General features: G+C 36.7%; 2 protein-coding genes across 4 annotated transcripts; both read right to left on the bottom strand.

The window, feature by feature from the left end:
- Window positions 1-36,753: 36,753 nt before the first annotated feature.
- BUB3 (BUB3 mitotic checkpoint protein) lies at window positions 36,754-52,161 on the bottom strand. 3 transcript variants are annotated; one of them, XM_026704928.2, is made up of 8 exons: window positions 51,926-52,161; window positions 49,003-49,197; window positions 47,265-47,334; window positions 45,605-45,756; window positions 43,672-43,830; window positions 42,650-42,827; window positions 41,846-42,062; window positions 36,754-37,020 (listed from the first exon to the last, which is right to left on the bottom strand). In XM_026704928.2, exons 2-8 carry the CDS (start codon window positions 49,195-49,197, stop codon window positions 37,011-37,013), a joined length of 981 nt encoding a protein of 326 aa, XP_026560713.1. In that variant the 5' UTR covers window positions 51,926-52,161; the 3' UTR covers window positions 36,754-37,010. The 3 variants fall into 3 exon arrangements, with proteins under 3 accessions (XP_026560713.1, XP_087788694.1, XP_087788695.1); XM_087932568.1 differs by having other exon boundaries at window positions 51,551-51,946; XM_087932569.1 differs by lacking the exon at window positions 36,754-37,020 and having other exon boundaries at window positions 41,842-42,062; window positions 51,551-51,946.
- A 4,338-nt stretch (window positions 52,162-56,499) lies between these two features.
- On the bottom strand, window positions 56,500-59,110 carry HMX2 (H6 family homeobox 2). The gene is made up of 2 exons (XM_026704985.2): window positions 58,629-59,110; window positions 56,500-57,518 (listed from the first exon to the last, which is right to left on the bottom strand). Exons 1-2 carry the CDS (start codon window positions 58,909-58,911, stop codon window positions 56,971-56,973), a joined length of 831 nt encoding a protein of 276 aa, XP_026560770.1. The 5' UTR covers window positions 58,912-59,110; the 3' UTR covers window positions 56,500-56,970.
- Window positions 59,111-72,089: the final 12,979 nt, after the last annotated feature.

Below are 72,089 nucleotides of genomic sequence, written 5' to 3' on the forward strand. Positions count from 1 at the left end.
CACATTTAAATTGTAAGGCACAGCTAACGGGCAGCATGGTTACTTTAGTCCCTTTTTCTAAGTACTCCTTCTAAATCTGATCAAGATTATACTGAATTTTGCCTCTTTGTGACTTGCCTCTTTTTATCACAAGCAAGAAGTTCTATGTTGCTTGTCCTCAGTACAGTGAAACCTATGTAACAAAGCTCTTCTAAGTAACATTGAAAGCTGAAAGAAAACTGAGATAGAGAGATCAAACTGGATTAATTGCCAGAAGATACAGTCACAATAAGTGAGTTGAGAAATATCTATATTGGTTACAATGAATTTTTGTATTTTTTTTTATACACATAGTCCTTGCTTAACAACTGCTTTGTTTAACAATTCTTCAAAGTTATATCACTGAAAAGGTAATTTTATGATCATTCTTCATACTAATGACCATTGCAATGTCCCTGAAAGGTAAAGGTTCTCCTCACACATACGTGCTAGTTGTTTCCAGCTCTAGGGGACGGTGCTCATCTCCATTCTAAAGCCGAAGAGCCAGTGCTGTCTGAAGACGTCTCTGTGGTCATGTGACTGGCACGACTAAACGCCGAAGGCACACAGAATGCTTTACCTTCCCACCAAAGTGGTCCCTATTTTTCTACTTGCATTTTTACATGCTTTTGAACTGCTAGGTTGGCAGAGGCTGGGACAAGTAATGGGAGCTCACTCCATTACATGGTGTTATGGATTCGAACTGCCGACTGCTGACCTTTCTGATCAACAAGCTCAGCATCTTAGCCATTGAGCCACCGCATCCCTTGCAATGTCCCTACAGTCACATAACTGACGTTTAGGCAGGTGTTTACAACCGTTACAGAGTCTCGCAGCAACATGATTGCCATTTGCGATCTTCACAGCTGGCTTCCAACAAGCAGAGTCAATAGAGAAGCCTGCAATAAAATCACAAGTTGCACTCATGGGGCATCCCACTTAACAATCATGGCAGAAGTGAGGTCCATTGTGATCATGTGGTGTCTTACTTGACCACATACTTTTGCATTGGAGTTGCCAGTCCCAATTCTAGTTATTAAATAAGGACTATTTGTACTGTCAAAAAAAAAAGAGTTAATCTAATACTAGGAAAAGGTGTTAGCAATGCATAAAGTTGCTGCTCTTTTGAAAAGTTCGTGCAATTCGACATAATATTTTCCATTACCTTAGACTAGGACTAGGACTATGGGGGAAATATGATAGCAGTGTTCCAATATTTGAGGGGCTCCTACAAAGTCGAGGAGGTCAAACTATTTTCCAAAGCAGGGGTCACCAACCCTTTGGACCTCAGGGACCACCAAACTCATAATTTTAAATCCTGCAGACCATTAATTTTGACTGACAGTGGCTTGCTGACGTTGGTGGGAAAGTCGGTTCCGTATTCCATAGCTGCAGTAGTCGCAAGACTGGCCTTTTGGTCATCCCAGAGCAGCTGCTGCTCCACCCAAGTGGATTGGCCTGTCATGGACTGGAGGAGCTGCTCCGGGATGACCAAAGGGCCAGTCCTGTGACAATTGCAGCTCTGGAATATGGGACCAACTTTCCCACCAATGTCACAAGCCACCCCAGAGCAAATTTCCCTCCCCTGCCACTGGGGTCTTACCTTCCAGTTCCAGCTTGCATTGCTCTACTCAAGGTAAGGTTTCTGCTTGGCCAAAAGGTGGGGGCCAGGATGTTCCCATGCAGCCTGGATTAATTGCTTTTGGGGGGACATTTCTCTGCCGACCACCAAAATTTTCTCACAGACCACCCCTGGTCCCCGGCCCACTGGTTGAAGACCACTGTTCCAAAGCACCAAAAGGCAAGATCAGAAACAATGGATGGAAACTAAACAAAGGGAGAAACAACCTAGAACTAAGGAGAAATTTCCTAAAAGTGAAATCAATCAACCAGTGGAACAGCTTGCTTTCAGAAGTTGTGGGTGCTCCATCACTGAAGGCTTTGACAAAAAAAACTGGACAACCATTTTTCTGATATGGTATAGGGTCTTCTTTTTCATTAGGGGGATGGAGTAGAAGACCTCTAAACTCTCTTCCAACTCTCTTGTTCTATGTTCTATTCTGTGTTCTAATCAATGAGAAATATCCCCCAAAGAAACCTGGATTATTGTGCCATACATTGGGTAGAATAAATTCTTTCTACTTTTGCTTTACCAGACTTGATAAAAAGCCTCCTTCATTGTCAATAGTTATGATCAGCCTTTCAGTATTGAGATTTGAATGCAGGAAAGCAATGTGGAAATATACATTTTTTGTCTTTGAAATCTTGCCCATAATACCAGATTGGCAAAATGACTCAGCAAAGAATTACCTTATAGGAGTAAAATATAATAAACTAAATGATCCAACCCCATCCTTGATGCTGTTTACTCTTCTCCCAATATAACCTCAGGTGTGCCTCCTCATATTTTAAGAGAACTCAATGCAAAACCAAGAAGAATTTATACGCACTTTACTTTAATCTACTGAAATCCCAAGATTATATAAATATGCAGAATTGATACAAACGTTATCACTATTTAAAGAGCCCAAGCTCCACTTTTCTTGATTTATAGTTTATCTTCTATAAATGCAAATTACAAACTGTTATTTTTAAAAGAAAGAACAAATGCTTTCCCTAGTCAAAATGCTTTATAGGTTGACTAATATGCAAATATGAATTGAATTATACTAACTAAATATAATTTTCCATTTTATATACTTCATTTAAGGAAAAAAAGCTTTGTAAATATATTAACAGCAAAGAAAGGGAAACATACACCACTCAATATAACTGTAACCAGGAATTGTTCATTTAATCTTCCTTCTCATGAAATGAATGTGTTTAGAAGGAAAAAGCAACACTTTCAACGTAATATTCCTCTGAATGAATGCACAGAGTTGCAAATAAACCTTCCATTTGTGTTTTTTAAGATTTGCTGAATCTATAGCAAGGATACTTGGTTATACAATTGTAATTACCATTTTTTTATTTATTACTGGCTCTTTATTTCTTTTATTTGGTGTTTTTACAATCGTCAGACTTCATGCTTTGTCTTCATGCTTTCACCAGGCAAATGTTATTTTTTGAAGAACTAGAATTTTTGAAAGTGGCTTGATATCACATATTAAAAATACTTAGCAGAGATTAGCAGATATATAAAAATGTTTTGTATGTTGTTTTCCTCTTTATATTCAGCTAGAAACTTATTCCATTTTTACAGGAAACCAATGTTATTTTTTTTTTTAAAAATGAAAGTTGTTTAAGACACCAAGTTAAAAAGATGCATTGTGTCACATTTTCTAAAAGCTGAGAACCAACTGTAGCTTAGAAAAACCCATTCCACAGTGCCTTCTTTACCACAAATACTGTATCAAGCAAGCAAGATACTCAAAGAACAGTGAATATGAAAGGAAAAAGACCGTATGCGTTTGAACATGTGCTGTCTATGTAAAATATTCCAAGATTAGTCCTGAGCAAAACTTTTAGTTAGATGTCAGTTAAGCCCAAATTATGGTATACAACATGGAGTTGGATGGACAACTCAAGTCATAGCTGATATAAAGCAGATTCAAGGGTTCTTAAGACATAGCAATAGACTTCTCTCTCCACTTTGCTTCAACACCATAATTTTCAGTAGATAAAAGTGTTATTGTAGCTACTAGCTCAACAAGAACCAGGTGACAAAACTTGATATATATTATCTGTGTCCAGAAAGCAGGAAATATGAAGTCTTTATCCATTAAGAGTTACATTTAGCATTTAAATGGTGTATTAGGCTCGATACAAGTAGGACTGGCCAAAGCCAAATTTGACTTAAGTTGAATTTAATTAAAGTTAATTAAATAAGTTGACATGATAACTACCCATCTATGTAATAGTTAGTTCCTTCTGGCATTTTAAATTTACACTTTGATGGCTACTTCTGGAAGGTCTCTAAACCTTGGGAAGGGTACATGTGGCCCTGGGAACTGACTGTCATAAAATTGATTAATCCTCTCTACTACTGTAATGTTTGTATGCTGAGCTCCTTCCTGAAGCAGCAACTTCTCTACTTACATTTAGCACTAGGACACAAATAAGATGGGGCTTTTAGTTTCTCCATCCAATAAAAAGCACAAAGTGTCCAAAATCTAGCTCTGAGGAGGCAGCTAAAATGCTGACTCCCGTGAAAATAGGAAGTATTTCTACATAAAATTACCTGGATACAGCTGCCAAGTCTTCAGTCTAGTAAGTCTGTTAAGGTGAGCTTGCGAATGCTTTGAGATTCAAAAATCAGCAAGTTTTGTCCAGGACCAAAAGAAGTTAAACAGAAATAAAAGCATATGTAAATACAGATAGTCCTTGACTTAAGACCACAACTGTGGCTAAGCCTTGGCCATTGTTAAGTGAGTCATGTTGCATTTTATGACCTTTCTACCAAGGTTGTAAAGCAAATGGTAAGCGAACCATGTAGTTGTTAAGCAAATCTGGCTATTCCCTTGACTGTGCTTGTCAGAAACTGCCTAGGAAAGTTACACATGACAATCCCAGAATCCCGGAATGCTGCAACCATTGTAAACACATACTGGTTGCCAAGTTTGATCATGTGATTATGGGGCTGCTGCAATGTCATAACTTTGAGCTGTGGTTACTTTGAACATTCATTAAACGAACGGTGGCAAGTCATGGACTATCTATATTAGATAGCATATTATTTTCTGATTATCATGTTTACTCACAAAAAGGGAGCATTCTGCCAACTACTTTCAAAAGACATCACTTCTTAGTTTCTTGCTCCCATTACAGGTACTCCTCAACTTATGGCCACAGTGGACCCCAAAATTTCTCTTGTTAAGTGAGACATTTGCTAAGTGAATTTTGCTGCATTTTATGACCATTCTTGCCACAATTGTTAAGTGAAATCACTGCATTTGATATGTTAGTAACCTGGTTGTTGAGTGAATCTGGCTTCCCCATTGACTTTGCTTGTCAGAAGGTCACAAAAGTTGATCACATGACCCTGGGACACAGCAATGGTCATAAATATGAACCAGTTGCGAAGCATCTGAATTTTGATCACATGTTATGGGGATGTTGCAACAGTCATAAGTGTGAAAAATAGTCATAAGTCACTGTTTTTAGTGCTGTTGTAATTTTGAATGGTCACTTAATGAACTGTTGTAAATCAAGGACCACCTATATAATATTTTTCATCATCCTGAAACCTATTATGAAGACTTTTTGTTTAAGGAATGATAGATTCAATTGTAGTTGGGACTTAAATTGCAATGGTTCATCCATTGGAAAATGAATATAAATCAACTGCATCTGTGCATAATGATACATATTAAACAACTGTAATGTACAGGTAGCCTACAAAATACAAGCATTATATCTGACACATTTACATATCTTAATTTTTTTCAACAAAATCTTTATTGAATGGCTATTTAACAAAAATAATTGCATTTGCAATTAGAAACACTGAAGTTACATTATCGATTTTCTGCTAAAACTCCTTTTAAGTAAACAAGCACAAACTACATTAATTAAATGTAACTGCTTGGAGCTATGGTGTGAAATTCAATTCAGCCATTATCATGAATTACAGTGATTATTGCTATAATTATTTTCTCTTGGATACAACTACATTTCTGTTGTTCGCTAGCTCTGTGGGACATATAACTATGTATGCATTTTATAACTAATAATATTCAGCTGCAGTCTGACCAATTACAATCATTTACAGAGATTGTGTTCAAATGGCCTGGGAACAAGTAACTATTTTTTAAAAAGTAAAACTTTTCATATCTTTGAAATTACTAATTGTTAATGAATGGAGTTCAGAGAATAAAAATTTAAACCTTTAAAACATTAAGACTGTTCATCAGTGTAGTTTCATTGCAATAATGCAGAACTGTACATTAACAGGCCATTGTCTCACTGTTAACACAGTATCCACTATTGTGTTTCCATAAAACATTGTCAGACTAGTCATCAACACACCTCTAAACTGTGTATTTTTTCCACAGGGCTATTTACTTTGGACACAGTGATTGCTGCCCATCTCTCAGAGTTGTCCCTTCTCCCTTCCATAGGCAGCTCACAGATTGTCACTAAAAATCAGCCAAGGGCTTTATCTCTCTCAGTATTTTTGTGGGGGAAATACGTTTTGAACTGTGGAGACAGAAGAGATGAAGAATCGGGGGAATGCAGAAAAATGGAAAGTGGCAAGTTTCAGAGAGTAGGTTCATCTGGTTTTGTAGAGCATTGTAGGGTATGGAAAGTGAAAGAAATTCTTAGCCACAAGCCTTCTAATTATTTTGTTTATAAATTCATCTCATTACTAACCTTGAATGTTATAGGAAAAATGGTAGGATATAAAAAGGTAAATACCACCTTTCAAAAGGATGGATGTCTCTTCCACTATTTCTTAGAAATGATTTAGATTTGTTTTATATTTTACATTAAAAAATGAAAAGCAGCTATGCAGTGAATCTGAGGGGAGGGGGAATCAAAAGAATACAGACAAGAACCAAACATTTGTTATACATAAGAAACAGTTGAAAGCTTTTCTTTTATTTCCTACAAATTCAATTTTTTAAAAAGGCAAGTCAAAGCATTTTTAGTGAAATCTGGAAAAAAGATCAGAATGACTGGGACAGTTAATATTTTCCATACAAAATTCAATGCTGTCCTTAACTCCTCCCATTTCCAATTTCCACATATTTCACCCAAACTTTTTAACTTTTGGGGACCCTGGAAAAGAAAGCTAGTTACCTGTGATATATGATACTTCATCCTTCTTCCTCCAACATTTTATCTAGATTTTCTTATTCCATTTCAAAAACAAGAGAAGGGAGGGAAAGGGGGGGGAAAGAAGGATATTTCTTTTACTCTTTGATAGTTATCCATCAAAACTGAATTATTTTCCCGACTTAGGGCCACAGTAAAATAAGTAAAATAAGAAAAGACCTAGGATGTCTAGATAGGCATATTAAATTCACAAGGAAGCAAGAGACCAATGTGTGAGTGTATGTATATGAAAGTTTATGTGTATTTATATTTGTGTGTGTGTGTGTGTGTGTGTGTGTGTGTGTGTGTGTGTGTATAAATATACCCACACATAGATATAGTTTGTAAGTAAAGATTCTGTAGGTCATACTAAAAAAAAAAAAAGAGCTAGGTAACATAACCTTTGGCAATTTTCAGTGGAAAAACAAGCAAGATTTGCTGCATTAGTTCTGCTTAGTGAACCATAAATACTAATTGCCACAAGAATGCACTATCCTCCTCCCCTCCCACCCCACAGATGAGGGCAGGAAGACATAAAAGATCCATAGGACTGTTGCAAACAATGAGGTATAGTACTGCTAAGATGAGGGTAAAACAATCTTACTGAAAGTTAAGAGGGTAAGCCCTTTACTGTGAAATCCCATACATGTCTACTGGGAAGTAAAAGCTAATGAATTTCATAAGAATTTTTCTCAAGAAACCACATTATATGAGAGACTTAATATAAAGAGCTTCATGAAAAATCAAATGTATAGAACCAAGAGCAAGTTAGCCTTAAATATGGCTGCCCTCACCAAAGTTTTCTTAAGTAATGCTACGAAGCTAACAGTTTTTATTAAAACCTATTAAGATATAAACTTTATGTCTCTGACAACTTTTAGGAATTAGAATTACAGTGCTTGTATAGGAAAATACTCATTTTTGTTCATCTGAATTGTCCCTTCAAAAGGGTTAGACTTCACATACGTCCAATCAAATAAAGAAATAATGTAAGTTCATTCAAAGTATCTAAATCATGATTTGTTTATATTAGCTGCAAGGAAACTTTTAAAATCCACCTCTGGAAAAGATGTTAATTGCTCCATTTCAGTTTTGAAAATACCAAAGTGAAAACAGGTGAAGCCATGAGTGTGATATTTACAAAATAAAAGAAGCCTCCAACTCATCCTTGTAGCAGAAGAATCACTTCTGGGTTAATACCTGAACTACAAACAATGCAGAGTCTTCCACTATGCCAAGTCCTGGTCCTCAGGCCAGATGTACCACACACTAGCCACGCCCATGGCCAGTTTAGCAAAGGGGGGGAAAGTCCCAAAACATCACATGACGACACTGTGACAATATGAGTTTGACACCACCTGCACTGCACTTTTAGTTGTAGCACAGGGCAGATGAAACAAGAACTGGCCCAAATAATGATAGCTGACATGAATATGGAAGTCAACATATCAGGAAAAAATGCTATTTGGAATAGTGTGTGTTCGTGTATGCACACACGTATCTACACACCCACATCCCAAAGTGCTAACTACTTTCCTTGACATGTTCAAGAAGAACAAACAGCGATTATGTTGGAAACTGCTCTTGATATAACTTCCATGGAATTAAAGAGAGGCACCACTAGGGAGTTAAAACTTATTCTAGGCATAAGATATTGGACATCAAAAACACTTGAGCCTACACTTATAACAACTGGAAAAAAAGAGCAATATGTGAGGTTGTAACTGGACCTGGACAGTTGATTTCACAAGTCATTCCTTTTGTAAGCAAAATACTCCTCTGGATTGGATAGCAAAGCACTTTATCAAAGAATTTGCACAGGCTTACTTGTGGCCTTTAAAAAAATCTGCTCAGCCAGTTAAACAGAGTGAAATTAAAAGAAGAACACTGTAGTTTATGCGAGCATGGAGCCAATGCAATAAAAGAAATTTTCCTAATGACTAGAAATTTAGCATTCATCAAATTGTAGTATCCATAAACAGGAGGAACCATTCAGGCCACTGGATACTATCTTTGCTCAGTACAGGAGTCCAAATTAAAACAAGTACAATAGATGGCTGTCTGGCTTCTATTGGAACTGTTTCAGTGAAAAGAAACCCATTATCTCCCTGAATAATTCATTCCACTTTCAAACTGTGTGGGAAGTTCTATAGGATTAATTAAAACAGGAATGTGTGACTTTATATTTGAATCAGTAGATCTAATGACAAATTTTGGAAGAATTATCATTCTTTCAATGTTAAATGGATATGCAATACGTCTTGGGATAATGAATTGTGATCAAGAGAGTGAGTTCATATGCACATAGTGTGCCTGCTCAAACTACAGGAAAGATGCAATTTCAATGCTTCCTGTTCTCACTTCATAAGGTTTATAATTTTTTAAAGGGGACAAGGATTGGACAGCTTTTCAGAAAGAGGACTCTCCTCTACATAGATGGATGCATTGTTTTCCTTTTAATGTCAGACTCTAACCCAGGGGTGTCAAACTCAATTTCACTGAGGCTCACATCAGGTTTGTGTTTGATCTTGGGGGGCTGAGGGGGCATGGTCAGGGGGCGTGGCCATCTCAATATCCATTTTCTGGATATTTTTGGCGACAGCCTCCTGCAGCCCTCTGCCAGTGAAAACAGAGCTGGGGAGGTGCTTAGGTCTCCCAAGTTCTGTTTTTGCTGGCAGAGGCACCATGGGCCAGTCGTTCACTGTTTCCAAGACAGCCCTGCAGGCCAGATCTAAGCACCCCTGACACCCCTGCTCTAAGCAATGGCACCAATGCACAATGCAAATTGCTTGACCTTTTACATTTATATAGCGAAGTGAAGCCATCTTTTAAAAAAAATTAAACAATGATTTAAAATCTACAGAAGCAACTCTTGCTGGTGGGCAAGAATCAAAACTATAAAGTAATTAAAATAAACAAAACTCTTTAAAATAACAATGAGATGATAGAAATGAGTGAAGGTGAGAGTCCAGAATTTAACTCCTATTTTGTAACTTTCTTGTCTTATCAGGGGGGAAAAAACCCATGGTTTGGCATGAAATCATCTCTGGGTGAATGGGAGAACTGCCATTTAGAATGTATCAAGAAAGTCTAAGGCTGAATTTATCTATTTCATTAACTAATGCTAGTCTCCATCTGAGTGGATTACATCCCAAAGTACTGACATAATAAATAGAGATGGTGATAGAGATGATGATAGAACCGCTCTTTCATTCTGGCAAAAGTAGTAAGTTCTCATGGATGTGATCATGGGTGTCAAACTCACAGGCTGCAGGCCATGCATCATACACCGGCCTTGGCCATGGCCAGTTTAGCAAAGGGGGAAAAAGTGATGATTTGTCACCTGACAACACTGTGACGACACGAGTTTGACAGCCTTGCCTTAGAGCATGGACTTATTCTCTATTGGTTTAAAAGTAGTCCCAGAAATAATAATGTAGAACTACAATGAAGTAAGTTCAGGTTAAATGTCAGGTGGAACTTCTGGGATATATGAACTGATGCCTATTGAAACAGGCTGCCCACCAATAAAGTGGTTGAGCTTTCCTTTGCTAGAGAACTTCAAGCTGAGGGTAGATAGTCATCTGACTGAGATGCTTGACAAAATTCCACACCAACCAAGCAGTTAGATTAAATTACTTCTAAGGCCCCTTCTAACTCTACAGTATAATCCCTTCTGCGAGAGCCTTCTGTCTGTTTTGGGAATTTTTACTAGAAGCCCCTAGAGATCCTCTCTAACTGGGCTACCTCTACAAATAAAATTTCCACCTTCAAATTTAGAACAGAAATTTTTGTTTTAGGAGTACAGCCAAATCCCACAAAGATTTCTGAAACTCATATATGCTCCTTTAAGCAGTGTAGGCTCGCATAAAATTATATGATAATACGGGCATCTGTGCCTTTGCCTGATGCACAGATGGTGAACCGAATGAAAAGTCAGAAAGTTTGCAGAAGAGCCCTGGATTCAAGATAATTTTTGTTGCTGCATCCAGAATTTCTTCCTACTTCTGATATTTACACACCCTCTTGGCTACCATAAAGAGGCTATGATCGTTAATTAATTCACATTTTGTAGTATTACCCAGGTTGGGATGGAGGCACCTCACTGTGTTTGGGCAGCATCCAACACATAATGAAATTCGGCTCACGATCAGAAAACCCATATTTATACACAAAGCATTCATACTATACTGCACACACTCATACTATCTGCATGTTTAGTGGTGCTACAGTCGGGTTTTCTCCACTCTCATAGCACATTAGTGTTTGTTTCACAAATCAGGGTTAGGACTAAATGATGTTTTCTAAATCCTAAGTATTTTATTGTGGGTTGCTATGGGAGGAATGCAAACTGTCTACTGCATACAAATGATTCAAACTAACTCTTCCATGTTATGTCCCTTATTCCTTTCTCATTGTTGGTTACATATATTGATCAGCATTGAATAATACAATAAAGAAAAATACAATAAAGAGAATGTATATTTAATTTTACATGCTTTGAAGGCAGCAAGAATTGTATTTGCACAACATTGGAAAAATGAGGAAACTCAGATGAAAAGATGAAAAGTGTGTGGAAATGGATAGGTTAACATTAAAGATAAAGGATAAAGAAGACCCAGAATATTTTTTAACTTGGGATTTGTTTTATCAATGGTTAGATAATAAAAGTAGAAATTAAAAGTGAGAAGAATATTATTATATACAAGAATATTATTATTATTATGTATATGTACATGTAAAATGACCCAGGCAATACACTGTTTATTGAATACTTATGTATTACAATTTTCACAGCCCTCTTTTCCACTCATGCAGGACCTATATACTGCACAAGTCAAAAAGAGGGCTGTAAAAATATCTACAGACCGCTCACATCCTGGACATAAATTGTTTCAACTTCTACCCTTAAAACGACACTATAGGGCACTGCACACCAGAACAACTAGACACAAGGACAGTTTTTTAGCCATCATTCTGCTAAACAACTAATTCCCCTAACACTGTCAAACTATTTAGTAAGACTGTATTACTATTATTATTTTCATCCTTCCTATTATCTATCTCTTCCAACCTATGGCTATTGCTTGTTGCTTGTATCTTTACAATTGTTTTATTGTTCCCTAGTATGATTTGATTGCTTATTAGTAACCTATGACTATCATTAAGTGTTGTATCTTATGATTCTTGATGAATGTATTTTGCATGTTATGTACACTGAGAGCATATGCACCAAAGACAAATTCCTTGTGTGTCCAATCACACTTGACCAATAAAGAATTCTATTCTATGTTAAAGAAAAATGTATAAATATTTTTTTTTGAAAAAAATAAAAAGCATTTAATAAGTAACCACATTCCAAAATAAGAGTTTTTATATAGCATTTCACTTTTTTAAAAAAGATTGACCTTGGAAAGAATGTCTGACTGATGAATAAATGGATCTGGTGCAATTTAAAAGTATTAGGATAGATCCAGAGTTGGAAAGAGCATTTTCTTATTGAGCCAAGAGCTTTATACAGAAAAAAAGCAAGCACCATCCTTCAGGTACAGCACAATCTTTGACATGAAACTTGTTCAGCATCTCTGGTTCTGTACCTAAAAAGTTGCACTAGTTTAAAGCAGGGGATCAACTGAAGAATTTCTTCTACTTGTGTCCATAGCAGGGTCCAAAGTAGGTATCAGGTCCTGTCAGAACGCTGCCATTCTGAAGGAGGGGCTTTGTGGATTGAATGTTTTGCATACTTTTGCTTTTACTGTAACTGCTAGGATTTTGGTGGGGTAGAATGGGCCATCTGCACAGAGGCCCTCTCGGCTCGTTCCAGCCTGTTACTCAAGGTCACAGCAGTCCAAGAACTACCTCTTCTCACCATCCAGCCTCAGAGTTTCCAAAACAACTTTGTGGCATTTTATTGGCTGCCAGTGGACATGGGGCATTTGGGGTGGGGTTGAAGGAGAAAGTTAGTCTAACACTTCACGTGTGAATTTCAGACTCCACCTGACTTCTCTGCAATTGCTGTCATTCAATAAAAGCTCTTTTCGAAATGCAAACTGTTTCCCTGAGTTATGCTTTCTTGAGAATGTAGCTGAGGCAAGTCCTTACAGCAGGGGACCATCTGAAGAATTTCTTCTACTTGTGCATTTCTATTTCTAATTCCAGTTCCTCAGTTTAGGAAATCATGCTGACAGAGTTATAAGAGTTATACCATTTAACTTCTGTTTGATAATTGCATAACATTTAATAATAATGGTTCATAATCTATATCTCTAGTGCACTATCAAATGAGCATTTAGAAATTAACTTTCTCTAAGTTACTTCAATATAATTAGCTTCTAGCTTGTACACCACTACCATCATCATCATTTTCCCTAATATTCTGCAACAATATTTGAAAATGCCCTTCTACTGGGAAGATTAATTTCATCTGAAATCAGATTTAGAGCAAACTAAATAGTAACTCTTGAATATAGAGAAAGTTAATTTTCAAAACAACAGTAGAAATATATATTTAAGCGGCCCAGAATTGAACACAGATTATCTGTGTAAAATTGGAACATGTGCAAGCTGTTCCACATCTTCTTCTCAATGTTCATACAGGAGACTGTGATCATTTGTCAGCATGAACTGGTAAGGCATTTCTATCTTCTGGCAATCCAGCTTTTGTATAAAAAAAAACCATCTATCTATTGATATTTACATATTTTTAAATATAACCACACTGGAAAACATCTGAAAATCTCTTTTTTTTATAATGAGAATACAAGTTGGTTAAAAAAAAGAAGGTAATAAGAATCACAGGTAATAATCACAGGTAATAAACAGCCCGTCATAGTTCCCATGTATGCAGCAGGGTTGGATATGAGCTACAAAGGAACCCATGAAACCAATTTCTGCTGCAGAGAAAATAGCCTCAATAAGACTGACTTCTGCTATATCACCAGAAATTAATATAGGTACACCTGATCAGTTGCAGGAATCTCTACCACCTTCCCAGTTTGACTGGAGTAACAGTGGCCTTACTAAGCCTTTAGATGCTAGTGGAGGTTCCACTCTTCTGAACCTTGATTTATTTAGACCCATGGATCTATTTAGGCTCTATTTAGGTTCTAGCACTACCACCACCATCCCAGGTATTGATCCAGAGTTGTATGTGTTGACAACTTCCAAGGTAGAAACTTCCAAAACCACCAGTAAATTGACTGATGCATTTGCAAAGCTAATGTCTATGGTAGAGGAATGCAAGTACATCGGCAAGAAAACCCACAAAGGAAGAACAACTCAGCAACAAAGCTGCCAGTGACTTATCTTTCAGGCATGCCAAGGTGTTGATGTTCCCATCTACGTTGATACTTTCAACAGTTTGCCAAGTGGATTGGACAATTTCTATTAATTTTTCTCCTAGCTCTTTTTTGTGACCTACAAATTATCGTGCTTTAATTAAAAATCCAAGTTCAGGTGATTTGTTGGTAAGCAGCACTAGAAAGATATACATAATAATATATATTTATTTACATACTGGAGCCCTGGATTTATATTAGAAAAAAAAAGGATTGCACCTTTTTTGAAAACATCCTTTTTTCTGTGTGCTAGGGTGTAAACATTTGTCTTTGTGGAATACACTGGTTGTGTTCTTCTTATAAAACTTTATAAACATTTTTTTAAATGAAAACACCCAGTTTTTTCTCTTCGTAAAATTTTCCAGGTTTGTTTATTGTTGGTTTTTGGTTTGTTTGTTTTGGTCAGAATGAATCTCTTAACGTTTGATTATTATTTTTTCCCCAAAAAATGGGTCAGGTCTTTTGTTTTGGGGGGCGGTTTTTTGTGTTTGTTTTAACAAGGCCCTTTTCATCTAATGAAGCCTTTTCTTAGGGACTTGATGGCTGATTTTGAATTTTCTGCCTCTAGTAATATGACTTAACATTATCTTTTAAGAGTTTACTTAGGATTCATTTTAGAAAAGTAATAGATCACTGCCTAGACATTTGATTGTTGTGATCTATGTAGCAATCACTATGGTTTGGGATGGAAGGACCAAAACCATCTGAATGTCTTACAGTGAAATACACTTGTTTCATATTTTTTTTGTTGTAACACTATTCTTATGCTTGATTTTGCACAATGTAAATTTGACATAATCATAGATTGCTATGGTTTAGGCTGTATGTACAGAAAAAAGCTATGGGTTGTAAATGTTTGGGGAAATTCCTATGGAAAAAAAGAGAATGCTATGTAGAACAACCTCTAGCAAGGTTCATGTGCATGCCTGAGATCTTTTTGAAATTTCAGTGTACAAATTTCTCTTAGCCTAATCAAAATAAACAAATAAAGCTATATAGTCTGTTAAAAAAAATAGAAGGTATTTTCACAGGAAATATTCCCAGTACAAATTTGATTTGTTTTAATCTCTATCCCCTCAAATTTTCAGCCAAATCAGTTGATCAAATGTAAAATCTTTTGGTTCTTAAAACCTTATTTTAATTTAGGAAATCTTGGGTGACAGTATTTGAATCTTCTCTAAAGGCTGTTTTTCTGCTTGTCTTACTTATAATTGTTACAACTGTTGATAATGTTTGTTGATTCAGTTTGACAAAGTACAGAGAAAGAATCCATTTAAATCTTATGAATTTATGAAGAGAGGGAGGGATGGAGGAAGGAAAGAAGGAAAGGAAAGAAGGAAAGAACAAAAGATTAGTAAGATAACTAAACTCTTTTCACGAAGACATAATTGGACTTCTTCAGTCTGATTACAGTAGTTCAAATGCAATTACCTTTTTTGAAAGGATCAAAGTTATTTTAACCTTTCCAATGTAAAAATTATACAGTTAATGAAAAGGTTGAGTGTACTGCTGCACAATAATGTAGATTATTTTGTTTCTTCACTTTTTTATATCTGTTTGTTTCATTTTAATAATGGTTTCATCTATTCCATGGTCTGCAACCTTTTCAGACCTTAAAGATATTGAGACACAGACATTTCCTAAATGGAAAGCAAATTGTAACAATTTAAAATTCTCCATGCATCTCTTTTTTCCTCAAAGTATTTTGATAAGTAGACTAGAAATTATAATTACAGAACAAGGTAAATTTAAAGCAAATGGACAAATCAAGTTGTTATCTCTGATCTACCCAGTATAGCATAAAAAGTGTACATTGTTCTAGAAAGGATTTCCATATGAGCTCAGAAATACAAGAATTAGCAATTGCAAAAATGAACTTTAGTATTTAGAAACTAATAATACTTAGTTTCAAGCCAAGGAAAAGCCAAGGATCATTCTGCCTAAGAAAAAGTATATTTTTCGTAAGGCAGAATGATCCTATATAGGAATTAGGTTGGTGGAGGGAGAAATATGCCATTGCAGCCATATTAAACAGATGTTCCGCCCAAAATTGGAAAGAAAAATCACAAAACAGATTATCTAAGCATTCCTGGAAGTACCACGGAATCCACAAATTAGAACTATACTGTTAGCAAGGTTTCATATCATTCATACATGAAAGCAAGAAGAATAGCAATAGCACATAGACTTATATACCGCTTCACAGTGGTTTACAGTGGTTTACAGAGTCAACATATTGCCCCCAACTATCTGGGTCTTCATTTTACCAACCTTGAGCCAGTGAGAATTGAACTGCCGAACTGCAGGCAGGCAGCAGGCAGCAGAAGTAACCTGCAGTACTGCATTCTAACCACAGTACTACCACAGCTTATGATCATGAACCCCACATACATGTGTTCATTTCACCATCTCTTCCCCTATGAAATTAGATGGCATGCTTTCATTTACTCACTCCTACCCTCCCAAGTTCCATAAAGATTTGGAACCACTATTTTAGAGAACCACATACACAGAGACAGAAGACAAGGAACACAATGACAAAGAATAGAAATGGCCTATCTTCAGAGGGTGGAAGGAAAGTCCAGAAGAGTCAGAAAAAAAATATTTTGTTGAGGAAGTTGAAGTAGATAGAAAGTTGGAAAGTGGGGATTCTGTGGAATAGAATAGAATAGAATAGAATAGAATAGAATAGAATAGAATAGAATAGAATAGAATTCTTTATTGGCCAAGTTAATTGGACACACAAAGAATTTGTCTTGGTGCAAATGCTTTCAGTGTACATAAAAGAAGAGTCAAGAATAATCAGGTACAACACTTAATAATAGTCATGGGGTACATTAAGCAATCAAATCATGTTAGGAAACAGCCAATGTAGATCGTAAGGATACAAGCGACAAAGTTACAGTCATACAGTCCCAAGTGGGAGGGGATGGGTGATAAGGAGTGATGAGAAAATTAATAGTAATAGTAATGCAGACTTTGTAAGTTGGACAATGTTGAGGGAATTATACTGGAGATCATCATGTCAAGGGAAATTAAAACTGAGTCTAATCAAATGCATCCCATATATTTCACAAAATTGATTGTGATAAACTCATCAACGACATCAACTCATCAATGACGAACTCAGTAAAAAAAAGCTGATGGAAAAAGGAGCTCTGTGTGTGTGTGTGTGTGTGTGTGTGTGTGTTTGCATGTATGTATATGTATCTGTGTGTGTGTACTGTATGTGTATGTATATATGTATATGTATGTACCCTCCATTTGAAAGTAGAACTAAAGAATTAAAACAGATTTCATCTCAATGAAATAGTAGCAAAATAATGATTACCCAAAATCGCAAAAAGAGAGGATTTTTAATAAATGTTCCTTTCTTCAATATCTAATATTTGGGTGGGCTGGAAGTTGGTTTTTATTTATTTATAAAGATTTTCCTATTAATGAGATTATATTTTTGTGCTACAGTTAAATATAGCTTTGAAGTCTTAATGAGCCACAGTAGTTATTGCAGCTATTTTCTTGAACTCAGAAACATAAACTCTTTTAACTTAACACAGTTTTATTAATATAATTCTCATGGATATCAATGGAATCCTTAGCTCTCTTTATTCAAAGTCAGGCATACACATGGAAATTTGCCAGAATTTAAGCAGAAATGAAGAAACTTCGTGGATGAGAAGCAAAATGTTTTCAAGGGGGCCAGGGAATCAAGGAAGCCCAGTTGCCTTTTGAAAAAGCACTTCTGAGACAACATGACCTGAATAAATGAGAATCTCTATAAATTTTTAGTGAGAACAACAAGAAGAATAGAATAATCAAAGTCTAAGGCAAGCTTTCCTGGCCTGTGCCTTTCACATGTACTAGTAGTAGTTCCCATAATTCTATGTCCATAATGATGGAGCTGTTCTAAATAAACCCAATCTTACTCTATATTAGAAAAAGAGGGAAAAATGGCTTTAATCTTTCCTTCTCCCAAATCCAGATCACTCATGGATTTAGTTAAGCAAAAAGGAGTAGAACTGAAGAAATTATACCTTGCACATATATGCAATATATATATATCATATATATTTCTTCCCAACTAAAGAAAAGGACAATGACTACTATGTTACTACTGGCTCCCATTTCTATGTCCTACCATTAAATGGACTCTGGCATAATGATATCATAACGAGCAAATAGGCATGCACATGACTCCAAGGTCCAAATTGCGCACACCTGCTATTTTTCTATTGTGTTTTTAATAGCAGGTGAAGATTTACTGCACTTCCAGTCTTTTGAAAGTATGTTTTGACTTGATAGAAAATACCTGATATGCATCATTTTGAGCTTCTTGGAAAAACACAGCTCTATTTCTTTCTTTTTTTAAAAAAAAAGTTAGGTTCTTGAAAAAGATTTCAAATGGAGGAGGTGTTTTTACTTCCATTTCCTACAAGATCAAAACACATAAAAGTAAGGAAAAGGGTATCTGAAGCAACCTTAATCTTCCTGTGGCGTTTTTACAACAAGATGGGAAGTTATCTTTGTTTTGATTTAACACTGCGTACAAACCATCAGGATGCTGTAAGATATTAAAAACTATCCAGAACTGGTGATAATGTAGAGTAAAAAAATCTATGAAGACAACTTTCTACATAGATCAAATATCAATTATATAATAATGTTTTAAAATATATTGATAATTGAAAATAAATAAAACGCATCACATTTAACAAAAATGCTAAAGTTTTACATGAAGAATATCCATCAAAGATGGGAGTAATGTAAGTATAATATAACTCTTTCTAAGAAGGACTAAGTTAATGACTGTTGAACAATATATTAGAAAGAATGAAGGAGAGAAGGAGGGGAGGAGGGAAGGAAGGAGACTATTAATAAAAAGGAGGATCAATGCAAGCAAATAGAAAATTGAGGAGATGGATATGGAATCAAGCACTCTTGTGGATGTCTTGCTATATTTGCTGGATCCCAAAGCAATAATACTTCCCTTAAAAATAATAATACACATCTTGACACATTTCCTTTCAATTAACTTTATCTAAAAATCCTCAGTTATAGTAACTGGATCTATGTGCTACATAAATTGTGCACTATTTTAAATGAATGGGTCTTTAATCATTGTTATTAATTATTATACATCCTGCTGGAGGCAATGTATAAGCAATTTCAGTACAGATCATATAGTACTGTATTAAAATTAATAGACTTACTCCAAAAAGCTGGCTTTTTCAGTACAAAATTTTCAATATGAATATTTCTATAAGATATTAAAATGATAATCAGAAGATATCATAGTATTTAGCCTTCTAACATCCATTGTGACACCAGTGTAATTGGTTATAGTGATAGTTCCTTTTTCATCTCTGCCATCCTTCTTATCAAAAGAACAAGATATGGTAGCTAATATGTGCTTAATTTGGGCTGGACCACGTTCATTGATTTTTAAACATGATACTGAGAATGTCTAGATTCCAAAAAAAAAGCATGTGGTTAAAAAATTAATTACATATGGACTTCATTCCACAGTGCAGTCTCTAGGTGGCTATATTCAAATTTAATTCATAGAATTCTGCTAATGTTTTTCTGATCAATTATTAGCTGTGGCTCAAAATGCTATATAAAAACAAAACAATTATCTGTAAATTGTTCAGCTATTGCAGATGACAAAAAAAAAAAACATGCCAATGTCTATTTTTAAATGTACCCTTGTGATTATTCTATTTCCCTGTTTTGTTAAACTTCTAATTAATGTCCATTTTGAATTTCTTATCAAGTAACATTCTTGGCCCACTAAAACAAATACTCTATCTGCTCTAAAACCATTTGATTTGAGCTAGTTCCGCTTCTAAAAAATATCGACAGCAGACAAGAGGCAAGCACTTTAAATTTGTTCTATCAGAGGCAGTTACTGGTTATGAAGCTTATTTGAGGCAATTCAAAACTCTTCAATTTTAAAAGCCAATTGTCCATCTTGAAGACTGTAACTGAAGTACAGATGAAAAAAATTATTTGTTGCAGCATAAGCTGCTATTGAAAGATAGAATTCATTCATCAAACTATATGTGCATATTTGTGAGGTCCATTTTATTGTCTTTTAACTTTTAGCCTTTTTGTCACTATTGGATAGATGCAACAAAAGTCTTCATTTCTTCATCTTCTTTTTTTTTTGCATGGTTTTCAGATTTATGCTTCCTGCTTTCTAAGAAATAATATGCATTATATATATATTTGCACTACATATTAGTAAAAAAACGTTTGATTTAACTAGCATTCTTCTGACAAAATAATTCCTCTCTCTTAGCTTTAAGTTGTTTAGCTTTAGATAAGGGATGTCAAACACACATCATCACAGCATCATCACGTGATATATCACAACTTTTTTTCCCTTTGCCAAACCAGGCATGGACATGGCTAGTGCGTGACGCATCCAGCCCGCGTCCCACAAGTTTGAGAGCCCTAATTTAAATCCATGTCTGAATCTCATTCAAATAAGTTATCCTTATTGTTAGAGCTTTCTATACTTTGCCCTTTTTCTGTTTGTTTGTTTGTGTCTCTTTCTAACCTTCAGAGAACCACCTATTCTGAGTCTGTTCTCAAAATCAACCTTTCTTAAGAAAGCTTTAGATCATCTCTTGAATCCAGGTACATATTCTAACTAAGCCAAAGGATGTGAAAATGAAACACATATTTTCTATTCTTTTTCATTGCACACATCTTAAGGGAAGAAAAGGAAGTTGCCCTATTGGTTCTTTGAAAGCATGCACTATACAGGTGGCCGTGTGTGTATCTATCTATACATGTGTTTCAGGGGTGGTATTCATCAGGTTCTGACCAGTTCTGGAGAATCGGTAGCGGAAATTTTGAGTAGTTTGGAGAACCAGCAAATGCCACCTCTGACTGGATATTTTACAGTATCCTTCCTCTGTCACGCCCACCAAGCCATGCCCACAGAACCGGTAGTAAAAAAAAATGAATCCCATCACTGATGTGTTTGTAACATGTATGTATGAAATCAACTCACTATGCTGCTTGGCAAGTTGTGTGAATTAATAAAATCCTTAACTTTTGTTTGCAAACAACAATAACTAGTGGTCCTTATCTTGGGAACATATATAGTAATATCTATGGAGATTCTCAGATATCCAGGACATGGTTGTCCCAAAGATGCTTTTTCAAGAGCTGAAGAAGCTTCTTGGATGAAAAGCGAAACTTCTTCAAAGAAAAACCAAAAAGTCCAGTTGCCTCTTGAAAAACCACCTTTGGGACTGGATAGTTATGGTCTACAACAGTGGTTCTCAACCTGTGGTGTGTGGACCCCTGGGGGGGAAGGCTCTAGTGTCATCACCAAAGGTTTGCAAAAGCTAGAAGGAATATTATAATCTAAATCTTGAGTTAATCTCAGTGGCCCATGGCCAGGGTCCTTGGCCACAAAAGCTATTTAAAAGGAGATGGGGGTATCCGTGAAGAAAAAAATGGAGGATCACTGGTCTACAATATCATCATCCCTTTCCAGTATGGGCACTGTCTAATCTCAGCTAAAGAGTACCTCCACTACCAATTGCACACAAGAACTACTTAAGAATTGTACAATCTATAATAGGCCATTCTCATATCTCTGTGGCCAAAGAAACTATCTGCAATTCCACAGTAATCTGACACAGATATATGCATATCTATAGTCACAATGTGAGAAAACAATTCCATGAAATCCATTTCCAACAATATCCTGTCTACTATTAGACCCCCCCACTTCTGAAATCTATTTACATTTATGCTTCTCTACCATCAATGTTTATAGTTTTTCAGTGTACCAATTTATTCATTTCCCTCAGCATCTAGGAACCAATAGATCAAGGGCCACCATTTATACAGGCCAAAGATTCCTCCTGATACAGAAACAGAGAGTTTCAAAGTGGTTACCATAGAAACTTCCAGGCCAGATTACAATCCAGAGCAGCTATCACCCTGACATGGTTTGCCCTTTATATGGCAAAGGTAAAGCACTGGGTTGATTTGCCATATATCCTTGACCTTTTTCATGACAAAAGCCTATCTTTTAAAAAGCAATACCATCGAAGCCCTGGATAAAAGCCAAATCAATAGTCATAAAAGTGCAACCCTGTATGCGCTGATGCCAGTAACAGCTTTGATATGGACACTGAAGGCATCAACTTAAGTCCAGCTTCTTTCCGGTTCAGATGCCTGCTATTAATTTGGACAATCATTATTTGATTCAAGGAAAAGCCACAGGAGCAACTTTAATAGACAAAGATATATTAACTTATTCTTTAACTGGGAGACACACCAGCATTTGATAACCTAAATTAGATTGAAGCAGTTCTATCTCCAAAGAGGATTTTTCGCTCAGAAGAAGGAAGTAAATTTATGACAAAGAAAAATGAATTAAGAATGGAAAACAGTCCAAGCATTCATTCAACCCAATCATAAAAATCTACAGTATATAATTTTGTTTTTCTTTAGGGATTCTCTTTCCTTGGTTTCATTACCATATTATTCAAATTGAGCTGAAAGTAAAAGTATTGAAGTGTTATAGATATTTAACTAATTAACTGAGAGACCTTTGCAACATGTTCATCCACCATCTTCTTGCATAAATATTTCATGAATTACATGTAATCATTAATAACATCGAGTGAATTAATTACTGCCAATTTTTATTAATAAAATGCATCTTGTAATAAATAATGTTGGTTTATTACAGTGTATTAGTCTCAGGGGCATACACATGTCAGTTGCATTCCACTTCAGGCTATGAGAAAAGTAATCAAATAACTGTAATTATTGTACTAAATATATCACTGTTTGTTTAAAATGTCAATGAGACAGAATAAAGGCATTCATAATGCTTCAAATAGAATATTTGCATGGATAGAACAGTAAGTGCAAGGGAGACAGAAAAAAAAATTGCAATTAAATATCGGACTATTCTGACTGATGTCTTTGAAACACCAAATATAGGGAGTCCTCGACTTATGACCACAACTGAGTCCAAAATTTATGTTGCTAAGTGAGAAATTTATTAAATGAGTTTTGCCCCATTTTACGATTTTTCTTGCCACATTTGTTAACCGTATCACTGCAGTTGTTAAATTAGTAACACAGTTGCTATGTGAATCTGGTTTCCCCAATGACTTTGCTTGTCAGAAGGTCACAAATGATAAACCCCGTTGGGCACTGCAACTGTCATAAATGTGAGTCAGTTGTCAAGCATCTGAATATAAATCATGTGACCATGGGGATGTTGCAATGGTCATTAAGTGTGAAACATGGTCATAAGTCACTTTTTTCAGTAACTTTGAACAGTCACTGAATGAACTATCGTAAGCCAAGGACCACCTGTAGTAGAACAAACAGGTGGAACTTGGCATTTGATTTCTTCTGATAAATGGAATAGGGACATAGAAACACACAGATTTACAATTGAGGCTAAACAGAAGAAGAAGAAGAAGAAGAAGAAGAAGAAGAAGAAGAAGAAGAAGAAGAAGAAGAAGAAGAAGAAGAAGAAGAAGAAGAAGAAGGAGGAGGAGGAGGAGGAGGAGGAGGAGGAGGAGGAGGAGGAGGAGGAGGAGGAGGAGGAGGAGGAGGAGGAGGAGGAGGAGGAGGAGGAGAAGAAGAAGAAGAAGAAGAAGAAGAAGAAGAAGAAGAAGAAGAAGAAGAAGAAGAAGAAGAAGAAGAAGAAGAAGAAGAAGAAGAAGAAGAAGAAGAAGAAAAGCAGCTATCCATTGTCATGTCTGATTCTTGGACTTCTTTGGTCCATGTCTATTCTGATATCTAATACTAGTCTCAAGATTTGTGTCTTGTCTAAATATAAGCAATAATCTGTCTTTCAGCTTGACTGCAAAAGTCAGCTGTGCATCCCATTGAATGCAGACAAATGTAAAGTGATGGGAAGATCAAACACATTCATAGCACTCATTCTACTGCCCACTGTAATAAGTTTAAAGCTGTAATACAATAAGTTATAAATATTCATAGGTTCCCCAGCAGTTCATTACTTCCCAAGCAGTAAATTATCAGTAAGTGATATTATGCTATTAGAAATGGAATCAGCTGACTCCAGCAATATTTACAAGTGATAGCAAGTTACCTTAGCTAGCTCAAACAATAATGCCTATGTCCTTTAAGTAAGTGTCCTTTAGAATAACTTGGTGACAGATGACCACAATGTATAGATCATTCATAATATCTTTGTGAATGCATTAGAAATATAAAATAAGAATTTAATTGCCTTATGCATATACTGTAATATACACACACAGACAATCCATGGAAACTTCCAAATTATATCAGTCATATGGTTTCAAAGTGTGGGTTAGATTAGTCATATATTCAGAATAAGGTATTAGCAGCTACTCTATCTGACATACACAGAATGGGAAAAGAAAAGAATAGGTGGGAAAAGCAATGAGTTTCAAATCTTAATTCAAAAAATGGATACTCAGAATATAAACTTGCTACAAACAGGCAGAAGCTGCTACTGTCGGTTTCTTGTAAGAATTCTGGTGAAACTTGATCATAATGGGAACAGAAGGGACTGAGTAGTTCTTCAATCTCTTCCAGCAAGGGTGTTTTTTAATATTATATTCCCTGCTTTGGGTATGTATTAATTCAATTGCAGGAATCTCAGATATGATGTTGAGAAGAATTTCTCCCCATTCTGAATGATCTCTGTCATGTGGTATAATCATTTCACAATACAGCCATTATGTCTGATAAAATACCTAGAGCAAGATAGTGAAATAATTAGTTCAGTTAGTCCAATAATTATTTGAAAACACGATGTAGTGCTGATAATGAAATTTTTTTGTTCTGACAACTTTGCTTCAGATCTTTAAAGAAATAATTAGAGCTATTAGGACTTGAAATGTCCAGAAACATGCACTGCCAAGCATGTACCAGCTGTAATAGGCTCTCTACTGAGTCCCAACACAGAACCCAAGCTCCCAATAATTTCATCTGAAACAGCATATAGCACATTGCCATAGGAAATTTAAATATGTATTAAAAAGTAACAATGCTTCAAACCATGCTCAACTTCTAGTGGCTATATAGACACATACATTCATCTTCTTAGTAACAATACAGAAGTGGTTCTTTCTGTTGTCTTTTCTGGAGATGATTTATATTTCCTGTCTAGCTATTGTTCCACCCAGGGTATCTCTTATGGTTACCCATCCAAGGACTAACTTGACTCAATCAACCCAGCTAAGATTGGCCAGGTTGTTGCTGCCTGCTGAGCCCCTCATGTGCTTATATTAATGCAGCACACAAGAGAGAAAAAAACACAAATCATCTTAGTGTTATCAAGATTATCAAATAAAACAAAGTTATCAAATAAAACAAAATTAACACTTAATGAGAGAACTATCCACAGAGTTGATTGATTAATTGATTGAGCAATTGATTGAATTTAAATGACACTTCCAATTTCTCAAAAATAAAATAAAAAATGCAATAAGAAGCAAAAATAAATAATAACAACAGCAGAACTAATAGGAACTGGATTGATGTAGGAGAAAAAAGAAAAGGAATGGACCAACACACAGTCCAACAGGATTTCACATGCTCACTTAGAATAAAGCCTGGTCTTCAAACCCCTTAGAAACACCAGTGGAAGGGGTGTTCTTAGAGAAAACATTGTTCCAAAGAGCAGGTACTATTACAAAGAAGGTGTATTTCTGTGGTCCTGATGGATAGAATTCTTTAATCAAAGAAACCTGGATCAACCCAATCCAGCCAGAGCAAACTGACCAGACAGAACTTATAAGAACAGGCAATCCTTCAAGTAACCAAGTCAAGAAGGGCTTTATAGGTAATAACCAGCACCTTGAATTGCATCTGGAAACAAACTGGCAACCAATGCAGCTGGTAAAGCAGAAGTGTTACATGGACATACTAAGGCATGCCCATTGTTGACATTACCACTGCCTTCTTGACCAAACCAGTTGAAGCTTCTAGGTCATCTTCAAATACAACTCTATGCAGATGACTGGACTAATCTCTCTCTTCCTCAAGTGACTCAATTTATGATGAAGATAACTTGTTATCGCAAACTTATTATGAAGATAACAAAAAGGCAACCAAAATAAAAAGATAGTAAAGTGAAACAAACATCAATGAGGAAAAAAATGAGGATACATATAAATAGTTGTATAATCACAACAGTCCAAAGTAAGTTATCTTACAGTACTTTATTCCATATATTGTAGATTCTACAAAGGAGACAGATCTGCCATTACTGTTATTTTTTCGGTGAAAGCTGCTAAAGTGTCCCTACAGGATGTTCATTAAATTTTTACTTTAAATTATATGCATAATATCTTTTGGCTACTATTTGGTAATATATTAGACAATAATAAGATGAGGTTTTCTATAACTGAAGCTACAATTATAAATTACTTCTAATTTTGAAATAATTGCTGTCTCACGTACCTTATCAGCATACAGAAATGTTGAAAAGCAATATCTACCATCTATGCAATTAAACCAATTTTGCCATCTTTTTGTTTCAGCTAGGGAATGGATTAAATATAAATGAGAAATACTAGCATTAGATCTGTAGCATTTATTCTGCAAAGCTTGTTCAAATATTAGGAGGACAAGGTATCAACTAATTATGTACAACCAGATAAGATAGCAGGAGGGTTTTTTTTTTAAGTGGTTCATGAATTCATAAAAGTTATTACCTGATGTTCCCCACCCCAGAAAAAAATAACCTAACAACAAAACTTTTTTTCCCACCAGCAAAAATTGAAATAAAACCACTACTGCACAGCCACCAAATGATGAAGACCAGCAGAAATGCATCTATTTAAAAAATAATAATAATCCAACAATCCCAAAGAACATCAATAGATGAATGGGGAGAAGGCAATAATAAAACTCAAGCCTTTTTCCAAAATGGTGCTAATGCTTCTCTGAAACTTAATTTTATAATTTACTGGCAGTCAAGATGGCAGGAAATAAAATAATTTGCTATATTCTGCACAACAAACTCCACTTTTCCTGGGAAGGGTAATTATCCCTTAAAAAAAAAAGACGACATCTCATATTAAGCTAAAGTCTAATCAAGAAGAGAAAGAGTGCCTCATTACATGTAATTACCAGGGAATTAGAAACATCATTTAACTAAATGAGCGAATAATGCTCAGGATATTGAAGAAACTTGCCTGCACTTCTGCAGAGCACTCTAAGTCCCATTACAAAAATTGCACCTCTTTAATGGAATAATTTTAGGCCTTGTCTGCCTTGCTTTAAAAATAAAGAGCCTCAGAGAGGCTGAAACTACCACAAACAACTGTTGAAAAGAGCCGCTGAGTGGAAGTAGTCTCCACTGGATACCATAATTTAAAATGACTCATAATCTAACATAATCATGAAAATTAAACCTTAGGAGTTTGAGAGTGGGGGGATTTCTATTTTTTTAAAAGCAATGTATTTACTTGAGACTGCAATATATTTGTGATTTTGTATTGCAAATTAGGAAGGAAGGAGTTTGAAGTGAAAGTAAATCTTTCCATATCTTCTTAAAATGAGGCTGCTGGATGGAAAAGAGATTATAAAGTAAAATGGCTGCATATCTAGAGAACCGTTGCCTCACTGTATATATCAAATATAGCATTAGGCTGTAGCTTTTTGTAGTTATCAGAAAAGCTATTTATTCTCTTGAGGGGTGGTGAGAAAGCCATATCAAATATCCAGCTAACTTTTTTACAGGGTGATGACATTTGGTGTTCTGGGTATCATGCTTAGGTGGAGCAGGTCAGTAAAAAGTAGTCTTAAACAGGTCAACAAAAAGTCTATTTTAATTATAATGTGAATGATCCTGCAATCAGTTTACAGTCAACCAAAATACAGTACTTTCGAAGTTTTTAACTTATGATAGTATCCGAAATGATGACTCTGAAATTCAGTTATGTTCCCCCATTTCATTAATGAAATAAAATTCAGACAGAGAAAGGACATTTTGGAATCTAACTCAATGGTCAAAATTTTGAGTTCAGGGCATAGAGAACAATAGCAATAGCAATAGCACTTAGACTTATATACTGCTTCACAGTGCTTTACAGCCTCCTCTAAGGAGTTTACAGTGTCAGCATACTGCCATAACAATCTGCTCCTCATTTTACCAAACTCAGAAGGATGGAAGGCTGAGTCAACATTGAGCCAGTCAGGATTGAACCTCCAGCACTGGGTAGAGTTAGCCTGTAATACTGCATTCTAACCACTGTGCCACCATGATTATTCTCACACTGAGTTAAAGATGACAAATATATGGCTGCTTCTCAAATGCCCATATTTCCTTTTTCCTACCCAAAGAGTTATCCACCTTTCAAGAAAACCAGAAACATAAAGACACCTGTCTTTTCTTAGCTAAAAACCTTCCACCAAATTCAGGATTTTACCTTAAGCTGAAGCTGAGCATTACAACCAAAATGGTGGGAGATACCTGGTAAACCACCATTTTTACAAAAAAAACGTGTTTGGAAAAGATCTACCTATGTTTCCCAGAAAATAATAATAATAGGTATACTTATACCTATTATCTTGTAAGGGATTGACAAATCAAATAAATAAATAAACAAAATAAAATAAAGCTGGGTCTTACATTAATTTTTGCTCCAAAGAATGCATTAGGGATTATTTTGGGGGAAATATGGTACTAAAATGCATCTGTCTGGCTGATTATCTTAACTGGGCCTAATTTTGGGGATAGGGTTTATATTACAAGCATCCTGAAAAATCATCCTAGGGCTTATTTTCTGGTTGGGTCTTATTTTGGGGGAAACACAGTATTCTGAGTTGCAAAGCAATGAAAGCTTTTCAATACAGATAGTCCTTCCTTCCTGACCATTTGTTCAATGATCATACTAATTACAATGGTGCTGAAGAACGAGATTTATTGACCTATCCTCATTAAGTTGTGGCAATTGCAGCATCCCCAATCATGTGATTGTGAATCGTTCATGCAATTGACAGTTGTAGCATCCTACAGCAACACGATCCTCTCAGCTGGTTTCAGTCAAGCAAAGTCAACAGGGATGCCAGCAGGAAGTTACAAGTTACAATCATATAACATTGTGCTTAATAACTTATGATGATTCACTTAATGATCACAGCTGTAACTAATCTTAAATCAGTGCAGTCACCTGATGACCACTTAAAAACTATTCCACTTAGTGATGGAGTTGGGCTCCCAATTATAGTTGATAAGTGAAGACTACCTGTATTGGCTTTTCAGCTATATTTGGCCAGATTTCATTCCCATTAGCTTTTCTCAATGGTATTTAACATTCATGCTTAGAAACCTATGGATAGGATACAGACACATGTAGCTTGTATCTCCTTATACACCTGAGCAGAAAATAGCCTGTGGGAATTAATCTCATAAAGCCTAACACAGTACAATCAATTCTCATTATTTGTGGATTTTGTGTTTGCAAATTTGTCTATTCAGTAAAAATTTATTTGTAATGCTCAAATCAATACACATGACATTTTTTTTAGTTACTCGTGGTAAGTATTCACCCCAAAAATGGTGAAAATTTTGAGTCATAATTATGCGCATGTGCACCTTCTCTCAGTAATCTTGCAGTGTCCTGGGGACATGTGATCCCCTTTTGCAACCTTCTGATAAGCAAAGTCAATGGGGAAGACAGATTCATTCATTTAACAACCATGTTCCTAATAGTGTCAGGCTCCAGGTACTCCACCACCCAGCCCAGAGTGGTTGGGCAACTCTTCAGGACCCTCAAAGGCTGGCTGAGAAATAGTTTCAGTGCTTTACTTAACAATGGTGGCTAGAATGGTGGTAAAAGGGGGCAAACTCACTTAACAAATGTTTCATTTAACAACAGAAATTTTGGGCTCCATTGTGGTCGTAAGTTGAGGACCACTTGTAATTTTACAGAACAGTTTATACCATGGATAAGCAGAATTTACTGTTTGTCTAAAGCAGTGCTTCCCAACCTTTTTTTCGCCCTGCACCCCTAAATAAATTTCACTTGAACGTCGCACCCCCTGAAATAAATAATAAATAAAAATGCCAACATAAAGCCAATATCCTATTATTTACCTGGACTTTTCTCGCACCCCCTGGAATATCATCTCGCACCCCCAGGGGGTGCGAGCACCCCAGGTTGGGAACCCCTGGTCTAAAGTAATAGCAAAGAGGAGCAAAACTTTACATATTTCAGTATAATAATCAATCCCCCCCCTCTTTGCAGGTTGTTCCTCATTTCTTTTGGGGGGGGGGGGGTTAAAAAAATACAGTGTATGTATTAAGTAGATATTTGGTTCATTTAATAAATTGTACAAACTTATTAAACACTAATTGCAAAAAAAGTAAAAGTCACTTCCAGATTTTGGAAAGTTCTTGGACAAGAAGATTTCCATGAGGGGAAGGGTGGCTTGGAAAATGGGCAGCCCTCTCTCTGTTTATTTGCCTACTTCCTTTGGCTTGCCTTCCATTGAGAGGGATAAACAGGCAGGACTCTGGCTAGTCCTCCCTGCCTCTGCCCATTTATTCAGGACTGGGGAACAAGCAGTGACAAAGTAATCATGTCTCAAGCACTGCTCGATCAAGGACAAAATTGGTATAGCTTCAGCTTTTAGATTATAAGCACTGAAATCAGGTTGCAATAGCAGAATTTATCATAAAGCAAATTCTGCAACGCAATAACTTTTTGGAAAACAAAAGAATAAAGTTTTAAGGTTTATTGTATAATGCTTTTTGTATTGCAATAGTAGCTTCTTGCATTAAGTGTGTTACACAGCACTGTCTGTAAGAGAAGTATAAACATGCAAGAGGGCAGTGGTGGAATGATGTCCAAAAGGTTGCCCCTGTTATAAATGCATGATATATATGAACAAGGGCAGTGGGGCTTCAACTGCAACTCTGCAATTGCCATCTTCGCTAACCTTTACTGTAATTGAATAATTACGAGGTAATCCTGGATTAATGATAGTAATTGGGACTAGAAACTACATTGTTAAGTAACATGGACATAATGGAGGGTGGGGGGAAAGAAATAATATGACTGCACTATCTAGTGATGGCAGTTCCAGCAGTCCCAACTGTCATTATTAATGGAGGACCACACAGATTGTTAAGCAAGGACCTCACGTGATTGTGACTTCTGACTTCCTGTTGGCTTCCATAGTGACTGTGCTTGGGGAACACAAACAGTAAAGTAGCAAACTGCAATCATGTGATCATGGTAATGCCGAGGCAGCCATAAATACGAGGTCTGGTCATACAGTGGCTGAACAATCAATGACATTAAATGAGGACCATCGGTATCCTGCTCCTATTTTATTAACTGGATTGGCATTGCTGCTGATTTTATGACATTTATGACATTTGTATGACGCCAAGGGATATTTGCAGAGAGATCAAAATGTCAAGATAGCAGTCACAACACGCAGTCAAAGCCCTGCCCTTTTTAACATGCATCCTGATGTGTGAAAGGAGACAAGGCTTTAATTCCATGATTGTGGCTGCCATCTTGACTATTTTGACTGTTACATGAATGGTCCAGTATAGGTAATTGAACTTTCCATGTGGACAAGGAAATTTGCATAGATTCTGACTGGCTGAACTAAACTGTGCTTTTGTTGTGGTGCAAACATAAGGAGACATATAGCAAATGGGACATGAAATTGGACAAAAGCATGAAAAGATTAATATATACCAAGGAATCTCTACAAGATCAATGCATATTTTTAAAAATGCATGTAAAAGAATTAAATTTGTCCACAGGAAAAGTGTTTTTTAAATACAATGTTTTTTTTCAGGATTCCAAAGCAATGTATGCCACCTTAAATTTGATTGTATTTCTTACTGGGTAAGTCCCTTGCCATCCTAGACCCAGTGATAAAACCTTTTTTTAAAAAAAATCAAATATTTCCCCCTCTTAAAAGGCTCAGTTCTCATCCATTATCTACTTAATTAAGTTTGGGGTGTTTAAAATTGCTAATCACATCTTTTGGGAGACTGTACATTTTAAATCACAATTATATGATGAATATTTTATGATATATATCTTTTGTGTATAATTAGGAATAAAAATTTAATCCCAAAAAGATGTTTAATGATTTATACTTCTTTGGGGTTGATTAAGGACATTAGAGGGCTGAGGAAATGATTTAATTATGTCCAAATCAGAAACTCCAAGTGTACTTTTGTTTTTTAAATTAAAAACTATAGTTAAGAAAAAATCAAATACCACAATGCTTTGATAAAATAGATCTTCTGTTCAGTTCAAGGTTTTTGTTTTATTCACTTTATATGAGGTAGTAAGAATTTTTTTTCTTTTCTTTTCATCAGGTATAGGTAATCCACAAATCAATCAATCAATCATATTTATATAGGCACCCATCTCACATGACTTTACAACACGGGTGTCAAACTTGATTGTATCATGTGACATATCATGATGTATTGCAATGGGGTTTTTTGCCTTCACATAGTCGGGAGATAGGCATGGCATACACATGATGACGCATACATGGCAGAGATCATCACTGGCAAAGGTTGGGAGAAAAATTTTAGATCCTTCCCTAGTTATCTCAGTAGTGACGTAAAAGACAACCTGACTTATCTGCATGAGGGATGTCTGCATAGTATTTCTCACAAAATACTTGTATTTCTCACAAGATTGAGAATTGCATGTCCACAAGACAATGGGGGGAGGTTGCATTTAGTTCATTTCCAATTGCTCATGACACCTGACACACAAATTAAAAAGTTGGTGATAAAAATCAAGAATTCTTTGAAAAAACAATATGATGGCAACCATCAAAAATAAGGTTTGGAAAATGTGCTTGCAACAATGTATGCATTCTATGGAACTGCTAATGTATGCATGTTAGATGCACATTTAATTTTAATGATACATAACATAAAATTACCAATAGCACACATTTATTTTTAAGATTGGGTTATGTATCAATTTCCAAGCTAAAAACATACATATTTACATTATGTATAGAACTGCCATTTGAAATCTTATAGTATTTGTTCTGAAAACAAACATTCTTTCATAATTATTTATGGAGGGTCGGGTTAGAATTTGAGAATTTTAGCTAGACTATTTTACTTTTTCAGTTGATATCTTTTTTTTAAAAGGAAACTCTAGATGGCGCTCTCAAATAACCCTGGGCCTTAAAAATTGTTTAAATATTAGGTCTTCCCACTTCCCTAAGATTTGGTTATACTGCAGCATCTTAAGTATAAATGATGTGCTTTATAAAAGCTCATAAGGTGAATACCAATTAAACAATTAAACCATATATACCATTTGTGAACATCAGCTGAAGTATCTCAGAGGAAATGTTACCCCACCACTAAGAAAGCAAAGGAAAGAGAATGAAGTTAGCAAGCTAAGTGATTGTTGTAGTAAAGGCAGTGGGCAGATCAAACAACATAAATTTGTAACGTAAAGGCAAAGTACTGAGAGGGAGGAAAGATTTTTATCCATGCAAAATACCCAAGAATAAAATCCAATCATAAAATAAACACTTCTTGGTTTTGTTATGCACAATGGATGGCACAGAAATACAAAATTATAACTATGGTATGCACAGCACAAAAGTAGTAGTCCAACCACACTGCTGAATGCTATGGTTGTACCAAAGAAATTAAATAAAATTTGCATATTCATTTATTGGCAGATGAGAGACTTGACGTGGAATGGTGATGGTCATGAATATCATGTGTACATCAACTTCGGAATGTTCCTATATGTGATCCAAGCACTCAAATTAAATAAAGAAATGTATTAATTGAAATGTAGAGAAAATATTAAAGAAACGCTATAATCTTGTGAGATATCACTGTTCCTGTAAAAAATCTGAGAGAATATCAGATTCTAAATCATGTGTCAAACTTGCAGCATCACGTTATTGTCACGTGACGTTTCATGACATTTTTCCCATTCATGGAGCTGGGTTGGGCATGGCCTGTGTGTGACACATCCCGTCCGGGGGCTGTCAGTTTGATACCCCTGTTCTAAGTGATTGGTGAGTGAAATGTTGATCATTGATGTAAGCAAGGGCAGTCACCAAATTCAAACTTCATTTATAAATCATTTAGTTTTGTGAACCAAAAGGATAGGAGAGAAAACACTTTGAGCAATTGAAATAAAAGTAAAAGGTATGAGATAAGTCAAGAGTCACTTGCCTGTGAGACGGGCAACTATATAAATTAGATAAATAAATGCATCTGCATTGGTTCCCATGATTTCTTGTCCATAAAATCTAACTCTTTGAAAACACATTGCATTTTCAGCACAGCTTTGCAAAAAACAGATCCAAGTATTTATTTTAAAATATGCTTCCAGGATCTACAGAATTTGACCATTAATGTATCTTGAGCCAAACTAAGTACAAAAATGTAAATTCATAATGTTAAAAGAAAAAAAGAACCTGTTTATATCATTAACCTAAGCTTCCTTCTTTAGACTATATTCAGTGGGTTTCAGTTATAAATTTTACACATATTAAAAATTACCCTAATTCATCAGAATATTTTATTCGTTGAAATGTGGCAGCACAGCATTTGGGATACAGATGTCCTCGCCTATAAAGACCATGTTATAGTCTTTTGAGAGACATCTTGTCACATTTTAATAAGGTGTGCAGCCTGGGATGATGGAAGGAATTATTAGAATGAGCAGTATGATTCTAGGTTCTGGAAAGCCCTGTAATCTTTTCAGAGCTCAGTTACACTGCTCAGGAATCATTCTGCTTTACCTCATATAGCAAAACGCAAGTTTACTATGTATTACTCAACGTTGGTGACATTTTGCAGAGAAAATGAATTGCTCCTTCATAGAAGAAATGCTTCTCATATACATATATGCGTATACAACTTTATACTGCTTCTAACGGTTTTATCACTGTCCTACCAGAATTCTTTGCTATAGTACTTATACATTTCCATTTGCATAACACTTCCACTATTGAACCTGTAATAAATGAGTATATGGGTGCTAAGTCAGAAATAATTCCTAAATACTGAAAACACACTTACTTGGTTTGGAACCTGACCATTTATGTGTATTGGCATCTGATATATAGATCAATGTCTAACCCACATTCTCCTATTTCCAATTTCCCTGCTATTTGAATTTCATTGGCATTTTATTGACTTAGCACCTTTAAATCCTCCAATATATTTGCATCACTTTTTCTGTTTGAATTTCATTTTTTTGCCTCATTTACTCTTATTTTGGCCTTGTTTATGCCTCCAGTGAAGGTATAAAAGATTGCAGCAAGCCATGTGTAAGCTTCCTACAATATCTAGTAGTACTAATGCTAGAGTTTAGTATTAGAGTACATTGATCGGTTGACAGTTTCACAATCATTTTCAAAGGCTGCGAATTGTGGCAATAGCAAATGGCTGAAGAAATGGAATGCATTAATTTTCATGACTCATAAGGGAATAAAATGGAAAGGCTTTCTATTTCAAAAATAACCCTTGCTACTAAGATTTCATTGTTCAGAAAGTACAGAAGCCATACATTTCTACTTCATTAATCTGAAGACCATCTAGACAGACTACAGCTGGAGCAAAGCTAAATGTGACTTAACGGAATAAAGGCTGAAGTATGATTCATTGATAACTTTTTTAATGGAAACAGAATAGTTGATAGCTACTTATTCTTGAAATATATTTTCTGAATCACACAGCCAAGGCAGAAATTAACCATTAGGGTATTGGGACAATTACAGAAAGATAATTGGATGACCTGATGGTGATTAATAATAAACATAAGATACCAAACTTATTCTATAACTATGTAAACTATTACAAATTTTAGAACAAGAGCGAATAAACTTTATCACCAAAACACCTCTCTAAAAACCACTAATGTAATCTTAAATTATTTTGAAGGGGGAAATAAAAACGGCCAAGATATATCCTAAAATCAGATTAATAGTTTAAGCAATAAAGAAAATATCCGAAGCTTCCTCCCAAACAATAAAATTTCAGAAAAAGTCTCGAAGATGATTGCAGAGCTTGGGATCTACAAATAATTATTTGTCAAAATTTTCACATGGACTCTATGGGTTGATATTCTTAACAATCTTACTTTTAATTGCATATTTTATTGCCATCAGAATTTAGCTCTAGTTGTAACTGAAAACTGTTTCAAAAATTAAGAAAATTTACAAAATATATACACTATCCTGAATTTATTATATTTCAAATTAATATCCTGCAAAAACAACAGATTTGTAGGAACAAGTTTTATCTGATACAAACATCTATTGTAGAATTGGGGTGCTTGTTAAAAGACCAAGTATTCTTTTTTCCAAGGCAGACACTGATCATTAAAAGCAGCCATAAAACTTCAATTTAGGCTGTAAATACCTTAAACCTACAGGACATACTTAATTACAATAAAAAATCAACAGGGAAGGGTTAGAGTTAACATCAATCAAATTTAAGTTGCTTTGCTGCTTGAAAAATGTTTTCTTCTTCATCATATTGTTGTTGCTGCAATACAAGCCCAGTACACCAAAAACGATACCATTATTAAATTCAGGACTTAACATTTATAGCCACTGCACCTGAAAGTATGGCTTTTGGGATAGAAAGGGGGAGAGAGAGAGTGTGTTGAAAATATTTATTCAAACAATTAGGCCACCATTTAATCTATACAAAAATTCAACTGTCACATTTCAAAAGAATGAACTAGCTTACAGAAATATTTCAAAATACGGTGAACAAAAATACGGTAAGAATTCTTGGCTATTTTTTTTTTTAAAGATTTACAATATACCCAATGAAACATTATGACAACATTGAAACATCTTCATTTAATCCCAGGATTGGTTTGTTTTGCTAGAAGTAAAAGTTTCTGATCAAGATTAAGTTGACCTGCAACAAAGAAAGAGATTTTAGATATGCATTTGTATTTCTATAATATTCAAAATGAATTTTTAACTTTCTAAAGCAGCAGACCTTTATAAAATCTCAGTAAGATTTAGCATTTCCTCGTATTTCAAAATATGTCAAAACAGAATCATTATAAGAATTTTAGAAATGGTAATAGAAAAAGTAGGTCAGGAGCTATTGTTATTTTTATTATTGAATGTGTCTATTGTACTGGGTCACTATAAAATTTCTACCGCATCTGGCTGAAGAAAGGAATAAACATGTAGAAAAATAAATTAAACCTTCAGAAATTCATTTATAGAGAGAAACAAGTCCAAATAGATGCCTGTCTAAATGCATTGCAATTATGTTACAATTATTTTGCAAATAAACAGATACAGAACGCTCTGCCTTGTCTCAGCTCATTACCGATTCAAACAATTTGCCCTTCTGGGATCAATTGTTTACTAATAAATAATTGTTTGCAGCCACAAAATGATATTAAGTGCTATTCTTATTAGTTTTGCTTCTACATCCTGTAATAAGATTCAAAACTAGCCAACTCCCAAGAGTCTAACCTTAACCTTGCTGTTTTTAACAGCCCAGGAAATGATGAACCATCTGTTTCAGAAAATAATGGACAGCTAAGAGGAAATATTGTTTAATTGCAAATTAACCTCTTCGAAAAGCAGAATGAAGCATCCCTATAATTAGCAAGCACAACACAAGTATCGAAACAGCTGAATGTAAAGTCATATGGTTGTCTTCACTCCACTAAGAGTTTCCTATGTTAAATTCTCGAAATGCAAATAATTTACAGGAACACATCCATTAGAAAAAGTGCAATAGGATAAGTGAAAAAAAAAATTAAGCTGATTTTTTTGTACTCTTTGCAAAGCATAACAGATCGTACACAAAAATAAACTGACTAAAAGAATAAAATATAAAATGTAGAATGATTGTGATTGACATTTAAAATACACTAAGTCTAAGTCTTATTGCTATTGCTTCAGTGCTGTTTTGGGAGGCTGTGGCTGTCTCTATCATTTCTGACAGTATTTTTAAAGAAATATATCCAAGCACAGTAACAAATTTTCACACAAAAAATATTATTCAATGTTACCCTTAACTAAAATATTAAAACTTTCTTTTGGGGTCTCTCTCTATTCAGATTGAATATCTGTTTATATTAACTAAAAATGTAATGAACATTTGTTGGCACTGTGGGCTATCTTCAACTGGCTCCATTGTAAGGTGATATGCTGCTGCTTCAACAGAGTTCTGAAAGAATGTGACTTGAAATGCAATGCTACTTATTACATACTTGAGGCAGATCATGCACCTCAGTGGGAAAAAAATGTACACAATACTGAATTTCAGGACAGCATGCAGTTTTATATTAGCCTATGCAAACATCATCACTTTAATCCTTTACTGTAAACTGCCTTCAGGAATGGGTTTGGGACTATTTTTATTTTAGAGGGAAGGTGAGGCAAATATAATTCATTTTATAAGTCAAATAAATAAATAATCCTTGAAATCTAAACATTCTTCATCATTCTAGTTCTTTTGCTTGAGTGCTTTGCATCACTCTAACTGAACTGACTTTGGAAATATCACTGTAATAGCCATCCGTAAATTCTATGTCAAAATGCAGTAATCAGGTTAAATTTCGTACTGTGAGATACTTTTAATTCAATTACCAGTTTTAATAAGCCAACAGAGACAATGTGATTCACAAAGTCTCTTCAACAGACAGAATTTAGGAAGATGACTCAAAGCTTTCCCAATCACAAAAGCTCAAAATGTAGCCTAACTCTAAATTGAGAACTGTACATATCTCTTTTTTCTAATATAGTATTCAACTGTTCAGGTTTATATTAAGAGATTTATCTTTCCTACAGGCATTTGGCCAATTCTATACCTGCCCTACCTTTCCTTCCAAAAGGTCCATATGCCAATGGCAATCAGACACTTGTGGGCTAATGATAGCAATCAGTATCCTATTTTCAAACCTTACAAGCATATGCAATGCATGTTCTTATTTTAATATACACTAGAAACAATATAACTGAACAGCATTCATGATGAAAAAAAACCCTCACAATATAATTGAGAGTACATATGTGAAGCCTGTGCACATCCTCATTTTGTCTGTGTTACCAGTGGTGGTATAATTTTGGATATCAAAGGATTTAAACATTGTATGTGTGTATGTGTAATTTACACAACTGCTGTATCTAATTCAGGCCCAACATATTAAAGTTGAGAGCTGACACATGTGCAAAAATGACAGTCAATAGCTTGAAAATCCCACATAATTAGTTTTGCTTAAGGTAGTGATCTTTGCTTCTTCAGCTTCATTTTAAAGCAATAAGCCAGAAATATGTATGACTTTGTACAATAGCTCATTCAGAAAGAATGAAATTTTGGGACTTCCGGTTTGAAGGGCTTCGGCGACAGACAGAAATTCGCGATCGTGCATGGTTTCTGACTGGGCTCGCCGCTGGAGCGCCCCGAGCCGGCTGGTTTCGTGGCTAAGCCATCCCGTAGAGGTGGTGAAGAAGGGGGAGACTGCCAGCAGGGTTGAGGAAAGCCGCATCTCTCCTCCTCAGCTGGCCATTACTCCCTTTCCTTAAGGCGGTTGTAGCAGTGGTCAGAAATGGCCAGCACAAAGGAGAACTCGACCGGAAAAGAATGTGCAGAGGAAGATAAGAAGTGAAAGTTTTGGCTGACCAGGTTAAATTGTAAAAGCAACAACTAAGGTACCCTGGAATTTAAACTTACAAAAAATAACATCGCTCCCAAAGAAGAGTCGGAAGCAGCAAAGGAAAGTGAAAAGGGAAAGGTTTGGCTTTTTTTCCCTTCTCTCTCCTTCCCTAAACTGACAATTAAGAGACTTAAATAAGAAATCGGAAAAATCCGCTTTGACATCAATAGGCAATTAAGCTGAAAATAAAACAAAATGCCAAAGGGATAATAAAGATTTCTGCACATTAAAAATTTTCTTTTTCATAAGCAGGAAGGGAGAGAAAAAGAATAAGGGCAGCATCTGGAAGAGGGAGGACACTGCCTGGAATTAAAAAGAATCTACAGTAAAACTTCAACAAGACTTCTAAAAGATACATTTTAACTGAAACTTTGCAACTAAATAGTAACCCCAGGAAGAGAAAGTGAAAAAAAAGACCAAAAAAGAAACAGCTTGCGTGTATTTGAATTATTTGGTGATCTTTGGATTCTTGGTTATATTTGAATGGCTAAAATCAATCGGGTGGTTATTTAAAAATTTATACAATGGCACCACTTCTGGATGAATTGAAAATGGAACTTAAAAAGTACAAAGAAGATGCACAAGAAGGGAAGGGTTCTTTTGGCTTCGTTTTTCAATTCTTAGAAATGGAGATTTGGAACTATGAGAAACAACAAGAAACAACTGCAAAACAAGAAGACTGGGACAAAAAAGATGCCATCTTGATTGAACAAGCAATTTTATGTGGGGAAGAAAAAGGAAAGGGGGAAAGAGAATGGAGAATTTAAGACTTAAAAAAACAACCAAATAAAAGAAAAATAATGTGAAAAATAAGTATAATACTAGAAAGCAACAGAAAAGGGGAATGCAGAAGAGAGAAATAGAGGTAGAGAGACAAGAGGGTAAAAAGGGGAGAGAGAAGAAGAGAGGGAAGAAGAAAAGGAAAAGAAGTTACAAAGGACTGGAGCAAGATATAGAGAAACAGGACCTGTTTAGAGATAATGGGTGAAAATCTAACTGAAAAAGGGATTCTGTAAAGGTACAATAAGATTGTATTGTTATATTAGTAATAGAAATAACTTTAGAAAATTGGAAACAACATATGATTAAAATGAGGGATAAAATAATTAGTGTAATTTAGTGAAATGTTTGTGAACAAAATAAGTGAAATAAAATAAATGAGAAAATTGAATTAGGAAGGAATGGGAACATTTTAATTAGTTAATGTTTTATAAAATATAAGTGAAGAGGGGGGAAATTAACTATGGAAAGCTAATAATTGTTCCCATAGAAGTATGATATTTAATTGAAAAGTAATGTTAAAGATGTTAAGACTTTAATGAATATTAATATTGATAGAATTGAACTGGAATGGAATGTTGTTTTAATTATATACATTTATAATTTTTTTCTTTTTTTAAGAATACAGTGTGTATTTTAAGAATGTACCAAGCAGAATCCGAATGGAAGTTATGTATTATATTGAATGTTACAACTTTAGGGAAAAGATAATAAAGGCGTCATACTCCAATCAGTAACTACAGGAGAAATTTTGTTTAATGAGAAAAGATTATTGAAACAGGACAAAAAATATAAATACAATGATTTGAATTGAGATGAGATAATTAAAATAAAATTGAGAAAATTAAAAGAGGGGAGAAGCTATGCAGAAAATGTAAAATAGTAATAAGATATGGAATAGAATATAAAAATGAGCATGAACCTGAATTTGTGTCTGTACGAAGAAATGTAACCCGGCATTACGCTACTTTCAAAAAAGATGTTTTATTTGTATTTTTTTTCTCTTTGTGAAAACTCAAATAAAATTTACAAAAAGGAAAAAGAAAGAAAGAATGAAATTTTGACCTCCTTCCCTAAAGCAAATAGACAATTTTATCCCTTAGTCATCTAATCACTTACAGATATCTACAGTTTGGAGAGAAGAAAAAATTAATTCCAGTCTTATGGTGAAAATGTATTTTCCACAGTAATCATCAATGCTGTTTATGAATTAAGGAAAATTAATAGATCCTGGAATAAGCACTAAGAACATTTCAAGTATAAATGGAACATACTTACTTGGGTTTTGTCTCTGCATCAGTCACTTGGCGAATGTAGATACCATCTTCAGGATGTTCAATGTCATCCATTTCATACATATATGAGGATGCTATTGCAAGAGTAGTCCCATCATTACTGAAAGCTAGTGAAGCTATACTGGTAGGGTAACGATGAAATTGGCAGAGTCTTTTTTTGTTGAACGGATCCCAAATATTGACAAAGCCATCAGAGCCACCTACAAATAGACATGTAAGAAGGAATTAGGAACTAATTAATATAACTATTAGGAACTAATTTTACATTCTTCTGTAACCTTATTGAAAACTTGTAAGGTTAGTGCAAAAAGTTTTATTAATTTTCTTTATAAAAAGAGAACAAAAATCCAGAAAAGAAACAAGCCCAACAATCTGAAATCAGTGCAAATCAATCAAAGTTCAAAAGGCATTACACTCTGTACATTTCCCCCCTTAATTTAACAACCTGAAATGTTCAGGAACTGCAGTTATGGCCAATTAAAAGAGGTTCAGGGCTAAATACTAGTCCAAGGCTTTACAACATCATAGATCATAAATACAAAGATCATAAAATGGTTCAGGGCTTGCTGGAAAAAGTTCCAAGCCACTCCTCATTACACAACTCTGGACAAGTCAAGTTGCTGAATAGAACAGTTCTGGAAGAAAAATAGATAGAAACCTATGTATGCTACTTAGCTATCAAATAAATAATAAAATGGATGAAATATTGCATATGAAACCAGGATCACTACCCATACAAATTAGGTCTGAATATCTAGTACCAGTGATACAATAAGAAAACAATTACCTGTAGCAAATGTGTTATGGACATTATGAAAAGAGATGGCATTGACGGGGTAAATCTGCTCAATGTTATTCTCCTTCAGTCTGTGGCATTTGAAAGCGTATTTTTTCTTCTGTACCTCCAAACTTGGATCCAAATATTCAACTGCAACCCGACCTTCTATGGAGCTTAACACATAACCCTATTGAACACACAAAGATCCTTTAGTTATTGTCACAAACAACTACATAAAATTTTCTTTTGTGTAAATACTTTTATCACATTCTACATTTGTGCATTTCAATTGTGAATTGTGTACCGTGGAATAAAAGATTCCAAAGGTAATTGGAAATAATTTCCTACTTCATGTCTACTGAGAAAGATTAATTCAGAAATCTTGGAAACAGAAATATATCCCAAAACCTTTTCAGAAATGAAAAGCCACCTCAAAGACTTCATTGGGAACATGTTTGCCCACAAGTAATAAATGAAATTAATTCCTTCACTGTATTAAAAAAGAAATCTATTTCTAGGATTTACTATTTTTTAATCAAGAGCACAATTTGTTTCCTTCTTTTTTCTTCTACCACAAGAAAATAAGAGAACAGAAAATAATGATTAGATGCTGCATAGAATAACCATCAAAAATAATAATACAGTAATCAAAACAAAGACTCTCTTGTTTCAAAATTAATTTTCTTCATCGTGTTGACAGTTCCAGGAAAACAGCCAATCTAGAAAGGGCTCCTAAGCAAGTCGTTTTATGTACTTTCTGAAAGCCTAACTGTTAGAAAAATCAAGCCATATTAAGCATGATACTGTTCCAATATTTGCTGTACATTAATTGAACTGAATTCCCATACACTGGGATTAATCAAATTTCTATACTAACTTCAAAACGACTCTGGGCATGCCTAGACACATACAAACAAAAAGAAAAATAGCAAATTTAAAAAGTTTCAAAAAGCTAGGCGACAGCTAAAGTAACAACAGCATGTTTCATGCCACAAGCTTAAATCTGAAACATTGCTATACAAGTTAAATACCTGTTTGTTGGGAAATGCTCTGATGCAACGGGTTTGATATTTAAGACTTGATTCTCTTCTCTGCTGAACATAGCCCATGTTCCGTAAGTCCCACACCAGAACTCTTCGACCAGCTGTTCCCACTATCAATCTGTCACCAGATACAGACAATGTATACACCTTGAAAAAAGAGGCAAAATATTGCATTAGTATACCTACTTTTAATATCCGGGCTGCTAAAGTTTGGTATACCAAGAATCAAATCTTTGCCAGCATTTCAAAGATAATTACATATGTGCTTTCCAAATATAGGCCCAAAGAGGAAAATACTTGTCCTCAGCTTATGATCACAACGGAGCCCAAAATTTATGTTGTTAAGTGGGACATTTGTTAAGTAAATTTTGCCCAATTTTATGACCTTTCTTGCCACAGTTGTTAAGTGAATCGTATTTGTTAATAACATGGTTGTTAAGGGAATCTGGCTTCCCCATTGACTTTGCTTATCAGAAAGTCACAAAAGGTGCTCACATGACCCTGCAATTGTCATAAAGATGAACTAGTCTGAATTTTTATCACACTACCATGGGGATGCTGCAACGGACAGGTGAAAAATGGTTATAAGTCACTTTTTTCAGTGCCATTGTAACTTCAAACAGTCACCAAATGAATTGTTGTAAATTGAGGATTACCTAACATCATAAGTCTCATTCTAAAAAATATATAAATTAAAAAAGACAAATTTGGCCAAGGATATTCTAAGGAATTTATCCTATTATAGAAATGTTCAAATTAATTTTATCTATTTAAATGAAACATCTAATCCTAATCTTATACAATAACATGCATATAGCAGTTCCCAAAGACAACAAATTAAGACTTGATCCAATTAATAGTAAAGCCAAAAAAATAAACTATATTACTATGCAACAAGCTTTGGTAATGATATTTCATTACTGCAAAGATAGCCACATAAAAATATTTTCATACAATTTCAAATTCCACCACACATTTAATATCTTGATATTGGTGACAGGATACCCAGAACTGACAGGTGATCTTTCTCACTGGTTCATGTGGAAGTGAAACAAGAGAACCACCCCTAAGGAATTCTAGAGATGGACCCAAAATAGGCAAAAGTCTGATAAGGATTTAACTAAGGGATTGGGGGGAAAGTGTATCTAAGGAATACTTTTTATGCTAAGTATTGTACCTTGGGTAACTAATTATATTACTGGTTAATGCAAACTAATTTCTTTAAGAATAGAAACAATACAATGTAGAATAGAACTCAGAAATGGAAATTTAATGTGCAAATCAAATAGCTTAAGCCATGATTTTCTTTTATGTCTGGCATTTTAGAGCTAATCAATATACCTTAAGAGATCCACTTTGGTCTACTTATTCAAGATATTGGACTAGGAGCAAGGAAATTGTGAAAGCCAGCTGGGTGATCTTAGACCAGTGTCTCTCTCTCAGACTTAGGAAGAAGACAATGGCAAGCAACTTCTCAACGTGCTACCTAAAGAACTGCATTGATTTTTTTCCGCATTTAGGGATCAATTCTGACTAACAAGACAAAACAAACCTGCAAACAAACAAGCATTCTAGCCAAGGGTAAATCTCCAGTTTTCTCCCATTTTCTCCTGAACAGGAAAAGGAAATTTCACAATGTGTAATCTCAAAACAATAATCTAATCTGTTGCATGCAAACCTAACTTTTCCAGATGAACATTCTTGAGAATACTGAACATTTTATTTTTCCTCCAGATCATACTTGTTTGGAACATCCAGATATATGTTCCATTCACAGAAAATTAAGTTTTCCACATCTCTATTGCACTCATTATTTAACTCACTATGCAATTATATGTTTATTGATGTATATCTATGGTAATCAGTAGAATTAATCCATGTTGAAATGATGTACAGCACTCTAAATAATTTAAGAACTAACCTTTTCAGGCTGAGAAAATGTTCCTGCATTACAAGGTGTTCTTGGATCCCATAACTTGACTGTTTGATCCCAACTTCCTGTTACCATTACATTCACTTCTGGACAATATTCAACACATCTTATAGGAGCATCATGATTGCCAACAAGATTTTCTGTTTGGAAAAACAAATGCATTTAGCTTTACTAGATTCAGGGATAGTGAAATGTAATAAAAAAAGATTAAGGCAACATTCACACACAAGTATCAAGGTTTGACAGGCCATTCATTAATCTATGTAGATGCTGGGGCATCCTTTAAAGAATGCTTGATCCTTTAATCTTTGCAACAGATATACACTCCTGAAGTGTTTAATGTAGACTAATAGGTATCAACTCACTAGTTCAAAGAAGCTTAGCAGGGAAGTTGGTGCACATGCAGAGATTTTCAAATGAATAAAAGAGAGTTACGCGTTTAACTGCTGGACACAACTGAAAATTCTAATCCTGAACAGCTTATCAGGAAGATCTAATAATTGGTGAATGTGACATGACCGCATTAGTTCACGCCTTTGCCACTATTTAAGATACAAAACAATTTCAACAAATCTTTGTTCTTCTTCCTACATTACTATTCATTTTATCAACATAGTATTAAACTGTTTAGAAGCTTTTATACATGATGTTTAATACAATTTTTAGTTTAAAATCTTTTATTGCTTTAAATAACTGTTTCCTTCAAAGTTGCAGCCGAGCTTTCCAAAAACTTCAATTTATGCAAACATTCTATGGAAAGTTTTTATTAATTTATGTCATAATACTTCATTTCATTCAGCTACTCTACTTCCAAATATCTAAGTGCCTGATCATAGTTCCCAATAACACAGGTAAAAATAAATTATCAGTTTTTAAAATAATGAGGATGAGCCTTGGAAGATATACTCTTAACAAATTACATGTGTTGCAATTATATACTATACTCATGTACTTAGTAAGCTACTTTCTTCAGATTGCACCATTAGCCTCCGATTTTAAAAAAACTGAGAAAATCTGTCATGAAAAATTTTCAAAGAAAAATTCAAGTAAATACAAAGTTTATTTTAAAAAAGTCTTTGAAGGTTCCTCTTTTGTTTTAGCTGAAAGAAGTTTCGGGAACAATTTAGCATAATTTGGAATACCAATATGTCAAATAATGGGGTACACATGGACATGGTATTTTGGTAATTTATAGATGAGTGAATGCCTATTTTCCACAATCTCAGCAAATAGATTATGAGAAGGAAGCCTATGACATTAAATTGCCACAAATACAACCTAGAAAAGACAGACTAAGTGAAACAATCACTGTCTACAGTATGTGACATAATATTGTCACTTCACGCTGTTTTGTTAGACAAATGAATAATATAGTATTTAAATAAAAAATGGCAGCTAGTTTTATAGAGAAAAATGAAACATTTTCTTTAAAAAACTTCTAAAGCAATAATTTATGAAATTTGGCCTGATTATTTTTCTGTTTTGTTGAATTATATTGATGTCCCATAAGTTGACTCAGAAATAAGTACCAAGGACTGTATGGAAATTTACTCTCAGATAATAATGGATTGGTGCCCTCTTCGTTCAGCTATTCAAACTTATTCTATTTTCTCACTGTAGACTCTATGACACTATCATGCGAGTTTACCTTGATCAGTGTTCAAGTCGTGCATTTTCAGCTGCCTATCTAATCCTCCACTCCAGGCATGTGTAGGGTCCTTCAAAACAAAGTTATTCACATGTTCTATAATTGCAGAATAAACACAATAAAAGCCACTTTTTCCTCTGTTATATATAAATCTGTAAAGTATATAAATGTTGCATGCATGTGAAATTAGTAGGTTGCTGTAATTGGGTTCCCGTGTTATTTTATGGTAATGCCGACAGGACACATAAGCAGAAAACATCAGAAAAGATATGAGGAAGGAATAGCTCAACTCAGTGTCAGTAACTACTTTACTAGAGATGAGTTTATTTTCAATCAGTAGCCCAAACACACTGAAAACTAAAGATTAAAATGTAAGCTCTCATTCAATACATTTGTCAACAATATTAATTGGATTAAGGTCTATCTGTCTTTGTGTCAAGAGTCATCATTTTAGGATTAAGTGCTCTACAGATGTCACACTTTGATTCTGTCAAAGTTTTGAGCTGTTTGCTTTTTTTCTTCCCCTTACCAATAAAGCAAATTGCCCAATTAAAGGTTCTGGAAAAATTAATTATCCACTATTTATGTAATTTGGGCTACTTCTAATAAAGTCAGCAAACTACATCCAGAGGTTTTCCTTCCATGGGCTAACTTTGCTTTGTATGTATCAAGGTTATTGTATTCAAAAAATACTTAAGGTTAACCTAAGATGCAACAATTATATGAGAGAGAACAAATTATTGGTTATGAAAAGTTACATAAGTGATTTCTGACTTAGATGTCTATTAAAAATTGTGCCCAGGCCAATTTTGACTCATTACCTGTCATTCAATTTTATTTTGATTTACTGTATTGTACCTTTACTTATTTCAAAATCTTCAATACAACAAGCCAATTATCTGGGAGTCACTTAAAGATGCAAAGTAAAAGGGAAGATTGGAAATAAGGCTATTCTATCACCCCTATTAAAATGAGGTCTTAATCATCCTTCAACAATCACCTGGCAACAACTGTTCCAACATGCTACACAATTAAATAAGGGGAAAAATTATTCCAGCACCTCTGAAAAACCATTTGCATTGTGTTCTTTCTTAACTATCAATTAGTTAAGAGTAATGCCACCAGACTAAAAAACAGAAGATCAGGAACAGGTATAGATTTCAGCTTTTAGCCCTTTTAAATTGTGGCACTCACTCTTCCTGCTACCTAGACTTTAATAAGGAAACAAGAAAAAAATTACAGCTGAACATTGTGGCAACTAATATGAAGAATTTTGTTCTTCTCCAATTCCAACTCCTCATCCTTGTTCTTTATGTCTTGTCTTTGGGTAGTTGAGTTTATTATTTGTTATCTATAATCAGCCCAAAACTTACCTTTTTTTCCAATTTCCCAAGTTACAAAAAAAAATTTGCTATTATTATTGTAAAATATCTAAACCAATTTGAATATGGCACAATACACATATAAAGAAAACCACCAAAATTATGCTAATACATAACAAACTTGATTCATATTTTCTCCAATTAATAGAATGCTTGGATAAAGAGTAGGCCATGTAGAAGTGCAAAGATTTTTGACGATAATATACTATTTCCAGAAAGGAAGAGTCTACATATGTGCAAAACACTAACACATTTCAGAAGCCCAAAGTTCTGATCACCTATTAGATGAACTAAATATTTCCTTTGTGTTTTCTTGGTACTTTCAAATTTCAAAACATGAGGAGAAAAAAACTTACATAAAAAGCACAGTCAAGTACTGCTCCAGTATGTTGATACTTGAGTCTCATGGTGTTAGCAGGAACATCATACAATCGAACAGAAGTGTCCCAAGAAGAAACAAGCAAAAACTGAGATGTGTTTGGATTGAATTTCACTGATGAGATTCCATCTTCTGGAGGCTGGTTCAGCTTAAATTCATTTGATCCAGTCATCTGATAAGATTGTGCAAAGTTAGATGCATATTTTTAAATTATTGCTTAAAGTTTCTAGGTAAAAATGTTTGGAAGTGCAATTACTATTATTTAGTCATTTCATTATAAAATTCTTAACTATACGATTACAACATGCCCCTGCTCAGTATGAAATAAATTGAAGAATTTTGTAATATTGCTATATTTACATTTCATGTTAATTTTTATGAATGTAATTTCATATTATGCATATTTGTGGCAGTGGAATCATGGGTGCTCCCTGAGGTTAGTTGTTTGCTAATATGCATGTTAGTGGTACTGATGACGTTACCTAGTTGAATAATAAAACATCTGCAAGCAAACAGCCAAACTCAGAAAGTACCACGGACTCCATACCATTCAATGCTGAGCTACGTATATTATTTTCCATTGGTATAGGTATGGCATATTTATGTTGTAAAAAGTGTTATAATTGATTTAAACAAAAAAAACAAAAATCATTCTAGCTATAGATAAGTTTTCAAATGCGTTAATCATTTTTATTTATCTTAAATACCAAGACTATATCAGTTACTAAAAAGGCAAACATAAGTTATTATTGAAATTACTTTTACTTTAATAAAAACAGTCCAGCATTATCCTACATATAAAATTTATGAGGCATTGTCTCTAGTAATAATAGTATCTGAAATATTATTCTGCAGCTTACAACAAACCTGCAAAGCAGTCCAGTTTTTTTTTAATTTTTATTGGTTTTTAAAACAAACATAAACAAAAAAAACATAAAAATATCAGACCATCTTCCATATATGTACATAAAGTGTGCTGGTTGATTTACAAATTGTTTTGTGCTTCCATTTCGCAGTCTTCAATTACAATTACATTGTATATGATCTCATATTTTCAATTCAATATTAAATACATTGGTATCATTATTAATCAATCATTTGACTATACTTTTATTCATTCATGCTTTGAAAAATAATATTTTACTTAATTTGTTTTGTGACAATTCATATTATCATCCCAAATCTATCCTAAAAACATTTTGTAGGTATAATAAGAATACTTATATATTTAGTATTTTCTAAAAGTCTACATATTTTGTTATTATACTTTATTGTCTAACCATAAAGCAGTCCATTGTTAATACTGTCAGTCAGAGATGGAAATACAGTTGACCTGAATTACTGTTCAAATCACCAGATTCTTTTCTGATCAAACTCAACACCCGTTACTTTAGAAATCTTGTCCAATTTGCTTTTTAAGTGGACAATCCAGTACATGCTTATCTGACAATAAGCCCAAATGAATTCACTGCAATCATTTATTTATATCTCGCCTTTATTATATTAAAAAAAATAACTCAAGGCTGCAAACATATCCAATACACTTTTGGCCTTCTTTTGTCCCCACAACCACCTGTGAGTTGGACTGTGTGTGTGTGTGAGACTGGCCCAAGGTCACACAGCTGGCTTTCATAACTAAGGTAGAACTAGAGCTCACAGTCTCCCACTTTCCAGTCTAGTCAACCACTAGACCAAAGTGACTAATTCTCATAAAAAGAATTAAAAGGGGGAAAAAACAGAAAACCAAGTAACAAAGTACAGATAAACAGAATTGGACTTTATTTTTTAAAAAATGCACACGCATAGCAAGAGGTCTTGTCTTTGATACTTTTAGTAGTGGTATTACCAAATCTGGCCTATAAAAACCTAGATCCTACCTATTGTAAATGACAGCAAAGTCTTAATGCCTGGCTGCCATCTTGTAATTGTCCAGATGTTTACAACCAGCTCTAGTAGCCCTTCAGCTCCTCGACTTCAAATTCAGTGCTTTTTCTTCTAAAGCTCATCCTGTCTTTTATCACTGCGGATCAACTTTTTCCTAATATGAAGATTCTGGAAGTGGTGGTCCTAAAATTTCTAAAGGGCTTCAGATGACAAAAATGTGTCATAGCACACTTTTATTACAGTGACTGATCAGAACAGCTGCTTTAGCTGTTCTGATAGTCCTTGACTTACCACAACTGAGTCCAAAATTTGTTGCTAAGTGAGAAATTTGTTAAGTGAGTTTTTCCCCATTTTACAACTTTTCGTGCCACTGCTGTTAAGTGAATCATTGCAGTTGTTAAGTTAGCAACATGGTTGTTAAGTGAATCTGGCTTCCCCATTGACATTGCTTGTCAGAAGATCACAAAAGCTGACGACATGAGCACAAGATACCGCAACCATCATTAATGTGAACCAGCTGTCAAACATCTGAATGTAAATCACATGACCACGGGAATGCTGCAATAGTCGTAAGTGTGAAAAATGGTCATACCTCTTTTTTCAGTGCCACTGTAACTGTCACTAAATGGACTGAGGCCTACCTGTACACCTTTCTCGTTTATCAGAGCGCCCATGATCCACCGCAGGATGCTGGTGATCTGCCTGGGTGGCCTTCCTACCGTCCCCATAGAAGAAAATCAGCCCGTTGAATACTTTCCATGCTTACTTAAGCGGCCAAAGACTGCCCTGACTTAGGCAGCCTTGAAGGCAGGAAAAAGAAAGGAAGGAAGGAAATCATGATGCGAGGGAGGGGGGGGAGGGAAAGAAAAGCGGAAAAGAAAACCGGGGCCCTCAGCTCCAGTAACGTGGGGATGGATCAAAAGGCCTACTTCGTTTCTCATAGAGCCCTCCCTCGATTTGAAGAGACTTCATAGGTAAGACTTCCCCCACCACGAGGGTTCCCCACGCACACTTACTTTGTCCTCCAGCGTTACTCCGAGCGACGCCTCCCGCGCCAACCGCTCTTCCACTCCAGACCAGACGCAGGGTGAAGCGCGCGCGCGCAAATCCACCGGGCCGATCCTCCCTCCCAGTAGCCTCAGCGCCGACAAACGAGCTCCTGGCTTGGGATTGGCTGGTTTGAATAACTCCGCGGCACGCACGGGCAGACCCGCGCGCTCTGTGAAGCTAAGACTACAAGGTCCGGCATGCAGTGCGCTCCAAAGCTTCTCGTCGGCCGCTTTTGCTTTTGAGCGGGGGGGGGGAGGAAAGTGGGCGTTTCCCTTCACGTCAGCTGTCTCGGATCTAAGATCTTCGTCTCAAGCGGCGCTGTTAGCATCGGGACAAAAAGCAACTGAGAGAGAACTTTTAAGGAACCACCACCGATTTAAGTTTGCGGGTGTTTTTCCCCTTCGTCGGGGCGATCTTTGGACTTTTAAAAGGGATTCAAGCCTAAAGATGAAGTTGTGACTAACACCTCTCGAGTGCAAAAATCCGAATGATCGCTAGGCGGCAATAAAGATTGTGTATCTGTTGGCTGCGATTTTTTTTTTCTTCAATCGGAAAAAAATCCGGTCGCCCAGGTCAAACCAATCTACCTACCCTATCTGGCAGGTGCATGAAAGGGGGAGCATGATTGCAAAGCTCCTTAATTCAGAGAAGCAGAGTCCTGAAAAACGGAAGGGAAGCACCACTACAACATTTATTCTTCTCTAACCAAGATAAAAGGACACTTTATCAAGATGCTCCCATTGGGGAGCAAAGAATTCACATAAAGCAGCTATTTCTGTCTGACTAAACCGCCCCTCCCCTCCCACTTGTGATCAGAGGGTCCCCTGATTTTAGTCAGAATTCGGTTCAAAAGAACGAGTAGGCCATCCGTTTGCCATCCGATCATTTAAAAATTCGTAGGCAAATAGAACCAGTTCTATTCTTCGGTGTCTTCCTGCAAAACACCCATTCAAGCCACCTTTCGCCTTGAGAAGCCCAGCATTTCCAGCACAGCCAAAAGTCTATCCAAAGCAGAAGAAAATAATAGAGTGGCACAGATTTTTTTATTTCCCCCGCGAGGAATTCATTTTTCCTATTATACCTTTTCAAAGCAAATCCTACTTTTCCTTTCATTATGTCCTGGCTATAAAATAAACATCTCATTGGCTATTAATACACTTGTCAATTTGCTTTCCAAAGAAGACTCTTTTTAATCTCTGCTATTAATGTGTAGATTCTTAATAAATCGTATATGGGCTACGTTTGTTTCTCCGAATTTTCACATTTTTCTCCCCGTGAAACTATTAACAAAAGTGTATTATCGTTGGTAATAAAAATGTAGCTTTTAAAAATTCCTCTCGTGTTTTGAGGCTTTTGCGAAAACCTGTGGTTCCCTAATTAAATAGAATTAACTGATTGATAGAGTTTCATGACCTATGTCGGGAAAGGTGTTAATTCAGATTGTCTCCCCCCTCCCCCCCCCACAATTGATTTAAAAACTTGGAAAAAGGTTTCCGCATGGAAAGGCAGCAGCTCAGTGAGCCTTAGTGATTGTGGATGAATCAGGACAACTCACATTTACAGATAGATTAATTATAAAGGCGCTTTAATGGGGGAGGGGGAGGGAATCCATCATCTGCAAAGAAAGTTATATAGCTCTTCCTCCCCAAAGTCTGGCTTTGTCACTGATTCAGAGGGAGCGGTCATGGCTTTTTTTACTTTCTGTAGCTTTTGGTCATTTTCCTAAAAGCTTTAGATCCAAAGTGTTTAATTCTTTATCACTGCCGGTCTAGCCAGCACAATCAGCTCTCAGGTTTTAAAGTGCGAGGGATTCATCTGCGATGTGGTCTTGCAACAAGAGATGAGCATCTTGCCTTACTTGAAACAATATTTGTTTTGATTTAGACGGGTTCGATCCTGAAAATTGTGGCTCTAGCCGGTGTATATATACAGAGACAGACAGACAGACAGACAGACAGACAGACAGACAGACAGACAGACACACACACACACAGAGAGAGAGAGAGAGAGAGAGAGAGAGAGAGAGAGATCCTGCTGCTATTCAAGAATTAATGTCTTGGGATAGAAGGAACATATGTACTGTGAGTAATGGGGAGTGGCAAATTAAAATGCGACAAAAATGCAGTCAATTTATATAAAAACTCCACTTTGAGGCTTCTGTTTTAGATTATGATAAGGGAGGGACATCTGAGTAAACACAAAGGATTGCTTCCTTTAAGTGATTCCTTTATTTGAAAATCTGAAAGCGGAGAAGAGTCCAGGTTAAGACCACAGAACTAAGCACACATATTGAAAGCATGTCATATTCACAAGATCAATAGCCGTTCTGTAGGACATCCTTTCTCTGGAGGTAGGGACCCTAAACGAATTCATTCCGAAGCGTTAGGCTTTTATAAATTCAATTATCCTCAAAGCAAACTGTTTAGCAATGTTTCGCCTATATCTATTGGAGATAGTCTGAGGCTGAAAAATACATTTCCCAGGCTCTAAATGAATGTTTTTGGTTTTTTATTTTTTGCTAGTACTGAAAAACCTAGAATTACAGCTGATCTACTATCTAGTATTTACCATTTGTTGTGGGGGGGACATGGATTTAATATGAAGCATCTCAGTAGCATGTTTTATTTGTTTGAGCAAAGAGAGATTGGATTCGACTTTTAAATATTAATTTCCCCCAAAATGCATACACCGTTGAGGATTTGGAAACTCTTAATCCCCCATCTTTTTAAAAAACATCGTGAATGTAATTTTTAGATACTCGGTGCATTTTCAAATAGCCTTCCCTCTTAAGATCCGAAACTAACCAAGGAACAGGTGGCTGCACTAAACCACCTAACGACTCCTGCAATTTAACTAACACTTGATGAACCATTTGCTCTTTTGGGGTTTTTTTTTTTTGTTTGTTTAAATGATTAGCGGTCTCTTTTCTGCACATCCGAGGCTGCAGGTGTTTTTCAGCGCTTGGGTGAACTCTCAGATCAATCACGGGTGGGCTATAATGTCACTTTCTGGTTTTTAAAAGGCCTGGTGAAAGTACTTTACCTGAGATTGTGGCGTTGAACAGAATGCGCCTCAAATTCTGAAGAAAGCCCATTTCCGGAAACACTTGTCAATTCGGATTACTTAATAGAGAAGGTAGTCCCCTCCCTTTTTTCCCCTTTTCTTCAAATAAAGAAAACCAGGAACCGCTTCAATCCAGGAGCGATTGAAATTTTCGCATCTGCTGTTTATCAATGGAACTTTCCTTTACATTTCAATGGGGCGATACCTGTTAATAGCAGTTGAAAATGACCGATCTGGGGCACAGAAATAGACGTAGATGCTATCGTGAATATCAATAGGCTGGCTGAAAATAGCACGTTTAAGTCATCCGATTGTGCCATTCAAATCAACTGTCATCTTTAACTGTTCATCCTATTGATTTCAAAAGGTAGCTCTTCCAACTGAATAGTTTATATTAATCCAAGATCTACACTGAGTTTTTTTCCCCAGAAAATGATCCACGTCAGAATCCTCTAAGTTGCTCTGTGTTGCTTAAATGATAAATTCTCTAAATTCTGATGTGGATTCTATATTCTCTAAATCAAGGAATTAACCTAGGTGAGATGGAAAAGAAAAGAAAACCATATAAATAAAGGAGATCCAATTTCAAACAAATTCTATTTGGATGAAATAGATTGGGGGATTTAAAAATCAAGAAGGACTGCTGAACTGAGCACGCAGCCAAAATTGTTAGAAACAAGATTCCTAAATTTAATCCACCAGGGACCTTGAATCACAAAATGTAAACAGATTGTTTTTAGAAGAACGCTCTACCTTTTGTAACCCAGCCAAAATAGCTAATTGTGAAATATCAACCCTCGAGCGAGCATTCAGTATTTATCAATCATGTTGCTTAAATGATAAAGAGGATTTTAACAATTTGGTCGTGGAAATGTCTTCTCAGAAGTAAGACTTCTTAGACGTGCACAGTACACTTCGTAAGTATAAGGCATGTGTGTCCTCACAGAGATGCTTCCAAGAAGACAAGTTCATTGAGCCAAACAATTAAATATTGCTACCTAAGAAATCTGAAAGAGGCAAATTGCGTCTCATTGTCCCCCCTCCCCCACCCACACCTGGGTCTATGGAAGCTGTGTTGTAGGCCATGTGAATTCCTAAATAACTAATATTTCACATTTGCCTTGATCAAGGCCCGCCTACAATTGATTTCCAAGTAATGCTGTCGGACTTTAGAACACCAACGATTACTCAAAATTTTCTGGTTGCCCTCCCTCCCTCTCACCCCGATCCCCAAAAAGGAAGCTCTTTATGCTCAGAGGAAACTTTTCCCCAAGCGCCCAAACTTCCCCCCAACTTCCAAGCGCTTTGCCAAGAAAAAAGCCAAGCAGGCTACGTCATAAGCAATCTAGCCCAAATTAGCCAACGACGCGTTAAAATTCTTTTTATTTTCTTTAAAAATATGTACAGGCCCGAAGTTTGCCTCTCTTGCGCCACCCCCCAACCCAAACCCAACCCTTTTGTTTTGCTTTTCTTTCTGCAAGGTATAATAAATACTCGGGGTGAAGCCGGAAGGGTGGGAAGAGCCTCGGGAACGGTAGTGGGTTTCTTGGCTTTGCCTACCGACACACGAAGACTTTCTTCTCCCCATTCGGTTGGAAAGAGGAGGCCCCCCCCCGCCCCTCCCAGCAGCAACAAGCCGGCTTAGCTACGTCTGGACCAGGAACGAGACCAAATAAGAGAAGGCGGAAGTCATATAATTCTTTCTCCAGCCTAGAAAACAACCAAAAGAAACCACCCCAAAGAGGATTCCCATAAATATTTCAAATATATATATATATATATATATAATATAATATAATAGCAATGAATACACATGGTGTATTTCTTAACAATGCCAAAAGCACAATTCTTCTTTCCGATCAACAACAGACTGATGGGTGAAGAAAAGGGCGCAAGGGCGCGTCCTGGGTCGGAGCCGGTTGGCCTCGCAGGTCGTCTGAGTCCGGTCTCAGTAATCGAGCTTATTGTAGAGGTTGTAAAGAGGTAAGGCGGAGAGGTTGCTGCCGGGGTAGTATAAGGGCGCCGGGAAGGCGATGGACCTGGGCACGGGTACCCTGAGGACGGAATTGTCTCTGAAAACCAGCGGCATCCCCACCAGAGTCTGGGCCGAGGCGTGGGCCATGTTGGCCGCCTCCAGTTCGGCCGAGAGCTGCCGCTTCCATTTGTTCCGCCGGTTCTGAAACCAGGTTTTCACCTGCGTCTCGGTCAGTTGCAAGCTGGAGGCCAGGCAGGCCCGCTCGGAGCTGCTCAGGTAGCGCTTCATGTCGAAGGTTGACTCCAGCTGGTAGACTTGGCTCCGCGAGAAGACCGTGCGCGTTTTCTTCTTGGCCGAAGCGGCCTGCCTCTCCGCGCCGTCCCTTTGCCGCTCCGCCGAGCAGGCGGGCGAATTCGGAGCGAACGGCTTCTCTTTCTCTTCCTGAAAGTCCGGCTGGGATGGAGAGAGGAAAGGGGGCGTCCGGTCGGAACCGAGCGCCGCGCCGGTCCCCTTGGAACTGCCTGGAGTCGAGAGGAAGAGAAGAAGAAGTGGGCAGCGATGCCGCGGTTGGTCCTGGGCGGAGGAGAGGAGAAAGCCAGCAGAGCCCACCCTTAAATAATACACACTCCGGGGATGAACCTCCGGGGCTACAAATATTGTCTGTCTCTACCTACCTACCTACCTGCCTGCCTACATCAGAGAAAGGGGGGGAAACGCATGGATCTCCCTACTCCTTCATCTCTTCAGGGTTGTGTAAGACATCCTACTTGTAGCTCTTCCTGGACTGATCCAATGCAGCTCGAGACTCACGAGCCGAGTCTTATTTGCCGCATCCTGTTTTAGATCCGTTTCTACTTTCTAGAATCGCGCAAGCTTTCTCCCAGGCGTCCTTTTCTCGGCAGGAAGTCCCACCGCTTTTTGGACTGGGGTTTGCTCTCCTCTCCCTACGCCTGCTTTGCCCTGGGAGCTGCGGTCAGTTCTTAACCAACCAACCCTTCAGCGCTACAGAGCTCAGAGAAGCGAACAAAAGGAATCGAGTGGAATTTATTCGAGACTCTCCTTTTCCCAATGAATTACGAGGGCCGGTTGTGTTGCTTTAAAAAAAACACTACACCTTTAAACAAAAAGTCGGAGCTCGTCTGCAGGCTCCTCGCACCCTTATTTTAGGAAATGCCAGAAAAATCCAAAGACATAGATCAGGAAAAAAAATGAGAGTGGTATGATTACATACAGTAACCAGTTTTTTTAAAAAAAAAATCGCTGGTCTTAAATCGTTCTTTAAAGGAGGGAGGAGACACCAGAGACAATTATTGAAATTATCACGACAAAGTCACGCACACACAGAGAGAGAGACGACCCAAAACTGTATCCCCACCCCCATCCCCGGATCCCTCAATTTAACCCACGGCTTTCTCTGAAGAGTAAGAAGATTAGAGAAACAGATTTGTGGAAAACTCTAAACTGAAAGTTAAAAAAACAAACCAACCCAGACTGAGCTTTTGTTATTACCCTCTCCGCCTTTATAAAATAAGATGCACCTAGAGACCATTCTTCCTAATTAGGAAGCAAAGGGTGCTTCTCTGCGCCGCCACCGCCCCCTCCCCTCCTCGCCATCCCGGGCCAATACTTACTGAGACACGTGAAACTGAGAGGCTGGTGTTTGTGGCACGTTTCTTCCACGGCCTGAGAGTCGGAGCAGAAGCAAGCGGGATGTTTCCAGGTCTCGTCCGGCTCTTCTTCTTCGGAAGAGACCGACAGGGTTCTCTTCCTGCTCGGCCAGGCGGAGGCGGTCTGCTTGGAGCTGGGCTCCCTGCCTCCTCCCGAGGTGCCGCTGCCTAAGATCGACTGGATGGTAAAACTGGAGACGGGAGCTGCCGCAGGACACCCCTTGCCGGCATCTTCTTTGTTGCTCATCCTGGGCTCATAAGAAAGGAGAGAAGTCCACCGCTCGCGTTAGAGAGGCGCGCTGGGCAGCGGGGGGTCAAGTCTGGGCGTCCGCAGAGGCTCGGTCTGCCTACCCTGGCTTTGGGGAGACCAGTTTGGGGGGCCTTTTTTTTTTGGCGTGCCTCGGCAGGTTTTCCTTGAGCTTGCCGAGTCTGAATGCATGCTCCTTTCTCTCTCAGATCTCTATTGATCTACGGACTGCGAGGTGGCGGGGCTTCATTTGCATGGAGGTTACCTCCGCCTTGGCCAATCACGAGCCGCCAAGCGGCCCCGGAAAGTTTCAAAATTCTAGATCCTAGACAGACAGCTGACTGCAGAACAACCGAGCTCTCCTTCTCATTTCAACCGGGTGCGAGGCTCTACTACTACTACTACTACTACTACTACTACTACTACTACTACTACTATTATTATTATTATTATTATTATTATTATTATTATTATTATTATTATTATTATTATGCCGCGATTGTGTGTAAAAAGAAATACTTTCGCGCGTCCCGTTCCTTTCCAACGCCTGTAGTCCCATTTAGGGTAGAGTCTAAGTGAATCTACATTGGCCCTGAATGTGTTGGTTTAAAAGATGGGAACGAGATTTTGGGACGACCGGCTGGCTTCGCAGCGCGTAGATCTTGGTTCCCGTAAACGAGAACCACAGTTTAGTTCCATATATCAGTCAGGGATATTGGGTGGTGTTTTTTTTTTTTTTAAGAGCACAGAAGTTGCCCTCTGAAGCACACTTGCTTACGAAGAAGCTCTCGCCTGGAAAGCTTACTTCCAAGTAAATGTAGTGTAAGGATGACTCAAGAAACTATTCAGGGGTGTTTTGCATTTTATCAAAGATATTTAAAAAAAAAAAACTTTGCTAACTCCTACTCTATATTTTCATTTTGATCAGAGAAATGTTCTCACACTTCGCGCCTCTTGCTTAATTACTCTACATTCATTTCCAGAATAGAGCTGCGAGAATTTAAACGAAGAGAACAGCTCAATATGAATGTTTTAAACCAAGATAGCATTGTAGCAATAAAACCTCTCCCCCACGACTCCCAAAAGGTTAGCTGAAAACTGATGGGGTGGGGGCGGGAGCGCGATGATTTTCATCGGCGAATGAAACACGACGTTTGAACCCCGCTGTTAAACCCTCAAGCGCACGGGATCGTCACTCATCTCCGTCGCTCGGGAGCCAAGGGAGGGACGGGGCGGGGGAGGGGGAGAGCCAGGCAAAGATACTGCTTTTCCACGGATGGGAGATTGCAGGCGACGCGCATTCAAGTTGCCTGGCGCCAAGATGCCTAGGCAAGGAGCACGCATTGGAGGCGGGGGAGGGCGGGGGCTTGGCTGGCAACCCAAACTGAGAAATTATCTTCTCTTCTCCAACTCTGACAGATCCAGCTCTAACCTTCCCCTTGGGATGTAATCTTTCCCGATGGGTTCAGGACGAGGATGATTATCAGGACCATCTAAGAAGAAGCAATTATATGGCCTTTCTACTCGTACTGACGCACCTTCTCTCCATCGCTTGTAATACAACCGCTCAGCTTCCTCCGGATTTGTACATCTTTGATCAGGGTAAAGAGGGAGGGAGGAAGATAGAAAGGGGGGAAATCTTGATTTCTAAAACTTTTCAGCAACTTTTCTCTAGAGAGCAGGGGAGGAGGGGCAGAAGATGCACACCTGGATAAACAGACTTCGTGATGAAGAAGCATTGTGAGATTGGTACATGTTACTATAATAAATCAATGACATCAGATGTGCTTGTTGACCTATATAACAATTGGATATGGAATATCTACCCAATTGGCATGACAATGAAATACTATTTCGGCAGAGCCATGTGGTCATCAAGAACAGAATAAGAGTTAGAAGGGACCTTGGAGGTCTTCTAGTCCAACCCCCACTGCACAAACAGGAGGCCCTATATTACCATTCCGGACAAGTGCTGTCTGACCTTCTTAAAGTTTCCAATGATTGAGTCAACTTTTGAAGGGAAGCCATTCCACTGTTTAATTGGTCTCACATTATGAAACTTTTTAGTTCTAGGGTGCTTCTCTCCTTGATTAGTTTCCATCCATTGTTTCTTGTCTTGCCTTCTGGTGCTTTAGAAAATAAGTTCTTCTTTGTGGCAGCCCCTCAGATATTGGAACACTGCTATTATGCCACCCGAGTCTTTTTCACTAGACTAGACATATCCAATTCCTGCAACCGTTCTTCATATGTTTTTCTTCTGGTCCAGGGGTCTCCAACCTTGGCAACTTTATGCCTTGTGGACTTCAACTCCCAAAATTCTATGCTAAGCATAGCTGGCTGGGGAATTCTGGGAGTTGAAGTTCACAAGGCATAAAGTTGCCAAGGTTGGAGACCCCTGCCCTAATCTTTGTTGCTCTTTTCTGCACTCTTTCCAGAGTCTCTAAAAAATTTTCTTTTTTATAAGGCGATGACCAAAACTTGATGCAGTATATGCTAAGTGCGTCTTACCAAGGCTTTATAGAGTGGTACTAATCCTTCATGTGATCTTGATTCTATCCCTCTATTAATGCAATTTAGGATTGCACCAAAAAGATCATTATGTTTTCTCATAACATTTGCCAAGCAAAGGGGTTGGTTGAATTCTAACAACTGTAGGAGACATATCCAAATCATTTCCCCCTAATACTAATTCTTTGGATAGTGTGGATCAGTCTTTTCCAACAGGCATGGCAGATCTGATCAGCCATGGTGATGGGAACTGCAATCCAACAAATTTAGATGGGTTGCTGACTGAAAAGTCTGAGATTTGACCAAAAAAGGAAAAAATGAAAACCCAATGAAAGGACAGCCTTCACCAAAGAGAGCTGCAATGTATTCCTAACTCCCCCCAAAGCCCAACTCCAATCCTTTTATTCCTAGTTTCAGATGACTGGCCAAGCAATTCTCAAGGAACCACTCCATTCTATTCCACCTCCAAACATTTTCTTGTGAACATTTTTTTCCCTACCAATTCGACAACTCATGGCTATTGAGCATGCTCAGTGTTATTAGACTGCTTATTTCCTTTACCAGAGGCTATGGCTGGGAGTGGATAGGAAATAAAGGAGCTTGACTTTTATTTTATACTTCTGGAAATAAAAGCTTGTTGATGCATCGTTCTTGTTTCTTCATGGTCTCCTTGTGAGCGTGGGCACTCATTGCTTGAAAGTGCTATCAGAGACAGTTGAAATACAAATGAGGCAAGATTTGACATTGAAATCGCCTTAGAAATTGCATCTCACATTACAGAATGGTGCAATTTAAATTGTAAAGGCTAAGAGACTTGATTGTTTTAAGCTTCAGTAAGATACAGGCAATGTTAGCCTCCTTGAAATTTATCCGTTGAAGTTCACAAGTCATAAATAGATCCATAGATGCTCCAATCCTTACACTGTCTGGCATAGGAAAGGCAAATGACTTTTCTATGGTGGCTATCCTGGACTGCAGGAGGAATCAAAACAACAAAACTTAAGGTTCCAGCCAGCTGCAAATCCCCTTTTATATAGAATTACTGTTGGTAATCCTCAAGCTCTTTTTGCTGCTTAACAACTTTATGCAGCCTGCAAATCTCCCTATGGGTTAGAATACAGATTCCAATGCAGGAGACTACATATAGCTCAAGCTTGAACTGTGAAGTCCTGGGTGGTCTTTTACATTGGTTGCTTGCATGCAGATTTTTTTTTTTTTTTAGTTATCCAACTAGGTAACATTTTCAGTGCTAGAAGGAAGTGGGTTGTGCTCTCTGTTTCTAGAGAGAGAGCAAATGTGAAAGCAAACCTCTATTTATAAACAGATTTATATACCTCTGTTTATATCCCACTCCCTTCTAGCACTGAAGATATTACCTAGTCTGGTAACTAAATGGCTGCAAGCAAACAACCAACTCAGAGAGCACCAAGAACTTCACAATATGGTTCCACTGGACTCCAACCCTTTTGTAGATCCCTAGATTTATCCCAGTTCTTTTGAAGATCCCTAGATTTGGAAAAGGCTATTTTATGGTCTGGAGTGAAGGTGGGACTAATAGTACCCTGAAGTCAGACATAGTATATGTTAAAGGCTGATGAGCATTGTGTCCCGTTACAATCTTGAAAAGGGTTATAACAAGTATTGCTTATTCTGAGAATGATTCATACAGAGCTCAAAAGTAGTTTAGATCCCATAATAAAGTAGAATGATACCTGAATGGTCCTACTACTAGGCTGTCAAGTGCAAAACTCAACTAAAGTATTTGCTTTTACTATTGTGAGTACCCCACATCCCGAGATAGAATGGATCTATGGCTTGGGGTGTTCTACCTTTCTCAACTCCAAAGGTGTGTTTGCCCCTTCTGCAATTTTTAAATCCATTCCAAAACACTACAATCCAAACTTCAATCCCAGAAGCTGTTGGAAGTTCTTGGGATCAGTTCTGAACTCTGAACCTGGGCTAAAGACTGTGGTGACTCTCCGGCAACTGCAGGGTGCTTACCGTGTTCAGCCACCCCATTCACATGTAGTGCTGGAGGAAGGATGCATAGGGTCTTAGGCACTCCTGCCATTCTTTCTCTCATAGAAAGCAGCCTTGCAACACCCCAGTGGTTTCCAGGGAAAGCTGCAACCCAGCATTTGCAAACGGTGCTTCTCTCGATTGCTGCATGGATTGCCAGGCATAACAGAATATAGGCAGCCATCAGTGAAGGAAAGGGGCTCAGTTCACACAGTACAAACTAAGAGGTGGTGACACTAAACAAGCAAAGACTGGCTAGTACTTGTTCTGCATTCATTTACTAGTAAATGCATGTCCTATCCCAACCCAGTTCCATTCTCTTCATCCCAAATCACACGGATGGAAGAAGCCTGGACAAGAAGAGGCGAAGGACAGAGGGACCCCTCTTTTTATTTCCTTTTGGTCCTCCCCCACTCATCCACCCACTTTTCATTCAGCTGAGTTTTCTTAAGGGGTGATTCTCCCTCCCTCTCCTCAAAATACATAAGGAGAGATAAAAGCAAGATCCCAATCAATACAGACAAATGTCAAGATTCTTCCTCATGACATTTTCATTAACTCCCAGTCCCCCACATCAGGGCCGGCATATTGAATCAAGCGCTTATCAAATAATTAGGGGGAGCGAGCAGAGGCAACGGTGGGCGATCATTCACTCCTTGGCTGTGCAGGAGCCTCATTAAAGGGCCTAATTGATTCAAGGGAGTGTGGCCCAGCTCCTCCCCTCCTTCGTGCGGGGCAGGTGCTGTCCTGTTTTACCACATTAACCTTTTCAGTGCTTTTCAACAGGCTCCAGACACATTACAAATGGTCAGCTTTAATCATGATGTCAGCTCATTAACCCGGAAAGACCTCGCATTGAAACATAATGTAAGGGAGCGTCCTTCCCTCTGCTCTGCAGTCTGGGCCTAGATTGCCTCCGAAGCCTGCGGAAGAGAAGGGCCTTTCTGTCTCATTGACCAAAGAAGTTGCTGCTTTTTTTTTTTGAGGTTCAGTGTCCTGTGTTTTTTTAAAAAATATTCTTGAATTATGCTTTCATATTCCTAATTTTGATGCTTTTTAATAAGGAGAGCAAGAGCATTCTTCTGTGAAAACCTTAACCAAAAACCCAGTCTTTAGTTTGGATTTCAAGTTTGTGCCCCTTGTCTAACTTAATGTTCACTTTGCCTCTAAAAATAGGTGGGGAATAGAAATTTCCCTTTATCTCCTCTATGAAAATTGAGGCAGATCGAGGAAGGTGTGGCCAGTTCTATGGGAGGCATTTGTTAAAATACAGAAGAATTATCTCTAAGTAAACCTACTTATGTTATAGTAATGATTTCTTGTTATCAGTTCAGCCTTAAGGGCAGAGAAAAGTCTAGAAAGACAATATATTGGCAACTCTTCATTTCAGTTTGTATTAGCTGGTAGATCAAGTGGCTATGTTTGCAATATATGTTTATACATAGTTTATTAAGTTAAGCACAATTAATTGAATTAACCTAACCATTGACCAAATTAGAAACTATCAGCCTGAATTCCCTTAGGCTAAAAGGCGGTTGGCTAATGTGCTTTAATCCTAAATCTTTGCATTCCAGAAATGAGATGGAATAAAGATATGAATTAAACCAACTTTTTATTTACAGTCCTAAACAGGAATAGAATTGTGTTTAAATATAATTGTGAAAAAGATGCCATCTTTTTGTGCAGAAAGAACACGAGGATAATTGATGCCATGTACACTGTAACTTCATCACATAAAGACAGAAATGATGCAATTCTTGTTATTTGTGGAATGATGTCATGACATACAGATGTGGCTGTGTTTTACCCCAATATCTTAGTAACCTCACTGCCCCATAGAAATCAGGCTGCATCCTTACAAATAACTATGGCACAATCATAATCCTAGCATTCTCTCTTTTCTGCTCTGTCCCAGAGACACTTCCTTCATCTCATTCTGAGCCTAAGTTGACCTTAGCTGTATCATTCCATATAACATTTCCCTCTTTATTCTAACACCATCAACAGCACGGAAGTGTGTAGCAATTGCTACACAGTACCTTGGAGCAAAATCATAAGACTCACTATACTGAGATTATGGTGTCTCTGCAGCATCCCCAATCGTTATTGATGCAATAGAAAGCCTATCCTTGTTACTGTTATTTTTGCACAGTGATAGTGGGATAACTTTAGAAGATGTTTTGAGTTATTGGTGAACAAATGAAAAGAAAAGCATAAAGACAGAGAAGGGATTGGAAATGGGCAGAGTAAATGTAATGCCAGTAGAATTTTCCTATGACTCAAGGATCAGTGGATAGCAATATAAGCCTATAAAAGATCCATAGGTACTCCCAGCAACAGTTAACTCAAGGTTAACTGAAAATAAATGAAAACTACCTCTACTGACACTGCGCCCACACATAATTATTAGCTATGGTCTGCTTAATCCATGTATCTCTGAATAAAGGCCAATATGCCTAAGCAACATAAGCAGCCATATTGTAATTAAGATTTTCATGATTTATACTCCATTTCATTCAGAAGAAGAAGGCAGACTGTAGTATGATGCAGTGGACCACTGATCCTGGCCATGAATGCCATAAAATATAACAGTACAGCAATCTTTCCTACCTGCTGCCTTCTAAATGCACTGTACTTCAGCTCTCATAATCTCCCAAATTCCATAATGGTTAGAATACATCTATGGTAGAAGGTACCTTAGATTCAAGATCTTATGGGTCATTTTGTTATTTTCTGTTACTCACAGTACATTAGAAGGTCAAAAGAAGAACTACATGATCTAGGAGGATCCATTCATTGCATTGCTCTAATTAGAAAATCCCTTTTGGTCACCTTATGACCATTGCCAGAAAGTTGCACAGAACAAACTGTTGATTACTAAGAGCTTCCACTTCTTTGCTAAAGGATGTCCTGTGCCAGTGATTTATCGTTTTATCAAGAATTTACAATTCTGTACAATAGAGCTATCTGATTTGGGCTGCAAAAAAACTCAAATGATTCAGATGACACAACACACACAAAAATACAGGGCAGATCTGATAACTCCATGTAATCAGTAAAACCAGATAGAAAAGTATATTTTGTTTACAATTCTAGAAATGTTTATAAAAGAAATAATGCAGTTACATACAACAGGCTGCTTTTTTAGATAAACATAAATAGGACACACCTGTTTGGCAATTTTATCATTGTTTCTCTGTCTAACAACTGTCAGTCAACAATTTTATTTCTGATACCAATCCTTCTTCTCCCATAAATCAGCCACTTTTTACAGCTTAGACTAACCCATTGCCATGTGAAAACTTTCTTGTATTTTCTTTTCTTTTCAAGGAAGTACATTTGTGTGACCAGATCAACTTTGAGTAGGCATTAATGAAGTTCCTGGGAAGGGCCTGTATCTTAAGGAAGACAGTAGATACCCATTACTAGCTAGTTATTCATCAGCAAAACAATGTCCTCAACACATCTTTGCCACCATTACATCAGTGACAAAAACCATTTCAGCAGCTACAAAGATCTGGACCACCATCTTATGTTAGTTAATTAATTGATTGATTGATTGATTTTGCCAAGCAATTATAAGATAACAGGTATAAGTATAAACATAGTTATGAATACATGAAATAGATACATAAAAGGAAAAAAAAAACAATAGGATAGGGATGCTAGGCACGTTGGTGCGCTTATGCACGGCCCCTACGGACCTCTTAGGAAAGGAGTGAGGTCAATAGTAGACAGTCTAAGGTTAAAATAAGGTTATAACTAAAGCAGCAAGGGCTGAATTTTATCAAATATGCCTAATTAGGAAAGGCTGTAGGAGAATCCAAAATAATTTACCATAGGATCTATGTTGGAAATGTGCTCCTTGTACTTTGTTTGAAAGCTAAATTCATTGTTCATTCATACTTACTTCACCTCTAAAACTTAAGCTCAGTCCTGGGATTTCTTTATCCTCTATGGGTTAATAAATCTGATATTGTCTCAGCTTTATCTCCCCATAAGCTTTTTGAATATACATTTTTGTCTCATCCTACTCTATCTACTTTCTTCTCAAATGTCCTTAATATAACTTACTCCAGATAAAAATAGTTAAGGGGAGGGGGCAGGTAAGCAACCCAGTAGTGCATGCATTCAAAACAATATTTTGGAGAGAATAATTCAAGAGATAAGCTGTCATGTTGGATCAGGGCATAAGTCATCATTCCAAACCAAATGACTGGAACATTCAGAATGGTGGGAGGATAAGGCTGCTTTCAAATGAAACATTTATTATCTAATTCTCCTATTTAGTTATAGGACTCAGTAAGACACCAGAGTATTCCCTTATTTTTGTTTTATAATTATGGGCTTCATAATTATTAGGAGTATCCTGGTTTGGAGAACTATTTTTGAACCTTTGCAGCCTGGCCGGGGTGTCACTCCCAATTGCAAATTCGTCCAAAGCCATTTCTTTACTAGTGATTTACAGTTTCACCCAACCATTACTGTGGTGATATAGCAGCAGCAAGGAAGACAGACTTCATATCGCCACAATAGTAGCTGGGCCTGGGCCCTGCTATAAATCACTAGGAAGGAAAGTTCTTAGATTACTGTTTATTTTCAATTTGACATTATTTATAAATGTTAAATAGAATTAATCCCAACAGGAATCTTAGTGCCACTGTGAAAATTATCCTTCTATCCCTATTTTTTTATTTCAATCTTTAAGTTATTATCAGTTCATAAAAAACAAGCCTTGTGCTTATTAAAACTTTTGTAAATATATAATTTCTCTGGAACAAGGCCAGCCCTGTTATTAGGAAGAATGCGGCAGCCTCCAACAAGTGATTTTGGGTTACAGGAAGATTTTGGGTTACAGGATGTACCAGATGTTTAGGAGTTTGATTATAAAAATATGCTTATCCATAGATATATTTTTATCTAAAATGACAAGCATTTGTGAAATTTTCTGTATTAAGCATTAAAATAAGCTGGCCAGCTACAAGAACAATGAACGCTATCTTTGAAGGTGAGAACTATTTTCACTTTACTTTATAAATTTAAAAGATTTTGGACCAGCTGGAAAGGTTTTTATGGATACAATTATTGGGTTTTTTTCTGCATTGTTAATTATTCCACATTTAATTTTTTTTCCTTTCTTGGTCTGAAGTTAGAAACCCACATCTGCATTCCTTCACTTTCCCAGACCCATTTCTAAAAAATATTCTGTTGACCATTGTGATTTTCTCTAATAAGGCAGCAATTGTCTGAAGTTGTTTTTTCTATGAATAGATTAACCATTTTATAATTCAGCTCTTTCAGAATTTCAGGTTTGTGCTCTCATTCTTGGTTGCTTATTAATTATTAATTTGACTATTAACCTCAGAATTTTATATCTTGCTATAATTGGACATTTTGGGATACCATATCTGCAAGGCAACCTATGGCTATCTATCCAAGATTTCACAAGTAAAGACTAATGCAAGCATTTCAGTTTTCATTAATAACTTATTCTTTCTATGTCTTACCTTCTCCCTGGATAGTTTCCAATTTCAAATGTATTCAGAGTCCAAAGTATTTCACGTTCAAATGTATACAAAGAACTTTATTCATTTCCATACTTGTAGCAACTTGTTTCTCATTTTTTTACCATTGGCTAATCTTAATTTCAACTAGCTAAAGTTTCTGCTTTTTGTTTTTCTCTTTGGACAAAGAAAACCTACTTGTCTTCTATAGTTTCCTAGATGGTGCTCATTATACTGTAGATACTGGCACCCTCTTGAACTTGTTTTATCTTAGGGTATGATATTTTATCTGAGCTTCTGTGATTGTGAATTTAAATAATGTCAAACTTCCGGAAGGTATTTGACCTCTTGACCCTCCTTTCAATGAATCTTCTCATTTCCTCTTTCAAAATTAAATGAGATTATGTTGGACTTGGCAGGCGAAATCCTGCTAAAATATATAACTCACATCCATGTTATCTAAAAAATATTTCCATTGCTATTTCTTAGTGGTATTTTAATGCTTGCTCAGTGCCTCAAATCTTGCACATCTGCAAAGATTAAAAACAAAATTGCTACCTTTCTGCTAAGTTGAATATGATTGTTTTAGCTCAGGTTGGAAATACCTTGATCCTTATGGCAATATTTTCTCTTCTAGTTGCACACCTGTCTGTTGCTTGTTTTTCGTTCCATCTTAAAGATGAGAGTGTACATGTAATTCTCAAGTTATGTCTGGTCATTTTACGACCATTCAAAGTTAGAATGGGCCTGGAACAGGTGCATTGCAGCCTGTAAAACACTCCCAGCTTTAATGGTCAGACCATCACCATCTAACCATGTGACTTGTTTGCTCAGTTTTGTCACCCATTGTGGCATTCTGTGGGGTTGGTGGTTTTTTGTTTTTGTTTTGGTCAATTTCTGACATTTTTGTCAGTTTCCGGCAAAAAAAAAACACCCTATTCAAGGAAATAGATTCACTTTATGACGATGCCATTCATTTAATGATCACCACAAAAAGGCTAAATCGTTATTTCATGTCCTGGGGTTCCTCATAACCATAATTATTTCTGACTGGATTTCTGATCCCAATTATGATAGTAAATCAAGGACTATCCATATCATTAGGTGGTATGTGGGACTTCTCAATTTTTATTGCTGGCCAATACTTGGAAGGACTTTTTTGTTTTGATGAAGATTTGTGCAAAGAATCTCTTGGAAACTTGTCATGAAACTTCCACCTCTAAAAGTGAAGCCACATTGCCTCATGACTTTCATTGCACCATTTCATCAGGCAGAAGAGAATGCAGTGGATGTTCAGCACATGAAAAGAAGCCTCTTCCTACTACTAGAGCTGCTGGACATGACCTCGAGACAATCTGAAACACTCTACCGAGGTCTGTTCACTTCATTCTATTAACAAGAAGAGCCACGCTGCCTTTGTGACACAAAGGTGCTCCTTGACACAAAATACAGCTTCTTTACACAGACTTAGTATTTTTTCTCAACCTACATGCACAAGAACATCTCCTTCTTCTTCTCCTTCATGTCAGACCAAGAGAATTTGGGTCCCTCCGCCTGTTACTGTACTACAACTCCCATCATCATTATTTCCCATCAGAATGGCCAGCAACGGGAATGAAGAATTCAAGTATCTGGCATTATTTTTGGAGAGATGATATTGTCAACAGAGTCTCCGATGCCTTCTTTGTTTCCTGGAGATTTATGTAGGGAAAAAACCCTATATACCATCTCTTTTCATGTTCCAAGGTGCTTCTGCTATGCTATGGGCATCCTCTGGCTCAAGTCAGCTGCAGTCTATGAGGTGATTGGTTTGGTCATGGAAAAACAGAAAGTATGAGCCAGGCTATTGCAGCATGAAGAAAGAAAGAAAGAAAGAAAGAAAGAAAGAAAGAAAGAAAGAAAGAAAGAAAGAAAGAAAGAAAGAAAGAAAGAAAGAAAGAAAGAAAGAAAGAAAGAAAGAAAGAGAGAGAGAGAGAGAGAGAGAGAGAGAGAGAGAGAGAAAGAAAGAAAGAAAGAAAGAAAGAAAGAAAGAAAGAAAGAAAGAAAGAAAGAAAGAAAGAAAGAAAGAAATCATACTATTTAATAAGTTGCGACCAAATGCTGGTGGAATAACCATGTAGCTTTTGCAGGCCACAAATAAAAGACTGTAAGTTATGTGCAACCTCTGATCTCTTGCAAGCTTTTGTGTAAAGCAGAGATGTCAAACTCATGGTGTCATGTCACGTGCCGTATTGCAACTTCCCCCCTTTGCTAAAACGGGGGTGGATGTGGCCAGCACGTGACACATTTGGCCCACAAGGCCATGAGTTTGACACCCCTGGTGTAAAGGAAGAGAATAATTAAAGAGCTAACTTTGGGAGGGGAGAAGAGTAAGTAGAATCTTTTACCTTATTGTTAAGCACAAACAAATCTCGATACAGGGCCACACATGTGTGTATATCCATATATGTGATTAAACAAGGAATTATGAAAACCCTGGAAGGATCTATAGGTAATCCTCAACTTACAACAATTCATTTAATGACAGCTTGAAGTTACAATGGCACTGAAGTTACAATTTCACACCTACAACTGCTGCAGCATTTCCATGGTCATGTGATCAAAATTCAGACCCTTGGCAACGGACTCATATTTATGATAGTTACAGTGTCCTGAGATCTTGTGATCCCCTTTTGTGACCTTCTGACAAAAGCAAAGTCAATGGGGAAGCCAGATTTACTTAACAACCATGTTACTGACTTAACAACTGCAATAATTCACTTAACAACTATGGCAAGACAGGTAGTAAAATGGAGCAAAATTCATTTAACAGCTGTCTCGCTTAGCAACAGCAATGTTGGGGTCAATTGTGGTCATAAGCCAAGGACTACCTATATTTAGGATATGGAGACACTGGAGGATTAAGTGGTCGTCATAGTATAGAATCTCATTTCAATTCTAAGAAAAAATAGTTCACTCTAGAATCATCACTTTTCTAAATAACCAAAGGAAACAGAAGCTTAATATTCCATAATGCTTGAATTAAGTTCCAACAAAAGTTTCTCATCTCTAGTCAAGGTAATACCCTAGAGTAGTAAAGTATGAGAGACAACTGGCAGGAAGAGAATTCAGGAAGGTGGGTGGCAGAAAAATCCATCCTTGTACAAT

The sequence above is a fragment of the Pseudonaja textilis genome, chromosome 4 (genome assembly GCF_049901715.1).
Source record: "Pseudonaja textilis isolate UNSWEBS1 chromosome 4, rPseTex1.2, whole genome shotgun sequence".
Taxonomy (NCBI): Eukaryota; Metazoa; Chordata; class Lepidosauria; order Squamata; family Elapidae; genus Pseudonaja; species Pseudonaja textilis.

Coding starts and splice junctions, on each gene's coding strand:
- BUB3 (XM_087932568.1), bottom strand. CDS start 51,637: ATGGGGACGGTAGGAAGGCCACCCAGGCAGATCACCAGCATCCTGCGG. Junction 49,198..51,550: donor TAAACGAGAAAGGTGTACAG/GTAGGCCTCAGT, acceptor CAATCTTATCAG/ATGACTGGATCAAATGAATT. Junction 43,831..45,604: donor CATTTTCTCAGCCTGAAAAG/GTTAGTTCTTAA, acceptor TCTTTTTTCAAG/GTGTATACATTGTCTGTATC.
- HMX2 (XM_026704985.2), bottom strand. CDS start 58,911: ATGAGCAACAAAGAAGATGCCGGCAAGGGGTGTCCTGCGGCAGCTCCC. Junction 57,519..58,628: donor TCTCAGTTTCACGTGTCTCA/GTAAGTATTGGC, acceptor TCTCGACTCCAG/GCAGTTCCAAGGGGACCGGC.